Source organism: Vulpes lagopus, chromosome 5 (assembly GCF_018345385.1).
Source record: "Vulpes lagopus strain Blue_001 chromosome 5, ASM1834538v1, whole genome shotgun sequence".
Lineage (NCBI taxonomy): Eukaryota > Metazoa > Chordata > Mammalia > Carnivora > Canidae > Vulpes > Vulpes lagopus.
The window spans coordinates 94104961-94167097 of record NC_054828.1 but is presented as its reverse complement, the minus strand read 5'-3'; the positions used below and the strand labels follow the sequence as shown (position 1 = coordinate 94167097).

The following is a 62137-nucleotide window of genomic DNA, read 5'->3' as shown; positions in this document are numbered from 1 at the left end:
ATTGATCCATACTACAACATGGATAAACCTTGAAAATAGGCAAACTGAAAGAAGTCAGACTCAAGGACCACATTATATAAATTGTATATACATATATATAATTTCATATTAATATTTCAATTAGGGATCCCTGGGTGGCGCAGCGGTTTGGCGCCTGCCTTTAGCCCAGGGCGCGATCCTGGAGACCCGGAATCGAATCCCACGTGGGGCTCCTGGTGCGTGGAGCCTGCTTCTCCCTCTGCCTATGTCTCTGCCTCTCTCTCTCTCTCTCTCTCTGTGACTATCATAAAAAAAAAAAAAAAAGATTTCAATTATATGAAATAATCAGAAGAGGAAAATCCATAGAGATAGGAAACAGGTAGTAATTGCTTGGGGCTGGGGAGGAAAGGCAGAGCAGAGAGTGACAGCTACTGGATATGGGTTCCTTTTAGGGAGGATAAACATGTTCTAAAATTGTGCTGATAGGGCAGCCCCGGTGGTGCAGCGGTTTGGCGCCGCCTGCAGCCTGGGGCGTGATCCTGGAGACACGGGATCGAGTCCCACGTCGGGCTCCCTGCATGGAGCCTGCTTCTCCCTCTACCTGTGTCTCTGTCTCTCTCTGCGTTACACATGGATAAATAAATAAATTAAAAAAAATAAAATTGTGCTGATAAAAAAAACAAAATAATAAATAAATAAATAAATAAATAAATAAATAAATAAATTTGTGCTGATAGGGACCCCTGGGTGGCTCAGTGGTTGAGCGTCTGCCTTTGGCTCAGGTCATGATCCCAAGGTACTGGGATCCAATCCCGCATCAGGATCCCCACAGGGAACCTGCTTCGTCCTCTGCCTATGTTTCTGCTTCTCTCTCTGTATCTCTCATGAATAAATAAATAAAATCTTTAAAAAGCTAAGATAAAATTTAAAAATAATATTGTGCTGATAGCTGCACAACCTCCTGACTATACTAAAAACATCGAATTGTGTACTTTATTTTTTAAAAAAGATTTTATTTATTTATTCATGAGAGACATGGAGAGAGAGAGGCAGAGACACAAGCAGAGAGAGAAGCAGACTTGATGCAGGGAGCCCGATGTGGGACTCGATCCCGGGTCTCCAGGATCAGGCCCTGGGCTGAAGGCGGTGCTAAACCACTGAGTCACCTGGGCTGCCCGAATTGTGCACTTTAAATGGGTGAATCACATGGCATGGGAATTATATTTCAATAAAGCTACTTACAAAAAGATATCATTCCAGCAATTGAATTCCTTGGTATTTACCCAAATGAATTAAAAACTTATAACCACGCAAGAACCTGCTGCACGAGGATGTTTATAACAGCTTTATTCATAATGGCCCAAAGGGGGAATCAAACAAGATGCCCTTCAATAGGTGAATGGGCAAATAAACTGTGGTACATCCAGACAGTAGAATATTATTCAGTGCTAAAAAGAAATGTGTTATCAAGCCATGAAAAGACATAGGGAAACTGAAATACTTATTACTAAGTGAAAAGAAGCCAATCTGAAAAGGCCATATATATTGTGTGATTCCAGCTATCTGACATTCTGGAAAAGGCAGAGCTATGGAGACAGTAAAAAAAAATCAGTGGTTGCTAAGGGATTGGAGGAGGGAGACATGAACAAGGGGAGCAGAGGGTTTTTTAGGGCAGTGAAACTACTCTGTATACTACAGTGGTGGGTACATGTCATTGTACATTTGTCAAAACCAATAGAATGTTCAACATCAAGAGTAAACCCTAATGCAAACTCTGAGCCTTGGGTGATAATGATGTGTCAATCAATGCAGACTCATCACTTGTAGCAAATGTACCACTCTGGGACATGGGTGGGGTGTATGGGAACTCTGTACTTTCTGTTCAAAAAATTTTGCTGTGAACCTAAGACTGCTCTAAAAATAAAATCTATTTTTAAAAAAGGAAAGAAAAAAGTGACAACCATTTATATTTTTAAGAAAAAGATACTACCTCATCTTCTGGCCTCCATACTTGCTTTGAGAAATCTACTGCCTGTCTAATTGTAGTTTCTTTGTAGGCAACCTATTTTCTGTAGTCTTTTAAAATGATCAACTTAGATAAGCTCTATCTTAGGACTTCTGCAATATCACTGCATTGTGTCTAGGTGTTAGCTCCTTTTTATTTGTCTTATTTCCTGCGGCTGTGACTCTGGTCTGTCCTCGGCACTAGAAATCTCTCAAGGCATTCTTCAAAAATGCCTCTCTTCCATCCTCTCTAGTCTCTCCTCCTGGAGTTCTGATAGGTGTAGACTGGATCTTCCCATTCCACCCTTCTTGTTTTATAACTTTCTCTTTGTATTTTCCACCGGCTTGCTTCTCTCTCGTTCCATTCTGGATCACTTTTTTCTTCATATTTGTGTAATCTGTTTAACCCTTTCATTAAGGTTTTTTCCCCCCAGTTTTTATTTTGAGACAATTGTAGATTCCCATGCAGTTTTAAAAAATGGCCCCATTGTCCTCTTTACCGACTTCTCCCAATGGTAAGATCTTGCAAAACCAGCATGGATGAACCTAGAGGGTGGTTATGCTAAATGAAATACTAATGTTAATTACACTAAATGAAACTTGTCAAAGACAAATACCATGATTTCACTTGTATGTGGAGTCTGAAACAAACAAAAAATGAACAAACAAATCCAGAAACACCTTTTTTTTTTTTTTTAAGGGGTGGAGCACAGAGAGAGAATCCCAAACATGCTCCACACTCAGCACAGAGCCTGACACAGGGATCGATCCCAAAAGCCAGAGATCATGACCTGAGTCCAAATCAACAGTCCGGTGCTTAACTGACTGAACCACCCAAGTTCTCCCAGAAACACAGCCGTTAATAAGAGAACAAACTGCTGGTTGTCAGAGGCGGAAGGGATGAGAGATGGGCAAAGTGGGTCAAGGGGAGGGGGGGGTACAGGCTTCCAGTTATGGAATGAGTAAGTCACAAGGATGAAAGAGAGAGCACAGGGAATACAGTCATTGGTGTTGTAATAGCGTTGCATGGTGTTCCATGGTAGCTATACTTGTGAGTATTGCATAAGGTATAGACTTCTCTGGAGTTGTTCAATCACTGTGTTGTACACCTGAAACTCTTGTAACATTGTGTGTCAACTATTCTTCAATTTAAAAAATTGTATCTGTGTAGTACAGTATCATAACCAGGATATCAGCATTGATTCCGAATATTTCCATCACACAAGGAACCCTCAGGTTGCCCTATTTTATTCCCACCCACTCCCTTCTCACTGCTACGTCCTCCTTAGCCCCTGGCAATCACTAATCCCCAATCACAGTTCCCTATTTCTAAAACTGTGCCATTTTAAGAATGTTATATAAATGGCATCACACAATGTGTAATCTTTTTGAATTGACTTGACTCTTTTATTAAAAGATTTTATTTATTTATTTGAGTAAAGAGAAGGAGAGTAAGAGTGACACCGAGAGAGAGAGAGAGAGAGAGAGAGAGAGATCATGAATGGGGGAGGGGTAGAGGGAGAGGGAGAAGTAGACTCCCTGTTGAGCAGAGAGACTGATGCAGGACTTGATCCCAAGATCCTCAGACCATGACCTGAGCCGAAGGCAGATGCTTAACCAACTGAGCCACCCAGGAACCCTTTTACTCTTTTTACTCCGAATAATTCTCTGGAGATTCATCTCCTCCTTATTCTAGTTTTCTAAATAGGTGCTGAATTTTGTCGAATACTTTTCCTGTAGCAATTTTTTTTTTCCTGTAGCAATTAATATGATCACATGATTTTTCTACTTTAGTCTGTTGACATGGTGGATAACAGTGATTGATTTTTGAATATTGAACTAGCCTTGTATTCTTGGAACTCCACTTGCTCACGGGGCTTGATTTTATAGGTTGCTAAATTCTATTTGCTAATTTTTGTTAAGAATTTTTTATGTCTATATTCATGAGGGAGCTTGGTCTGCCTGTTGACATTTTATTTCAATAATTATATTTTTAATTTCTTTTTTTATATATTTTTAATTTCTAAACATTTTTAGTTTACTTTAAAAACTGCCTTGCTATTGATAGTCTCTTGTCACTTTCTCATTTTTGTGTTTCTATGATGATAACAGATCATAAACTTGTGTTTGGTTTATCTTAATTTGGAGAAATCCCAACACTATACATTGGGTATGTTTTCCTCCAAATAGATTTGCATTTCTTTCTGCTAGGGGCAGCAAAGGCAGTCTCCTGAGGCCACTTCAGCCCCCTTTTACACCCCTTCCCACCAGACTTTCAGGCTGAACTCCTATCCCAACCATTTTGCTGCTGGCCCAAGACTCAGTCTCCCAACTACAGGGCTTCTGTCAGCATTTACTGTCCAAGCAACACTACCTCTTAGGATTCTTACCCTTTGAAGTTGTTTTTATTTCTGGCAAACTCAGCAAAACAATACAAATAATGGTTTTTGTGGGAGGTCCTCTAAGAATATCTAGTCCATGACACATTCTGGCAACAGAATGACATTCCGTTTCACATCTCTCAAAATGGCAAACACTTCAATGCCTGACACCTAAAGTGTTGAGAGCATGAGCAAATTAAACCCCTACACATTGTTGGTTGGAGCATAAACTGGGACAACCTCTTTGAAGAGTTAGCTTTATTATCAAGAAAAATTTAAGATACACATATTCTTCATTCTATTCCTGGTGCAAATTCTAGAGAAACTCTTCCACACATGTCCTAATAGTCATGTACAAGAATATTCGTCATATACTGTTTACAAGATATTTCATTAGAAACAGACTAACTTCAAATCTTTAAAAAAAAATTGAGGATCCCTGGGTGGCTCAGCAGTTTAGAGCCTGCTTTTGGCCCAGGGTGTGATCCTGGAGTCCCAGGATCAAGTCCCACATTGGGCTCCCTGCATGGAGCCTGCTTCTCCCTCTGCCTGTGTCTCAGCCTCTCTCTCTCTGTAAGTCTCTTGTGAATAAATAAATAAGATCTTGAAGAAAAAGAAAGAAAGAAAAGAAAAGAAACAGGCTACCTGGGGATCCCTGGGTGGCTCAGCAGTTTAGTGCCTGCCTTCAGCCCAGGGCATAATCCTGGGATCCCGGGATCAAGTCCCACATCAGGATCCCTGCATGGAGCCTGCTTCTCCCTCTGCCTGTGTCTCTGCCTCTCTCTCTCTGTGTCTCTCACGAATAAATAAATAAAATCTTTAAAAGAAAGAAACAGGCTAATTGTTCTTTAAGCACTTACATGATGGTATACTTATGCAATGGAATATCATGCAGTAATAGAAAGGAATCAACCAGAGTCTCATGTGTCAATATGGATAAATCTCTGAAACATAATATAAGCCACAGAAAGCAGTTGCAGAAAAATATATATAATATGATTATGTTTGCATAGAGATTGAAACATCCAAAATCATAGTAAATACGACTTAGGAATGCATATACATAGTAAGAATATGAAGAAATGCATAATACCAATCAACACCAAACTCAGAACAGCAGTTGTCTCTAAACAGAAGAGTAGGGGGCAGTCCGGGTGGCTCAGCGGTTTAGCTCCGCTTTTAGCCCAAGGCCTGATCCTGGAGATCTGGAATCGAGTCCCATGTCGGGCTCCCTGCATGGAGCCTGCTTCTGCCTCTGCCTGTGTCTATGCCTCTCTCTCTCTCTCTCTCTGTGCCTCTCCTAAATGAATGAATGAATGAATGAATGAATAAATAAATCTATCTATCTTTAAAAAAAATAGAAGAGTAGGGATATAAGTAGGGAGGAGGACCCAAGGGCTTCAACTCAATTAATATTGTTTTATTTATTTTTTTAAAAAGATTTTATTTATTTATTCATGAAAGACACACAGAAAGAGGTAGAGACATAGCAGAGGGAGAAGCAGGTTCTCTGCGAAGAGCCCCACGTGGTACTCGATCCCAGAACTGCAGGATTATGCCCTGAGCCAAGGGCAGATGCTCAACCACTAAGCCACCCAGGTGTCCCTATTGTTTTCTTTCTTAAACTGGGCAGTAAGTATATGGTTATTCACTATATTATTCTTTGTATCTTTTCATAAGTCTTGCCTTGTCATCTAGCCAGATTGCTACCTCTAAACTACTTCTGATGGAGGGAACTCCAGAGTCACCAGTAGAAATGATATTAAACCCAGTCAGGGAGAAGGTTTGCTGTGAGGAAAGAGGACAGTTGAGGTCCAGAAAGATCTCTGAAAGCTGAAACATGGAGGACTTAGCAGGTATGGTGCTTACAAATCCATAGAAGAGAATTTCAAGAATTTTTACTCAGTCAGTATCTTCTGAAATGGCTCCCAATGATCCCCATCCCCCTGGTATTCATGTCCTGTGTAAAAACCTCCCATTGACTATGCACTAAACCCATCATTTGATTCTAACAAATAGAATATGGCAGGGCAACTGGGTGCCTCCATCAGTTGGGCACCCAACTCTGGATTTCAGCTCAGGTCATGATCTCAGGGTTATGAGATCAAGCCCCACATCAGGCTTTGTGCCTAGCACAAAGCCTGCTTGGGATTCTCTCTCTCTCTCCCTCTTTCTCTCTCTCTCTCCCTCTTCCTACCTAAAAAACCAAACCAAAACAAAACAAAAACAAAGAGAATACAGCAAAAGTGATGGGATGTCCATTTCAGCTTTGGTTACAAAATAATGTAACTTCTGTTTTGCTCAAATTCACTCTCTCTTGCTTATCTCCTGGCTTGCTCTGATGATGTGAGTTGTTATGTTGTGAGTTGTTCTACAGGAATTCCCACTGACAAGGACCTGGGGGTGCTCCAGCCAATAGCCAGAGAGGACCTAAAGTCCTTAGTCCAACAATCCATGAGGATTCATCCTGTTGACAGCTACTTGAGTAAACTTGGAATTGGATCTTTCCTTAGTCAAGCTTTCAGATGAGACCATAACCCCAAGAGCCAGAATCCAATGAACCTCTCCCTGGATTCCTGGCTCACTAAAACCAGGAGGTAATCAATGTTGTTGCTTTAAGCCACTATGTTTTGAGATAATTTGTTTTGCAGCAATAGATAACTCACACAGATTTTGGTACCTGGAAATGGGGCTCTGCCATAAGTAATACCCAAACGTATAGGAGAGGCTTTGGAACCAAGTGGTAAGATTTTGAGAAGCATATTAGAAAAAGCCTAAATTGCTTTGATCAGGCTGTTAGTAGAAATCTAGACTTTGGGCAACCCTGGTGGCTCAGTGGTTTAGTGCCACCTTCGCCCAGGGTGTGATCTTGGAGACCCAGACTCAAGTCCACGTCGGGCTCCCTGCATGAAGCCTGCTTCTCCCTCTGCCTGTGTCTCTGCCTCTCTCTCTCTGTGTCTCTTGTGAATAAATAAATAAAATCTTAAAAAAAAAAAAAAAGAAATCTGGACTTTGAGGAGACTGCCAGTGAAAGCTCAAAAAGAAATGAGGAAAATACTAGAAACTAGAGGAGGTGGGGCACCTGGTGGCTCAGTTGGTTGAGGGTCTGGCTTTGGCTCAAGTCATGACATGTTATCTGTAACCATGGCAAAGATAGACCATATACCTGATTAACTCCAAGGTCTAGCTGAGGAGATTTCTAAGCTAAGTGTTGAAGGTGCCTCCTGGTTTCTTCTTGCTGCTTATAGTAAAACACGAGAGGAGAGAGATCAATGGAAGGAAAGACTGTTAAAGAAAAAGGAGCCAGGACTTGATGGTTTTGAAAGTTCTCAGTCTTGGGTGTCTGGGGGGGCTCAGTCTGCCTTTGGTTTAGGTCATTATCCTGGGGTCCTGGGATAGAGCCCTAGTGGGTCTCCCTACTCTTCCTCTCCCCTTGCCCCAACCCCTCATTGTGCTCTTTCTCTCTCCCACCATCAAATAAATAAATAAAATCTTAAAAAAAAAAAAAAAAAGAGGAACACCTGGGTCTTGGCCCCATGACAGAAATTAGCAGTCACTTTTTAAAAAATATTTTATTTATTTATTCATGAGAGACACAGAGAGAGAGGCAGAGACACAGGCAGAGGGAGAAGCAGGCTCCATGCAGGGAGCCCAATGTGGGACTCGATCCTGGGACCCCAGAATCACACCCTGGGCTGAAGTCAGCTGCTAGACCCCTGAGCCACCCAGGGATTCCCTAGTTCTGTCACTTGATGGGATGAGCACTAGGTGTTATACTATATGTTGGTAAATTTAATTTAAATAATGAATGAATGAACCAATCACTCAAACGAAATGAGTTCTGAGCACTCTTGGAAACAAACACAGACTGCCCCTTCAAAGCAAGGGTCTAACTATACACTGATTTGCCAAGACCTCGGAAAAACCAAGTCATCGGAGTAGTTTTCAGTGCACGAAAGGACCTTTCAATAGAATAAGGACGTTCCTCCCAGATCCTCTCCAATCAAGCCACAGGTCTCTGAGACGGTTCAGAGTACTGCCTGCAGCAGGAGGCCAAGGTAGAGAAGGCCTCGTCTTGGAGATCTGTGGTAATGACTTGGCCAGATGGAGTGAATCTGAAAGAGATTCTTAGAAGACCCAAAAAGTTCTTGAGGAAACTGTATAAGCAGAAACACTGCCAGCTTGGACTGAAAAAGACAGAGATGTACAGAATGAAGAAAGGCTATTTGATTTCTAAAATTTGACTGGGGGGTGGCCCCGGTAGCCCAGCGGTTTGGCACTGCCTTCCGTCCAAGGTGTGATCCTTGGAGACCCAGGATCGAGCCCCATGTCAGGCTCCCTGCATGGAGCTGGCTTCTCTCCCTCTCCCTCTGCCTGTGTCTCTGCCTCTCTCTCTGTCATGAATGAATGAATGAATGAATGAATAAATAAATAAATAAATAAATAAAATTTGACTGGTGGAAACAGGCTGAGAAAATTATTGAAATGCAAACATAGATTGTCTCTCCTCTAAAGGGAGGATGGGCTCAGAGGCAGAGCTAAGAGCCCATAGGGCAAAGCCAGAGTCATGTGAAATTTTTCCCAGGCTTCAAAACCTAATCAAGGAACTCACAATGTCCAGCAAGCTGGATTTCAGGATTTCTGTGGACCAGTGATTCCCTTTGCCTCTTTGTTTTTTGGTTTTGTGTTTGTTTTGTGTGTGTGTGTGTGTGTGTGTGTGTGTTTGGTTTTGATGTCTATAGTAGTTACAGTAGTTGTCCTCCCACCTCTGCATGTGGGGGCAGGAGGGCAACTATCTTTTCTCCTTCGTTTTCTTTTTCTTTTTTCTTTTTTTATTGGAGTTCAATTTGCCAACATATAGCATAACACCCAGTGCTCATCCCATCAAGCGCCCCCCTCAGTGCCCATCACCCAGTCACCCCCACCCCCCGCCCTCTCCTTCGTTTTACAAATTCACGAGCAGAACCACATTTGAGAACCGGAACTACACCTGAGGAACTTCATCCACACCTGGACCTGACGTAGGTGAGGAAATTCTGGACTTTGAGCTGTAATGAAGGAGACTTTGGGGGACCTTTACAAAGAGGGAATGTATTTTGCATGGGATAGGGTCGTGAATCGTGGAGGGCTGAACATGGACTGAAGTCTGCAGCTTCTTAAAAGGCCCTACAAGTATTCGTCTCGCTCCTTGAATGGACTGCAGAACTTAATACCCTTCTTGAAACCAAGGGCGCTCAAACAAGGTGCTCCAGACCTGGGTGTCATGGTGGGACGCAAGGCCCCACGGCAGCAGGTTCCCCGAGAAGGGCTGACAGCAGGCCATGATGTCTGCAGGTGGCTCCTGAGACCCGCTGTGCTCCGGCTCTCCCCCAGCCTCTCTGCCTGCAGCTTCGCGCCTCCTGCCAGGCTCTCTCCGCTCATCCCTCCCGGGAGAGCACTAGCCCCTTAGGCCGCAAGCTCCATGCTCTCCCCCAGGAATCTCACACTCTGTGGGACCCTGGGGAAAAAGCAGTCTCCACTGGCTTGGAAGTATTAGGGAAGAAAAACACTGATTTTCCGTGGCTCTAGCTCTCCTCAGGGCCCGGGAACCACATCCCTGGTGGTCGGGACAGGTGCTGGCCTGTCGGCAACAATGCCAGTCCTTGGTCACTGCCTCCTGGCCAGCCCTCCTGCTGCTGTGCCTGGCATCTTTGTTCACAGCCTCCTCCTGATATGAAGGTCATGCTGGGAGCCGGCTGATTGACAGCTGGAGCTGCTCTGGGGCTCATTAAGGGAAGCTGGGTGGGGATCAGGCGAGCAAGCTCTCCCCTGCCAACCCCAGGCCCGGGCAGTGGGCCGGAAGCAGGGAGGACCAGTGGTCTGATCCTCCTGGGTTAGATGTCCCCTGCATCCTGCCAGCTCAAGGCCCAGCTGTGCCCTCTGCTGAGGGGACACTCTGCTCCTAAATGCCCAGCAGCTGGACCGGAATATTCAGAAGTGCCAATGCCTCCCATCCTGTGGGTCTCATCTCCTCAGAGCCCCAGCATATGCCCTGCACTGCCTTCCATTCTAGAGGTCCACAAACTACTCAGCATCACTTCCAACTCTTCTTTCTCCTGGCCCAAACCCTCTTTTTCCCTACTTCCTGGCCTGTGACACACTGGGCCTGGCTGTCATAATTATGATTTGCTGATCTAATCTCCAAAGAGCTGATTATAATCTTTTAAAAACGAGTTGTAGGGACACCGGGGTGGCTCAGTCAGTTAAGCATCCAACTCTTGACTTTGGCTCAGTCATGGTCTTGGTCGGGGTCCTGAGATTGAGCCCCACATTGGGTTCTGTGCTCAGTGGAGAGTCTGCTTGAGATTCTCTCTCTCCCTCTGCCTTTCCCCCTTACTCGTGCTCTCTCTTTCTCTCTAAAATAAATAAATAAATAAATAAATAAATAAATAAATAAATAAATAAATAAATAAATAAAATCTTTTTAAAAATGAGATGTAGATTCTACATCCACATCTCTGTTCTTAACTCGGACTGATTTTCCATTTCCATTTATATCCTTTTATTTGCTCAAATATTTTTATGTCTCTTTAATTACTTTCAAAATCAGGGAAAATAATAGATATTTCCCATTTGGAAGGTCATTGTTTTCTCTTCTGGTGATCAAAAGCAAGTGCTTCAGAGGCTGACTGACAGTATTTGGATCCTTGTCCTGGGTAACCTTGGGCAAGACACTTAATCTCTCTGTGCTTTAGAATCTTCACATGTAAAATGGAATAAATGACCTTTCCTCCCTCAAGGTTCTTGCAAAGATTAAATGAATGAATGTGTAGAAAGTGCTTACTGATATAGTAAATCCTAAATAAGTGTTTGTTAAATAAAAATGAGAAATTCATGGGGTACATTGCTGGCTCAGTCAGTAAAGTATGCAACTTTTTTCTTTTTTAAGGTTTTATTTATTTATTCATGAGAGACAGACAGAGAGGCAGAAGGCACAGGCAGAGGGAGAAGTAGGCTCCCTGGGCAGCCCCGGTGGCACAGCGGTTTAGTGCCATCTGCAGCCCAGGGTGTGATCCTGGGGACCCGGGATCGAGTCCCACATCGGGCTCCTTGCATGGAGCCTGCTTCTCCCTCTGCCTGTGTCTCTGCCTCTCTCTCTCTGTGTCTCTCATGAATAAATTAAAATATATATATATTAAACAAACAACAAAAAAAAGAAGTAGGCTCCCTGTGGGGACCCCGATGTGGGACTCGATCCCAGGACCCTGGGATCATGACCTGAGCCAAAGGTAGATGTCCAACCATTGAGTCACCCAGGTGTCCCAAGTATGTGACTCTTGATCTCAGGATTGTAAGTTCAAGCTTCATGTTGGCTGGAGAAATTTTTTTTTTTAAGATTTTATTTATTTATTCATGAGAGACACACAGAGAAAGAGAGAGAGAGAGAGAGAGAGAAAGAGAGAGAGACACAGAGACACAGGCAGAGGGAGAAACAGGCTCCATGCAGGGAACCCGACGTGGGACTTGATCCCGGGTCTCCAGGATCAGGCCCTGGGCTGAAGGCGGCTCTAAACCGCTGAGCCACCCAGGCTGCCCCCTTGGCTGGAGAAATTACTTAAAACATGAAATCTTAAAAAAAAAAGAAAAGAAAAAAAGAAAAGAAGGGGAGGAAGGGAGAAAGAAAAAGAAAGAAGAAAGAAAGAAAAAGAAAGAAAGAAAGAAAGAAAGAAAGATAGGTTAGTCATGGGTAGGTTCAATGGCTCCCATCTTGGCCACTGCTCCTGATTCTCCCTGTTCACTTCTGGCTCCTTCTCCCCAGGGTCTAGATGTTAGAATTTATGCTAGTTCCAGGTACTACTCCAAGCTATTGGCCCAGGACACTGCCCAGCCCCTAGGCCCCAACAGGTCCTATGCACCTTTGTCCACTTCTACCTGTGAATTCCACCCTGATGATCATCAGAGCCTGTGGCTAGACCACCCACACCCGGCTCCCTGACTTCCTAGTGTCAGTGAATCCTTCCCTGTCCCTCTAGGGCCATCCTAGGGTCATAGGACTGTTCTGACCTTGAACCCTGATTGTAACCACTTGATCCTCCAGCAGCACCATGCCAGTCCTTTAGCTCAACCAGCTATGCTGACCCCTCACCATGGGGCACGGTCTAGGACCAAGTCCCAACCTTCTTGCCATGCTGAGTTTGAAGGCCACCCCTTGCTGCTGGCGAAGCCTGTGGCTCCTTCCTGGGGGCACACCTCTGTCATCATTGTCTCTCAGGAAGCCCCCTCCACCCGCCCATGCCCTCAAGCCTCTGCTTCTTTTGAGACAGAGAAGAACTTGACGATTCACCCAATACTTGACTGCAGTTGAAGGATCTGCTTCTGAGCTCTCACATAGTTGTATCCCAACTATCATTCTGACGGTCTCAGTTTCTTTTTTTTTTCTTTTTTTTTTTTTACGGTCTCAGTTTCTTACTGGCTATTGGCTAGAGGCTTACCATAGTTCTTGGCCATGTGGATCTTTCCATAGGGCAGTTCATAATATGGCAACTGGCTTTCTGTAGAGCAAGTGAGAGCACCAGAGGGAGCCCGCAAGATGGAAGTCAGAGCTGTTTTGTAACCTGTGATACAGTTAGAAATACATATTTGGTCGTTGTCCACTGTTCCTGACACAGAGCTCCTAAATCCCAGGGAATTTCCTGGTAGGAGAAATGAGAGGATCTTTTGTTCTAATGAGACAATTTGTTTTAAGTAGGCTCCACTCTTAATATGGAGCCCAGTGCAGGGCTTGAACTCATGAACCTGAGATTAGACCTGAGCTGAAATCAAGAGTCAGACGCTTAACCTACTGAGCCACCCAGATGCCCTTCTAATGAGGTAATTCTTAGCAGGCCTCAAGATAGCTTCAGGATGAGTGCTGGTCACCTGAAAGACAAAGGCATGATTAGGGGGCTGGAACTTTCAGCCTTACGCCCGCCCCCACCCCCAATCTTTGGGTAAGGGAAAGGGACTAGAAGTTACTCTTGATCTTGGGATTTTGAGTTTGAACCCCACATTGGGTATAGAGGTTACTTAAAAATACAATCTTTAAAAAAATAATAAAATAAATCAAACTGATATGAAAAGGCAAAGAATAGCTAACAATCTTGAAAAAGAAGAATGAAATTGAAGTAATTGCACAACCCATTTAAAAAATTTTTATTTTATAAAATAAAATAAAATATTTATTTTATTTTAACTTATTTTAAATTAAAATGTAATTAAAATTTTATATTAATTTTTAAAATATTTTATTTTATTTTAATTCAATTAATTGACATACAATATGTTACTGGTTTCAGAAGTAGAGGTCAGTGATTTAACAGTCTTACGTAACACCTAGTGCTCATTATATCATATGCCCTCCTTCATGTACATCACCCAGTTACCTCATCCCCCATCCCTCCCCTCCAGCAACCCTCAGTTTGTTTCCTACCATTAAGAGTCTCTTATGGTGGGGATCCCTGGGTGGCTCAGCGGTTTGGTGCATGCCTTTGACCCAGGGCGCGATCCTGGGATCCCGGGATCGAGTCTCACGTTGGGCTCCTGGCATGGAACCTGCTTCTCCCTCCTCCTGTGTCTCTGCCTCTCTCTCTCTCTAGGTCTATCATAAGTAAATAAATAAATCTTAAAAAAAAAAAAAAGAGTCTCTTATGGTTTGTCTCCCTCTCTGATTTCATCTTGTTTTATTTTTTCCTCTTTTCCCCTATGATCCTCTGTTTTGTTTCTTAAATTCCACACATGAGTGAGACCATATGATAATTGTCTTTCTTTGATTGACTAATTTCAGTTAGCATAATATCCTCTAGTTCCATCCACATCATTGCAAATGGCAAGATTTTATTTTTTGGATGGCTGAGTACTATTCTATTATATATAATATATATTTATATAATTATATATATAATGGAATATATATGTTCCATATAATATATATGTGTTATATATTTGTTATATATTTTTGTTATATATATATATTATATGTGTGTATACATATGTGTGTATTATACATATACATATGTATATACATATATGTATATGTATACACATATACATATATATTCCATGATATATATTTATATTCATATATTTATACATCACATCTTTATCCATTCATCTGTCAATGGACTTTTATGGCTCTTTCCATCGTTTGGCTATTGTGGACACTGCTGCTATAAACATTGGGGTGCAGGTACTCCTTCATAGCACTACATTTGTATCTTGGGTAAATACCCAGTAGAGCAATTGCTGGGTCATAGGGTAGCTCTATTCTCAACTTTTTGAGGATCCTCCATACTGTTTTCCAGAGTGACCGTACCAGCTTGTATTCCCACTAGCAGTGTAAGAGGCTTCGTCTTTCTCTGCATTCTTGCGAACATTTGTTGTTTCCTGATTTGTTCATTTTAGCTATTCTGACTGGTGTGAGGTGATATCTCATTGTGGTTTTGATTTGTATTTCCCTGATGCTGAGTGATGTTGAACATTTTTTCATGTGTCTGTTGGCCATTGGTATGTCTTTTCTGGAGAAATGTCTCTTCGTGTCTTCTGCTCATTTCTTGATTGGATTATTTGTTCTTTGGGTTTGATAAGTTCTTTATAGATTTTGGATACTAGCCCTTTATCTAATATGTCATTTGCAAATATCTTCTCCCATTCTGTCAGTTGTCTTTTGGTTTTGTCAACTATTTCCTTTGCTGTGCAAAAGCTTTTTATCTTGATGAAATACCAATAGTTCATTTTTGCCTTTGTTTCCCTTGCCTTTGGAGACATGCAAGAAGTTGTTGTGGCCAAGATCAAAGAGGTTGCTGTTTGTGTTTTCCTCTATACAACCTATTTTTTCTTTAAAGATTTTATTTGTTTGAGAGAGAGGACAGAGGGAGAGTGAAAGAGAGAAGCAGACTCCTCACTGAGCAGAGAATCCAGTGTGGGTCTCAATTCCAGGACCCCAAGATCATGACCCAAGCCAAAGGCAGGTCCTCAACTGACTGAACTACCCAGGTGCCCTACACAATCTATTTTAAAGCTAAAGTAGGGATCCCTGTGTGGCATGGTTGTTTGGCGCCTGCCTTTGGCCCAGGGCGCGATCCTGGAGACCCGGGATTGAATCCCACATCCGGCTCCCTGCATGGAGCCTGCTTCTCCCTCTGCCTGTGTCTCTGCCTCTCTCTCTCTCTCTCTCTGTGTGACTATCATAAATAAATAAAAATTAAAAAAATAAATAAATAAAGTTAAAGTAATCAAGACAATGTGCTATTGGTGAATGTTTAGATATACAGACAAAGGAAATACGGAGATTTGATTTTTGACATTGTTACAATGGAGGAAGGATAATCTTTTCAACCAATTATATTGGAACAGTTCTATATCCATTAGCAAAAGAAGCTCAGTTTGAATTAAACTTCATGCCTTATTTATTTTATTTTATTTAAAAAATTTTATTTTTGGGGCAGCCTTGGTGGCGCAGTGGTTTAGTGCCGCCTGCAGTCCAGGGCGTGATCCTGGAGGCCCGGGATGGAGTCCCACGTCGGGCTCCCTGCATGGAGCCCGCTTCTCCCTTTGCCTGTCTCTCTGCCTGTCTCCCTCTCTCTCTCTCTGAATGAATGAATGAATGAATGAATGAATAAATAAATCTTTAAAAAAATAAATAAAAATAAAAATAAAAATAAAAATTTTATTTTTTAAGTAATCTCTACACCCAACTTGGGGCTCGAACTCACAACCCAAGCTCGAGACACGTCTCCACTGCCTGAGCTAGCCAGGTGCCCCCTTTGTGCCTTATTTTTTTTTAATTAAGTCAAAATTGATTATAAAGACATTAAAAACATTTGTGCACCAAAGGACATGAATAGATATTTCTTTAAAGAAGATAAGACAAAAAAAAGAAGATAAGACAATCAAATTGCCAATAATGATGTGAAAAGATGGTCAACAACATTAGTCATTAGGAAAATGCAAATCAAAAGCACAATGAGGTACCAATATATATCCGTTAGGATGAAGGTAATTTAAAAAACTGGGACGTCTGGGTGGTTCAGTCGATTGAACATCTGCCTTCAGCTCAGGTCATGATCCTAGGGTCCTGGGATGGAGCCTTGCATTGGACTGCCTGCTCTGTGAGGAGCTTGCTTCTCCCTCTCTCTCTGCAGCTCCCCTGCTTGTACTCTGTGTGTGTGTGTGTGTGTGTGTGTGTGTGTTAAATAAATAAATAAATAAAATTTAAAATAAATACATAACAGAAAATAACAAGTGTTGGCGAAATGTGGAGAAATTAGGATTCTTCTACTGGCAGTATAAATGTAAAATGATGCAACCACTGTGTAAAAACAGTTTATCAGTTCTTCGAAAAGTTAAATAGAATTATCACATGACCCAGCAGTTCTATTACTATTTACACAATAGAATTGAAAACAAGTACTCAAATAAATATTTGTACATATATACTGTACTCATAGCAGCACTATTCATAACAGTCAAAAGATAGAAACAATCCAAATATCTATCAGTGGATGAACAGGTAACTAAATAGTGGCATATATAAATAACAGGATTATTCAGTCATAAAAAGGAATGAGATATTTTAAAAAAATTTTTTAAGTAAACTCTACCTCCAGTGTGGGGCTCAGACTCTCAAGTCTGAGATTAGGAATCCCATGCTCCCTTGACTGAGCCAGCCAGGTGTCCCAAAAGGAGTGAAATATTGACACATGCTACAACAATGACGAGCCTTGAAAACATGCCAAGGAAAAAAATACACATTATTTGATTTCATTTTATGCAATGTCCAGAATAGATAAATCCACAGAAACAGAATTCAAGTAGGTAGTTGCCAGGAATTTTAGGAAAGGAAAAATACCCCCTACCTTTTTTTTTTGAGAAGTGAAATGTTTTGGAACTAGACAGAGGTAGGTGGTGGTTTCATAATACTGTAAATGTACTAAAAGCCATTGAACTATATACTTTAAAATGGTTAATTTTATGTTATGTGAATTTAAACTCAATAAAAATAATTGTTTAGTTCTTGGATGACAGAATTTGGTGGTAAAATAAATTTGATTATAGATATAAATACATAAAGTAAAACCATAAAACTTTTAGAAGAGAATACTAGAGACAATCTTTGTGACCCGGGGTTAGGCAAAGAATTCTTAGCCACAATACTGAAGGAATGATCCATAAAAGGAAAAAACATTGTACATCAAAATTAAAAACCTTTGCTCTGGGGACGCCTGGGTGGCTTAGTGATTGAGCATCTGCCTTTGGCTCAGGATGTGATCCTGGATTCCTGGGATTGAGTCCCGCATCGGGCTCCTTGCATGGAGCATGCTTCTCTTCCCTCTGCCTGTGTCTCTGCCTCTCTTTCTGTGTCTCTCATGAATAAATAAATAAAATCTTTTTAACAACCCCCCCCCCAAAAAAAACCAACAAAAAAAACCTTGCTCTGTAAAAGACATAAGAAAATGAAAAGATAAGCCACTGGGAAAAATTATTTGCATGTCATATATGAGATAAGGGCTTGTATCCAGAATATATAAGGAACTGAACTCAATGAACAAACAATCGAATCAAAATATGGGGAAAATAGGCATCACCAAAGAAGACATACAAATATCTAATAAGCATATGAAGATGCTGAATATTATTAGTCAATTTGGAAAAGTAAATTAAAACCACATTGAGATACCATTACATACCCATCCAGATGGCTATAATGAAAAGAACCATAGGGATTAGGCCAGCTTTCAAGGATGTCTGTTACTGATACACATTGGGAGGCTGGGGAAGTGACCGTGGGTAACACAAACCTTAAGGCAACTACTCTGAACTGGACTTTGGCCAGAACTCCACTTATTGTCATTTATTACCTGGCCCCTATATACTCCTATTCATTTTTTCTTTAAGGATTTTATTTTTCTTTTAAAGATTTTATTTATTTATTTATTTATTTATTTATTTATTTATTTAAGGGAGAGAGAGTGTGCAAGCAGGGAGAGAAGGACAGGTGGACTTCACATTGAGCGAGGTTCGATCCCATGACCCCAAGATCACAACCTGAGCCAAAATCAAGAGTTGGACGCCCAACCGACTGAGCCACTCAGGCATTCCGAAAAGGGTTTTATTTTTGAGAGATCTCTACATCCAATGTGGGGCTTGAATTCACAACCTCGAGATCAAGAGTCACATGTTCCACCAACTGAGCCAGCCAGGTGTCCCCTATATGCCTTCATTCTAATCAGGGACCATGATTACACTTTGAGTCTCAGGTTATCAAAGTCAACTGGGAATCTATGACCAATTGTCCTCAAAATGTTTAAGTATTTTCCTTTTCCCAGGACTCAATCACCCAAGTAAATAATCATAAGTCCCTCTGGGAGAAGGCTAGAAGGAATCATTATCAAGTTCAATTGCCATGTGTTGCAGGGTCCAAGGATCCTGGAGTTCCCACCTGTTCTTCAATCAGTGGGTTCTGGGGTTAAAAACTGACTTTGTGTAGAAACTGGGCAAGGGAGTGTGACCTTTTTATTGAAGCAATTGCTCTAATCTTGATCATCATCACCTTTTATTTTTATTTTTTATTTTTTTGGATGATTCAATTTGAATAGTACCCTTGTTGGCTAACCAAAAATTTTGCCCATGATCATGTCGAGTTCTATTAACTACTTCTGTAACTCTCCTCTGCTCTGACCCTGCTGGCAGCCATTTCAATCTCGCTGCTCCCTGTGATAACTGCAGCCCCCTGGCTTCGGGTAGTGAAGCTCGGCCACCTGTCCCTTGTTTCGGAGTCCTCTCGGGCCATTGCTAAGTGAGCCACTGTAGAGAACAGGTCCACAGGGTAAATGATGGAGCAGCTTTGATACCAGGCAGCCGGGCCCCAGACACCACACTTTTACCCAGCTCCCGCTACTGCGGCCCAAACCTGTACAATAAATGTTAAAATGACCCCTTGAAGGCCTTCAAGGGCTGAGCTGGGCAAGGGGCTCACCTTCCGTTTAGTGTTGATGCACTGCCCCCATGTGGCGACATCCCAAACTTCATCCTCATTTGTCCCTCCACGCGGGCCTGCCTTCCAGATTCAGGCTCTTGCTGTAAAGACCCTCCAACCTCACCCTGCTGGGAAGCACACCCCTGTGGCCTCAGGAAGCACCATGTCACCTCAGACAGGTTACTTGCCCTCCTGGGTCTCAATTCCCTCCTTTCTAAAATGGGGTGATGATAGCAAAATAAATGAAACGATGAAATAAAATAATACAACTAAATTCCTGAATTAATAAAGGCCCAATAAACATTAGCTCTGGTGCTGTAATGCTCAGTTCTTTTCTCTCTAAATCAGGGGTGGCTGGGGCGCCTGGCTGGCTGAGTCGGTGGAGAATGTAACTCTCGATCTTGGGGTCATAAATTTAAGCCCAATGTTGGGTATAGAGATTACTAGCAAAAATTTTAAAATAATAGATAGAGGAATGCCTGGGTGGCTCAGTCAGTTAAGCATCTGCCTTGGGCTCAGGTCATAATCTCAGGGTCCTGGGATCGAGCCCTGAGTTGGGCTCTCTGCTTGGTGGGGAGCCTGCTTCTCCCTTTCCCTCTGCTCCTCCCCCCTGTTAATTCTCTCTGTCTCTCTGTCTCTCTCAAATATTTATTCATGAGAGACAGAGAGAGAGAGAGAGAGAGAGAGAGACAGAGACACAGGCAGAGGGAGAAGCAGGCTTCATGCAGGGAGCCTGACATGGGACTCGATTCCAGGTCTCCAGGATGACACCCTGGGCTGAAGGCGGCACTAAACTGCTGAGCCACCCGGGCTGCCCCATAAAATCTTAAAAAAAAAAGATCGATCAGGAGTGGCAACACTCACCCTCACGCCTGTGCTGCAGTGGGTGAGCTGCAAAATCAGCTGCCAATATTGGGACGTAGCATTTAACGTGAGGCCACCTCCCTTTCAAGAGTCCTTGGGAAATGCTTTATTAGACTAGTTTGGTTCTTGCTGGCTTACTCTGATCATGGTTGAGTAAAAGGTACAGAAGTTGCTAATATAAGGGGAGACCTGCCTCAGACTCCTGATTTTGAGACTCAGGAAGAGAGGTCCCTCACTAGACAATGCTCTACTGCTCTGGAAGCTGGAAGGACCTTCATCCCCATGGCTGGAAGTGTGTGTTTTCCTTCCTGCACCAACTGTTGGAGCCTCCCAGGTGTGGGACTGCCAGGTGCCTTCCCGGACAGGATTTCTGCCCTTAAACAGCCAGCCTGGGACAAAGCTGGTAGTGCCCTCTGTCTCACAGAGCAGGGGAGTCAGGCTCAGGGGTAAGGAATCGCTGCAACCCCACACAGCCAGCCTGGGTCTGAGCTGGGGTTCAGTCCCAGATCTGGCTCTTCCTGTGCTTGGCGCTGGGTCACCCTGCCTCCTTGTCAACGTGGAGCCCATTCATCCAGACTGGTCACCAACCTTGCATACCAAGAAAGGGAGCCCTGCCCCCATTATTGCTGAGGCGATCCCTTCAACCACAAACACAAGCAGAAATGTTTCAGGAGTTGCAGCCTCTTGCTCTCAGCAACTAGCCCAGCTTGTCCGTCTTAAGGACTGAAGAAGCAGCTGGAAAATTGGGCTGGTAATTGAAGAAGGCCTAGGTGAGGTGCCATGACTTAAATGTTCCTGATGGGTGATGGCCTCTAGCCAGTGGAATGCTCACATTTTGGAGGCAGTGTTCAAATATAGCATAAAGGCCACCGGTTGAATTCCTAATCTCGAGAAAGACATTTATGTGTATTGCTGGGCCAGTTTGTAAAAGTTATTAAATGGATTTTAAGTGTCTACCCAAAAATTTTCCCAAGGATGACTTTCTAAATGCTCCCAGAGAGACTTTTCTGAATTCTTGGCTCCTCTGGATTTGTCATAGTAAAGATAAGGCAGAAATTTTGAAGGGGTTAGAGAAGACCATTAGAAAGACAAATCATACTTTCTAGAAATGTCCTGATTTTAATTTACCCTCATCTCCGATGTCACACCAGATGGATCTCACTCTCTCTGACTGGAGTCAGACCACCTGGGTCAGGGGCTCGGCTTTGGCAGCGAGGAGACCCGACCCGGAACATCTATTTCCTCTCTGCATCTCGGTGTTAAAGCTCCCCCGGCAGCGGCGGTGGCCCAGGGCCCGAGGATGGTCCCTGCGGGGCTGGGCCGGGAGACGCCAGGGCACGCGGGGGCAGACGGGCTGTTCCCCACAGGGCAGAGGCTCAGCTCCTGAGGGCCTGAGTCCCAGCGACTCCCTGAGTCCCGGGCTGGGGGTCCAGGTGGCCGATGGCGCGGGCCGCGAGCCCTGTGCTGTGCGGAAGCCAACTGTCGCCTCTGGCCTAGCGGCTTCGTGGGCTGGGCAGAGGCCCGCAGACATCGTGTGGAGAGGCGGGCAGGCGGGGGGAGGGCTGCACCTGGGGGACTGGCAGAGGGACCAGAGCGGCCTCCCAGGGGCTCCCGAAGGAGAGGGAGGTGGGTGAGAACCAGCCCCAGCGCAGCAACTCACTAGGCCGCTCACTCCTGTGCTCCACGGGGAATTGGAGGGTGGGCCACCCAGACCTGGTCTGACTGCCGGGGTGAGACATGCAGGGTTGCTGCCCCCAACCTTGTCCCCCTAAACTTACTTTCAGGGACTGTAAGATGGAGATACGAAGACCATCTAACCTTGTGGGGCGCTGGGCTGGGAAGAATGTGTGACTCTTGATCTCCGGGTCATGAGTTTGAGCCCCACGTTGGGTGTAGAGATTACTAAAAAGTAAATAAATAAAAGTTAAAAATAAAGGAATCTCTAACATAATTTTTAAAATATTTATTTATTTATTTATTTATTTATTTATTTATTTATTTATTTATATAAAGATCATGTAAGGAGTGCCTGGCTGGCTCTGTCAGAATGAGTTTCAGCCCCATGTTGGGTGTAGAGATTACTTACATAAAGAAGCCTTTAAAATAAGTTCACAGGGAAGCCCTGGTGGCTTAGTGTTTTAATGCCACCTTCAGCCTGGGCTGTGATCCTGGAGACCTGGGATCGAGTCCCATGTCAGGCTCCCTGCATGGAGCTTGCTTCTCTCTCTGCCCCCATCCCCCTGTCTCTCTCTCTGTCTCTCATGAATAAATAAAGTCTTTTTTTAAAAAAAAAGTTCACATAGAATTCAGCATTTTATTCATTTACTTAAAGATTTTATTTATTCATGAGAGACACACAGAGAGAGAGGCAGAGACACAGGCAGTGGGAGAAGCAGGCTCCATGCAGGGAGCCTGACATGGGACTCGATTCCAGGTCTCCAGGATGACACCCTGGGCTGAAGGCAGCGCTAAACCACTGAGTACCCGGGCTGCCTAGAATTCAGCATTTTAAAATATGTACAATTCTGTGGTTTTTAGTATATTCACGGAATTGTGCAACCATCACCCCTACCTGTGCTAGAACATTTTCATCACTCCAAATAAGAACCCTTTCCCATTGGCAATCACTCTGCACTCTGCTCCCTTGGTGCCTGGTGACCACAAGCCTACTTTCTGTCTCTCTGGATTTGTCTATGCTGGTCATTTATTTAAATGGAATCATATACAGGGGCCCCTGGGTGTCTCAGTTGGTTAAGCATTCAACTCTTGGTTTGGGTTCAGGTCATGGTTTCAGGGGTCAGCTCCGGGCTCGGCAGGAAGCCTGCTTGAGTTGCTCTGTCCCTCCCTTTTTGTCCCTCCCGTCCCCACCACGGGTGCAATCTCTAACTCTCTCTCTAAAATAAATAAATAAATAAATAAATAAATAAATAAATAAATAAATATTTTTTAAAGAAAAGATTTTTAAATTTTATTCATGAGAGACACAGAGAGAGGCAAAGACATAAGCAGAGGGAGAAGCAGGCTCCATGCAGAAAGCCTGTTGTGGGACTCGATCCCGGGACTCCAGGATCATGTCCTGAGTCAAAGGCAGATGCTCAACCATTGAACCACCCAGGCATTCTTCTTTTTAAAAAACAAATAAGAAATAAAAATAAATATAAATGGAATTGTACACATGCGGCCTATTATGTCTGACTTCTTTCCCTTGGCGTACTGTTTTCAAGGCCCTTCCAAGTTGTAGCACGGATCAGTACTCCACTCCTTTTTATGGCCACGTGATATTCCATTGTGTGGATATGTCCTGTTTATCCGTCCCTCCATCACTTGAAGGACACTTGGGTTGTTTCCACTCTTTGGCTTTTATGAGTAATACTGCTGTGAACATTCATGCAGGAATTTTTGTGTGAACATGTTTTAATTTTCTTGGGTGCATACCTAGGAGTGGAATTGCTGGGTCATGCAGTCACCCTATGCTTCATGTTTTGAGGAACCACCAGACTCTTTTCCACAGTGGCTGAGTATTTTATATTGGTATGTACTGTTAGAATCGTAAAAACCACTCTTAACAGAGCCTGGCCCATAATATTTATTCTTTCATCCCTTAGTTGTGGAGCGCCTACTAGGTGCTGAAAGTTGTTGTAGATACAGTGATGAAAAATAGCCGGCAAACGCGTGTGTGCATATAGATGTGTATGGGTATATGATTGTATGTATGCGTATGTACGGAGGTGTGTGTGCGTGTGTGTGTGTGCATGTGTGTGTTGGGGAGGTGATGCTGTTAGTTATTGGGAAACAGTATAACGAGAAAGGGACTGGGGAATTCTGGGTGGGCATGGGGTGGCTGTTTGCACTTGGATGGTCAGAAAGGCCTCAGTGATAAAGGGAAGAAGGTGAGGGACCATGACCATTTCCAGAAAAGGCAACTGTGAAGGCCGAAGTCCCCAAGCTGTGGCATGCCTGAGGAACAGTGAGGCGGCCAGCAAGGCAAGGGGGAGGGAGGAAAGAGCAGCAGGGGACGAGCACAGTGCAGCAACAGGAACCCCATCCTGCGGGGCCTCAGGCCACCGTGAAACTCCAGGGTGCTGGGAGCCATGGCAGGAATCGGGGCTTGTGGTGACAGGATCTTCCCAGGTTCTAGCAAGATCATCCAGCTGCTGCGTTGACTGTGGTGATGACCCTGGTGGTCTGGGCCAGCGGTAGCCCTGGAGGTGGGAAGGAAGGGGCCAGTTCCTGTATAAGTTGTGGAAAGCGAGCCAACACGATTTGCTGATTTTTTTTTCTTTAAAGATTTTTTATTTATTCATAGAGACACAGCTAGAGAGAGAGGCAGAGACACAGGCAGAGGGAGAAGCAGGCTCCACGCAGGGAGCCCGACGTGGGACTCAATCCCGGGTCTCCAGGATCACGCCCTGGGCTGAAGGCGGTGCTAAACCGCTGCGCCACCGGGGCTGTCGCGATTTGCTGATTAGGTTGATGGGAATAGGGGGAAATAAAAACTATTTTCATTGATGCAAAAAATAAATAAAATAGAATAAAATAAATGGATGGGCATGAAGTGCGAGGAAAAAGAAAAGGGGAAAATGATCCCAACAGGTTCTGTGTTAAGCAACTGCAAGGACAGAAAGCCATGCTATTTAGAGGCGCAGGGGCTTCTTTGCTTTGTTCAGGACAGAACCCCAAGTGCTGAGAACAGTGCCTAGCACTTAGTAGGGCTCAACCAACTGAGTAAATGGGAAGATGGCAGGATCCTCAGGAAGGCCTTGATCAGTGTTTATTCTTTGACACCTGTGGTCACCAGACCTAGGATGATACCTGCATCTCTCTGAGCTCAAACTCTTCTGGTAAAGAATTTTGGGTTTCTCTGATTTTTACTAGGTCACTGATTCTCCTGGAGATTTTTGCCAGAATCTCTTACAAGTATTTGAAGTAGGGCAGGCTAATTGAACCAATACATTGCCTTTACCCAAGTGCATGTGTTCAGTCTTCTGGAATGTGGTCCCGTGAGAATCTTGTGCCTATTCTCTGCCTTCTGACTTACCACCTACCATTTACTGAATGGTTACTTTGTACCCTGCACTGTATCAACACATTATTTAGTACTATTATTAGTTTCATTTAATAATGAGGAAATGGGCATACTTTTTAATTAAGATTAACTTGACCAAGATCACACAGCTAGTAAGTGGGAGATCCGGAACAGAAACCTGCCTGCGCTTGCAGCCTCTGCATTTTATCTTTGCTCTGCTCTGGGGTGGACGTTAGTGTGTCAGGAGTGTTTCCATGGGAACTCTTGCATTCAGAGGAAAACTGGACCTTTCCCACTCTAAGCTTTAATTCCAGAGGTCTGTTATCCAGGGTTTAAAAAAAATTTTTTTTTAAGATTTTATTTATTTGAGAGAAAGAGAGAGAACGAGCAGGGAGGAGGGGGCAGAGGATGAGAGAGAAGCAGACTCCTTGCTGAGGAGGGAGCCCAATGTGGGGCTTGATCCCAGGACCCTGAGATCATGACTTGAACTGAAAGAGGCCTTAATCGACTGAGCCACCCAGGCACCCCTAGGCTTCATTTATTTATTTAAAAGATTTATTTATTTATTCATGATAGACATATATATAGAGGGGGGGGCAGAGACACAGGCAGAGAAAGAAGCAGGCTCCATGCCGGGAGCCCGATGTGGGACTCGATCCCGGGACTCCAGGGTCACGCCCTGGGCCAAAGGCAGGCGCCAAACCGCTGAGCCACCCAGGGATCCCCTCCTAGGCTTTTTAAAAAAATATATTTTATTTTTGGGACACCTGGGTGGCTCAGTGGTTGAACAATTTGCCTTCAGCTCAGGGTGTGATCCCAGATCCAGGGATTGAGTCCTGGATTAGGCTCCCTACGAGAAACCTGCATCTCCCTCTGTCTATGTCTCTGTCTCTCTCTCTGTGTCTCTCATGAATAAATACAATCTTAAAAAAATAAATAAAACTATTTTATTTTTAAGGAATCTCTATACCCAATGTGGGGATCGAACTCACAACCTCAAGATCAAGAGCCACACTCTACCAACCAGGCACTCCCCATTCTCCAGGTTTTCCCCAAACTTCACCTTTAACTCAGCTTGATTTTAAGTGTCATCCATTATCCTTTTTGACACAAAATTGTGTATCTCTTGGTCCTCACCATGAATTTCGAATTTTTAACCTTTGATCAAGGGATGCCGTCTTTTTTCCCCTTCCTCCTCTGGGGGGAGCAACATCAATAATCCAAAGAATTCTACAAATTTCAGACTGCTGCCCAGAATGAACTGACCAATTATTGCCCAGGACTTGCCTCCTAGTTCAAGCATGATTGGGGTACTTTTGAGGTGGGACAGAGAACCTTAAGATGATAAGCTAAACCCTAATTTTTTTTTAAGATTTATTATTTTATTTTTAAAATATTTTATTTCTTCATGAGAGACACACACACAGAGACACAGGCAGAGGGAGAAGTAGGCTCCATGCAGGGAGCCTGGATGCAGGACTCCATGGGGGACTTGATCCCTGGACCCAGGATCACGCTCTGAGCTGAAGGCAGACGCTCAACTGCTGAGCCACCCAGGTGTCCCTAAAGATTTTTTTTTTAAAGTAATCTCTTAACTCAATGTGAGTCTTGAACTTCAAGATCAAGAGTCGCATGCTCTACCAACTAAACCAGACGTCCCTAAACCCTAATTTCTTTTTTTAAAACCCTAATATCTAATACTGAAAATTCATATCAATTTTCATCATTCATTATAATCTTTGCAACCACTTCTGCTTTCCACCAATATTATTCCATTCTTTCTCCTGATTGCTATCTTTTATGGTTGGTTACAGAATTTAAAACATCTAAAAGCTGAGTGTTTCCAATACTTTGTCAAACACTGCCCTAAATTCTACCTGAAATACCTCATAACAATGTATACAATGTCTACCTGATAGCAGAAAAATAAGATGTGAAAATCAGGATTTGTTGCATCCTTTAAGAAATCTTAGGGTCTCCTGGCTGGCTGAGTTGGTAGAGTATCTGATTCCTGATCTTGATTTTAGGAGTTCGAGCCCTGCATTGGGTGGAGATCGCTTAAAAAAAAAAAAAAAAAACATATATATATATATATATTTATTTATTTATTTATTTTATTTTATTTAAATATAAAGATTCACTGAAATATGCTAAAAGTGTTATTAAAACATACACTCCACCTCCCTTCCCAGACACCCTACTTCATAGCCTCAACCACTGCAGCCCCAGGTTAAAGTGAAAGCCCTTGTTTAGGCTGGATTCCATAATTGTGTAATTTCCACTGCTTTTTAAAAAAAGATATTGGGATGCCTGGGTGGCTCAGCGGTTGAGCATCTGCCGTTAGCTCCGGGCGTGATCCCAGAGTCCAGGGATGGAGTCCCACATCGGGCTCCCTACATGGAGCCTGCTTCTCCCTCTGCTTGTGTGTCTCTGCCTCTCTCTGTGTGTCTCTCATGAATAAATGAACAAAATCTTAAAACATAAATAAGTAAAAAAAGATTTTATTTCTTAATGATTTTATTTATTTATGAGAGAGATAGCAGGGGGAGGAGCCGGGGGAGGGAGAAGGGGAAAGAATACTGAGCAGACTCCCAGCTAAGCCTGGAGCCTGACTCAGGACTCTATCCCACAATCCTGAGATCATGACCTGAGCCGAAACCAAGAGTTGGACGCTTGACTGGCTGAGCCACCCAGGTGCCCCTAAAAATTTTATTTTTAAGTAATCTCTACATCCAACGTGAGGCTCAAACTCACAACCATGAGATCAAAAGTCGTAAGTTCTACAAACTGAGCCAGCCATGTGCCCCTCCACCATCACTTTTTTTCCTTAAGACTTACGTATCTGAAAGAGAAAGAGAGATCACTAGTGGGGAGAGGAGCAGAGGAGGAGAGAGAAGCAGATTTCCTCTGAGTGGGGAGCCTAGTGTGGGCCTGGATCCCAGCAACCTGAGATCAAGATTTGAGCTGAGATCCACAGTCAAGGGCAGCCCCCGGGGCGCAGCGGTTTAGTGCCGCCTGCAGCTCAGCGTGTGACCCTGGAGACCCTAGATCTAGTCCCAGGTCGGGCTCTCTGCATGGAGCCTGCTTCTGCCTCTGCCTGTGTCTCTGCATCTCTATAAATAAAAAATCTTTAAAAAATAAAAGTCAAGAGTCGGAGGCTCAACTGACTGAACCACTCAGACACCCCTCCACCATCACTTTTAATCCTCTTATTACCTGGAAGCAGTTAGGTGTCCAAAAAGGAAAAACCAACAACAACCAAGAAGCCAAGAGGGACCCTGAGAAGGAAAAACATTAATAAGGAGCAAAGCCTTTTCCACTCTCTGGTCCTAGGTGGGCCTCATATCCATGCAGACGAAGAAATTCTGCAGGCTCTTCCCAATCCCCTCTTTCTAGTCTCACTTGTCCTATGAAGTTGTAAGTAAGTGTAAGTCAGAGTAGTAAGTATTCCAAAGTCCTTTTCTGGACTGAGGATCGAGGCCACACCTCCACCTGTCAGGCTCAGCACCATCTTCTTGGTCATCCCAAATGACATCGGCAATGGGTCTTAGGGTAACTGGGGTGGGTCCTGAAAATTCTGTAGGCAAACATGACTAAAATTCAGGTGTCACTGGAAGCATTCCTGAAACACACACACACAGAAGACAGAAGGAAACAAGAGAGGAAGCAGAGAGGGACAGAAGTAAGATATTCATGGGATGCTTAAAACTACAGTAATTCCCTATGGGACAGCTCAGACCCTGGTACCACAGATGTCTGAGTCTGTTGTTGAGCACTACTTACCTGTTAAGATGATACAATATAGCCATTGAAGTCAAGCTCTGTTCACATGAATGAAATGGAAAATGATGTGTATAGCACAAAGTTTATTTATACATGTACCCATGAATATATTCAAATCAGAAAACACAGAAAAGCTGGGTGGCCAAGTGATGATGTTATAAAAGATAATCCATATAAGGGTAGTCTGGGAGCCTGTTCTAATGTCTTTAATTTATTCTAAAATACTACCGTATACTCAAGTGTGATATTTTCCAAGGTAGCTTTAATTCTAAGAGAAGTCAGCTAACAAGGTGGCTGCCATCCAACTGGGCCACAATCCAGTGGCAGCTCCAACATGCTCTTTTGCAATTCAACAGACTTTAATTAGCATACTGCATATCCAGAAATTTTTTTTCTAAGATTTTTATTTTTTATTTTTTAAGATTTAAAAAAAAATTTAAAAATATTTATTTATTTATTCATGAGAGACACAGAAAGAGGCAGAGACACAGGCAGAGGGAGAAGCAGGCTCCATGCAGGGAGCCCGACATGGGACTTGATCCTGGGTCTCCAGGATCACGCCCTCGGCTGCGGGCGGCACTAAACTGCTGCGCCACCGGGGCTGCCCCAAGATTTTATTTTTAAGTAATCTCTATACCCAACATGGGGCTCGACCTCACAACCTCAGGATCAGGAGTCACATGCTCTACTGACTGAGCCAGTGTGCCCCCCACTCATGGCAAAATGGGTTTTTATTGGTGAAACTAGAGTCTTGTTAATTGTCATGACAGGCGGTCATAGGCAAAATTAAAGGCATTCAGGACTGGTCAGAATAGTTTATATGACTAGGGTAAGAATCCATAAAGTCTTCAGGGCCTGGAGATAGTGGCTGAGGCCTGCTTCCCAGTGACCTGGTCCACTTGTTGATTTAGGAGGATTGCAAAATCTTACCCTAGGAATGTGGTTGCTTCTACCTCAAGTAAACCTTTTATGTAGGGTGTGATCAGAACATCTGAAAGAAAGGTTGGGAGCTCATCCAACTTACAGACTGTTTTTGTGCCAGCTTTGCTATTAAATGCAGACTGATGTTTTATGTATATAGAATTCTAAATGTGCTCAAATTTAGCAGCAAGATTTAAAGAAGTAGCTCATACACCAGATCAGATCAGACACATGATCTACCAAATACAACAGGCTTGGTGACCCTGAAACACGCCTGGTTGGGACATGGAGAAGGGCTTTTAGGAAATGGTTTCTGAAAAATTCTCTTACAGGGAAATGTCTATAAAAATTGCAAGTTGTAAATGATGCTTAGACTTAGACCAAAGCTCTGTACCTACGGAGAGCTCAGAAAGTATGAATGATGAGAGAGGGCAGTGGTAATAGCGGTTTATGTAGACAAGAGGAGTCAACAAACCACAGGCCACATCCAACTGTCTACAAAGGAAACAAAATGAAGACCAGGTCCCTGGTGCTTTGTAAAGGATTAGTAAAGACCTCTTAGACTAGAAGACAAAAATTGTCAGTCTTGGCCTGAGGAAAGCAGCCCTTAGAGGGGTTTGTGCACACGGCTCACTGAGGTTTTCAAATGTATGCACACTCGTCAATGTCCATGCACGATCTGTATGCCAAGGAACAGTCCCAGGGACACAAAATCATACTTAAGGGTTGGTGGTTGTTGTTTTTTAACTGAATGACCTTTTACCAATTGCTGTAAAGTACAATTGACTTTGTAAAAATTGAGGACTTGCAGGGAGCATCCTACTTTGTAATTTGAGGAACCTAAGTAGGGCACAACCCACCTGGTAACAAGGGACTAAAATGCTAATGTGGATTTTAGCGTCTGGGCCAGCGTTACTGAGAGATGAATCAGCTTTCAATTTTGACTTTGTTAACTGAATTGAGGAAGTGGCAGCAAACGTCTATATACAAGATGTGCTGTGGGGTTCCTTAAATAAGAAACTTCTCTAAAAAAAGATTAAAAAAAAAAAAAAAAAAAGGACACCTGGGTGGCTCAGTGGTTGAGCATCTGCCTTCGGCCCAGGGAATGATCTAGAGTCCCGGGATCGAGTCCCACATCAAGTTCCCTGCAAGAAGCCTGCTTCTCTCTCTGCCTGTGTCTCTGCCTCTCTCTTTCATGGAAAAAAAAATTAATTAAAAAAAAAAGATTTAAGGAATTCAAGCTCATAGATTTATTTATAGAACAATTATTTAAACAGAGACAGGCCGATGAATAGAAGAACCAAGAGTTACTGAGTACTACTCAAAACAAAGCATCGCTTAAATGCTGAGGCATGGTTGAAGGTGATGGATATAAAAAATTAGGTTTTTATGCTATTCTGAAAAACCAGTCACTCAACAGGACTTTGGGATATTGGGATGAAATTATTCAGATAAAGCCATGTTTAAAGCCACAGAATTTCATACTATGGCCACAAAGAGCAGAAAGCCTGCAAATTGCTGCTCGTCCTGCATTCCAACCCTAATGTCTTCCCACTCCAAGCTGGAGACAGGGCTTCAGTTCCCACGCCCCAGGGAGAGCTCTGTGGTGGTTTTAGCATGTCTAGTGGAGCTTTACAAAGAGCAAAGAAAAGCAGGACCTTAGTGCCAGCATTAACACCACCGTTAGCATACAATTCTGGGAAACTTTCGGAGCTAGTGTTTACTTACTACTGCACATGAAATAAATTTTACATGTGCCTCCAAAACTGTGTGAGCATAGTATTTAAAAACTCGGTATGTATATACAGTAAACATTGCTGTAAGCTTTCCTCTACCAAACGGATACATTTGTTGAAGAGCTTTTAGTGCCTATTCCTCTGTTTCTTGGGTTTTCTACAGTCCAGTTTCAGAGGGCTGTACTAATATTAGCCTCCAGTCCAGTTACATTACTTCTTACCGAACATTTTTCATTGGCAGGGATCCTACCCTGAAGACCTTTTTTCTCCAACCACCTCCTTCGACTACCCTTCCTCTTGATCACCTACCTCCCTTTTATTTGCCTTTAAACAGATAATGGGATGAAAGTAATGTGTTACCTCTGTTATTGTAATAATGTATCTGCTATCCTCAGCTACATTTCTTTGTGGCCATAGGGAGAAGGGCTTTCTTTTATATTGCCTGGGTCTAATAAATGGAGTAAGAATGGACTACTCTGTTACTAACAAACCTGGGTTCCAATTCTGTTTTTTTTTTTTTCTTTTAAAAAATAACAATACAATCTAAATACAAATCCATCTATTTCACTGTAGTCAACCAGAGAAATTGAATCTTAGGACTACAGTTATAAAAGCACAGGTATCTCTACTTGTTCAAAATAGCTGAAACATTTTAGGAAACTTCATGAATGAAAAACCTGAGGAAGTAATGAGGTAGATAGATTCTACATTTCAGTCAAATTCCAAATTCCATTGTTGTCCATGATGAAATATCCAGGAGTGTGAGGTCTATTGCTAATCTACACACAATTATGGCTTAACATGAATTACTCTGGGCTTCTTAAACACACTGTATGTTCTATTCCATCATTCACACAGAAATAGAAACAAGTATAGTTTCCAATATTCTCTGTAGGTCTCCTTCTTCCCTTTAATTTTTTTTGGGTTCTCTATGAGTCATGACATTAAACCCCTAGAACCCTGAGCAGAAAGACTTAAATTATTTCCAAGCAGGAAGTAAAGACAAGCACTAGAGAAAGAATGCTTCAAACTTATACCCTAGACACTCAAAACTTAACAAAAACCCTGCAAAAATCAGGATCTGGTCCTTAGAAATCTGAAGGTGTAGTAATGACAATGATATATCAGTCTTGTCTCCTCTACATCAAAATCTTCGTAATGACTTATATTCAATAAATCCAATAGTATGATGTTAATTCAGAAACTAAAGAAAAAGGACACAAGAATTTGAAGGGCTTAAATATATTTTTTATATTGATAGTCTGTGTCTTTCTACCCTAAAATACATTATTATTGATTACATACAGGATGAGGTGAGGTATTTGTAAAATATCTGGTAAAAAATAATTAATATACAGTATTCTACATGAGATGGAATCTTACGAACCTTTAGGTCTGAAGTGTTCAACTGATCATCTAAATCGAACTGCCCTGAATGGACTTACAGTTGTTCCTTCAAACCATGTTAAAAAAAGGAAGGATCTTACATATTCCCAGAATTTGTGCAGAAAAGGGAAAGCACATTATTGGCAATTTCTGTTTCTCACATCCAAAGTAATGCATTCACACAAAATCAGGACCTCCACGTTTAGCATAAAAAGGAAAAAAAATCCTGGGTTGGAGATATAATAATATCCCTGAATAAGAGTTAGGCTAATTCGTCAACAGCAAAGAAATTCAAGTGATCAACAGTCTTGAAAATGCTTTATTGAAATGTGTGACTTATGTGCAGAAGATGTGTTTGAAAAGACCACAGCTCGAAAACTGGTTTTTGAAACGTCTCAACAACCAAATAAAAAAAAAAAAAAGAAAAAGAAAAAAAGAAAAAAGAAAAAAAAAAAAGAAAAACAGAAAAGAAAAGAAAATCCCTACTGGATTTGACTTCTAGTATAACCAGAAGCCTGGTGTAAAATTTTCCTTTAAAACATTTTCCATCACAGAAACTAAAGAAAACAAAGCTGTTATATTTGGAAATTGTTCGAGTCTGAAGTTTCAGAGGAGGAGAAGCAACAGTTTTTAGACATGTGGGGTGACTTCTTTTTTGGTTACATTTGGACGAACATGGACTTCACAGTTCTCAGAAGAACACCGCAGGGCGTTCAAGTCTGTATGCTTGTCATGGTGGAGGAACGGAGAGAAACACAGATGGGAAAGGAAAAAGGACGACAGGAGAAAGAGAGGAGACTTGAGAAAGGAGAACTGGAACACGACATGATTCGGTTAAGTCTAGTTATAAATTTATCAGAAGCTGTGCGCACCTTTTTTAAAAGTCCTAAATTTACATTCCAAAAACTGCCCCCCGACCCCCAAACCCGCTGTCCCTGCCTTGGAGCTATTGTGAAAGTCTATGCACAAAAACTGAAACAGAAAATAAAAAATATCCCAGCCCCTCCAAATCCCAAAAACAAACCCAAAAAAGCTGTACATTTTTTTTTACAGATAGAATTAATAATATAGGCATATAGGTGGCATGATTCAACTAAAAGGCTTTACTTTTTATGCCAGAAAAAACCCAATAAATAAAAGGTGCTAGAATTAGCATTAAGAATTTGGTTGTGATATACTGACAAAATCTGGGAAGGCAAATCCTCAAAGCTCCCCTGATCTGATCTGTCTCAGCAAACTATGAAGCAAGTACATAAATAACGCAAAATATGATTGAGAATGTGAGATTTTTCAAAAACAAAGACAACATAATTCAGGTTAACTTTGTTGAACAGTGAATAAATGAAATTCATCTACACCTGAATAAAACATATTTAACAATTGAAAAAAATTTTAAACAACCACAACAAGTAAAAACTTTCAACACATATGAACAGGATTTGTTTCTAGGGCACACAAACGCCCTGCAGCAGATTCCGACAGTCGCTTTACTGGTGTGTCTTCTACAGATGAGTTAAAGAGACAGGCTGAGCTCCACACAGGTAGGATGACTAACAGGGCGACAGGACAGCCACACAGGGCAGAGTGCGACCCCTGGCTACGACCCCCAGACTCCGCTGCAGAGCTGGCTTTGTGCGTAGGAGGCACACAAAGAAAGGTGACTCGGGCAGACATTATTCAAAAGCTACTTCGCCATGTAATTCTTCTGCCGTGTAACCATTGAATAATGCTCAGGAAAGCTTTGGGCTTTTATGTTTGTTTAAGTTTTACTCCTTGTATTTAATTTTTTAAATAACAAGGTCACTAAAACTCATGCACGCTGCAAAAAACCTCATGCAGTAGTTAAGGTAAACCATCCAAGCAGTTTTTATTCATTAATATTCATAAATACACACAGCAGCTTCATTAGAGATTTCAATTTTCCTCTTCAGTTTGAATGTGGAGTATTAGGAGAGCCTTTTGCATGTCAAGGTACAGGAAGCAGAGATCACCCCTGCACTGCTACCTACATTTACCTGCTAGAAGTAAAAATTAGTTAAGTGGAAATGATTATCATATATATTTTCTCTCTTCCTTTGAATGTACACAATGTAACAAGAGTGACAGACCTGAAATTACAATCACCAAACAAACCCAAGATAGTTGTTGTCCACTTTCATTGGCAAATACAGCACAGAGGACATTGTCTGCGAATTGGGATGTCATCAAAGAGGAGGTGGTGGAGGCTCATTTCCTTTATTACTCTCTTTTAAATTTAGGTTTTCTAAAGCAACATCTAAAGGCATAATATCTACACAGCCCATAGCACCAAAATCGGCCATCTCCCCCCGTTCATCCTCGTCGGAGGACGAGCTCTCTTCACGCACTAAAGTAGACAGAAGGAGCTCTTGGACAAACAGGCTGCGGTCTGCGCGCTCACTTTCCATGGACTGGCGCTCCGTTTCAGACATTTTAGGATCATTCAACCTGCGTAAGTTAAAAAAAAGAGATCTCGTGGGTAAAATGCAACGAACAACAGCAGGGCTGATTTCAACAATGTCTCGTCCTGTGCCAGCTTTACAGGTGGCAAAACTCAGACCCTGAGACAGTGTTGGAACACTTGGCTCTCATCTGTCAGCTTCATTGTGTTGAGATGAATTCCCCACACCTGCAGCAACACTGTTACCCGCAGGTGCAAATCTATGCTTCTTTAACCAGGTTCAGTGAGAAAAAACACACTGAGACTTCTCACACCCCCTCCAGAAAAAAACAGTGGCAAAGATTTTTCTGAGGAGAACAAAATTTCCAATAGGTAATATGCTTGGGGATGCAGTGATTTCCTAATCAGAATGTCACCTGTGGGCAGTAAAGAGAAGGAAAGGAGTAACCCTGGTCACAAAAACTAGTGACTAGAACACTGAGCTGAAAAAATCCTCAAAGTTCCTTTGAGTTTTCTATTGTTTGCATCTAATCCCTCCCAAAATGAAGAGTTGTCCCGAAGCCTGAGAGGGCAAGAAAACACACATGGGCACACCGCGCACCCCCTCCACTTCTCCTACGGGGGAGTGAGGATCCGGCTGGATTAGCGGCCCAGGGGGCTCATCTGCTCCACACACTCAGGAGACCTGCATGATGCTGGGAGACTTGGCTCATCCGCATGGATACTGAACAGATGTGAAGAGCTGAATTCTTGTTAGTAACATGATAAATGACATAAGCAGAATTCTGCTTAGTTTCGGTTGTGATTTTATTTCTCTACATTTTTAGTGTCAAGGAAAGAAAAGACAACTAGCTGGAGCCCTGGGGGCAGGAAAAGTAACCAAACGCAGAGAAGATGGTGACAGTGCAAGGACACCCAGAGCAGGCATGCGCTTACAGGTCCCTCTCCCAGAGAAGGTACACTTCAAGCCCACGCTCTCCCATGGACAGGCACTGGCTATCTGCTGTCCTACGTAAGCTGAAAGGCGCAGGGGCATCCCAAAGTAACACTATACACTGGGCCCTTACTAAGGGTCAGGCTCTGCTGTAAGTGCTATTTGTATATATTATGTCTTAACTCTATGAATTAGGTACTATTCTTAACATTTTACAGGAAGAAGAAACTGAAGCAGAGGTTAACAGACACACTCAAAATCTCCCAGTCATTAAGCTCAAAGCCACTGAATGATTGGATCTATGGCTCAGAAACAAACAAAAAGATCTAAATTTCAGAACTTAAAGAAAGCAAAAGAATCTGGAAGGTAATTATAGAAAGCCATTAAATCCACACTGAAAGGAAATGACTGATGATATACAGAAGGCTGCCTACACAGTGAACAAACCAGACATATACAGGCTGAGGTACCCAACTCTTTGCAAGTCATTGCAACAGTACTAATTGTCTGTTTGGTTTTTTTAAGATATTATTTTTAAGTTATCTCTACATGCAATGTGGGGCTCCAATTCACAACCTCAATATTAAGAATCTCTTGCTCCATCAAACGAGCCAGCCAGGAGTTCCCCTCCCTTTTTAATGTATGCTCTACAACCAATGTGGGGCTTGAACTCATGACCTCAAGATCAAGAGTCATATGCTCTACCAACTGAGCCAGCCAGGCGCCCCATGTGAATTGGGATGCCCCATGACATTACTGGTTTTACTTTAAGGAAATAATAGAGAAAATATTTCACTTCCGAAAAGCAATAAAATCTGGTACTAGGGCTATATCTCCGAATGGGCCAAACTTTGTTTGGGTCTAGAAATAACTGCAAAGCTTATGAAGATCTTCAAACTGAGTTAGCAAAACTAGTTGACTCCATCACCAAAAGACTGAAATCTGACATAAGCACTGAAAAACACTTTTTCAAAGGTCAACAATTTTGGATCCCAAAGAAATTGTTTCTCCTCATGAATTCCAGGGCAATGTGAACAGGAACTGTCCCTGGTCAAAGAAGCCAAAGATAAGACTTAGGTCCTACATATATCATGCAATGGCTTTGTGACCAAAAACCAGGCTTTTTCTATGGAAACACTGCAGCCTTGAAGCTCTCCTGCCTTGAAGATTCATAATGCATGCTGATCTATTTACAGTTCTGAGACGCCCAACAGTAAATAAACTGCTTTTGCTAATCTTCCCCAAAATTATTCATCAGGAAAAAAACTGAACATAAGTAACTATACATGTTCCTTAGAATATATAAAGTTCCAGGGAATATTTTTTTGGAAATATTGCCTAAGGTAAATCATATGAGCCAGCATCAGATGATACAATGAGAGATGGGAAAAGTGGTCTTGCAAATTGCAAGGTACTGTGTAATGTGCTGTATCAGATGACAGAAAGGGCTCTTCAAAAAGCTACAACCAAAATCCAAGGAAGGCAGCTCAACGAATGGCTACCCATACCATGCCCTGGGAGCTGGGTGTCTGAAAGAATAATGACACAGAGAAAAACCCCAAATCAAGCCCACTGAGTTTGGAGCTAAAAAATAGGATGGGTCAAGGGTGGGAAGATGTCTTTTCCAAAGACATTCATTCCATCCACAGGTGAGTGGACTCTTGGTGGATATATACACTGTTAGTTCTCCTATTTGTGGTAGATTCCCCCACTTCAAACTTCCTCCTTAGATCCATAACAAATGATAATCATGGGAATCATTAATTGGGCCTATATTATATGCCAGATACTGAGCCAGACCATACACATACCGAAATTCCATTTCATCCTTAAAACAATTCTCTTTTCCATGAGGCAAAGCTCAGGGGCCAGCAATGACAGAACTGAGGTTAAGAGAAGTGAAGTGACTTGCCAAAGTCCAAACTAGTAAGTGGCAAACCCGAGGCTCTAGACAGGGGTCTACAAACATTTTTTATTCTGCATTCACATGTTATTTACAACTATGCATATGTACTACTGTACTAATATTTTTAAAAGTATGACATAAAAGAAATACACAGAGAAACAACATTGTCTTCTAATATCAGTTTGAAGATAACCAATACATTACACTCATCTTCTTCACTTCACAGTTTTTTACTTAAGCCCAGATCAGTCCAGGTTCATTACCGGTTAATCCTAAGTCTACTCATTACTGCTTTTTCGAAAATCCTTTATATTCTTAAAAGTCACATAAGACTCTGATAGGCTTGGGAGAGGAATATATTTAGTGGCTAATGGTAGTTTTCAGAAGCTGGTAACTCTATTCCACCCAATTGTGTATACTGTTTTTTATACCATGGTGAACTCTTTTTAAAAACTGTTACTTTTGTTTGTGGTAAATATAAGACTTTAAAGCCTTTGGAAATTCTCAGGAGAAAACCACTGTGTTATGAAATCCTCTCTTGTATCTTTTAGTATTTCATAGCTAACTGCAATTGGCAAAAAAAAAAAAAAAAAAAAAAAAAGGCAATGTTAATTATGACAGTAAATGTACTTCATGTGTCCCCAAAATGTAATGATATGGTGTCCCAGTTTTCAATCCTTTAAGGTTTCAGTTTTATGGGCAATATAAGGGAAAAAATTCACATAGGATAATAATTTACTGTTGAACAAGACCACCAGCATTCCTACTTTCTCTAAAATAATTATTACTTTTCATATTCTTGGGGAAATACTGAATATGTAATTTTGATTAGATTTAGGAGTTTTAACGGTTTGATCAAACCTCGAATCTTCAAGAACAAATACAAGGCACAACAAAAGAGAAAAGATCATTGCAGACTGCATAGTGCTAATAAAACACTCCTCAAACAAAGTTGTATTGATAAATGAACTACCTTGTTAAAAGAAATTGGGAATTCTGGATAGTTTGCTGACTGCTTTCTGTGTTAGCTGTGTTGGTTGTTGCTGTGGATTGTGTGATTGTAGTGGTGACACTGCTTGTGTTAGTACGCCGGGTTGCGTTGCGTGCGGTCTCCAGTTGTTGTCGTGCTGCCTGGGCATGCTGCCGTTCCAGCTGCAGCTGCATCTGCAGTTGTTGTAACTGAGAAGCGGAAGGGCCAGAAGAATTAAGCTGTCCTCCTGCAGAACGTCTCACTCCTGATAACTGAGATAAAAGCTCTGCCAATGGAAACGAAGGTAATTAACATCTCCTCAAATACTGTGGAAAACAAAATGCTGAAGATCACTCTTTTAGAGGAATATTAGAAATGATTGTCAACAGACAGGTATCCATGGCAACATAAAGTTTCAGCTTGGAGCATAATACCTTTTATTTTTATTTGTCCATTTTTAAGGTAATCTCTCTGCTCAACAATGGGCTTGGACTCACAACCTTTATTTTTTTTATTTTTTGGACTCACAACCTTGAGATCAAGAGTTGTATGCCCTATTAAATGAGTCAGCCAGGTGCCCCAAGAAGCTCAATGCCTTTTATTTTATTTTTTAAAGATTCTATTTTTAAGTAATCTACACTCAACATGGGGCTTGAACTAGTTGCATGCTCTAATGACTGAGCCAGCCAAGCGGCCCTCAGAATCTTTTAGGATGCCTCCTGGAGGTAGAAGCTATTGTGTATGGGGAATGCAAATACATGTCTCCACATACAATTTTTTTTGAAGTAAAATATAACAGACTGTTGCTTAATGGACTAATTTAGTCATACTTTCTCTTAGTATTTAAAAAAATTTAAGTGGATCATCTGATGGTCTGATCCTAACATAAATTCTCTCAATACAAACTCTGTGAAAGCAGGGATCAAGTCTACTGTTTATGATATTCCCAGCTCTTAGAATGGTGCCCAACACAAGTAGGCCTTTAGTATTACTTAACAATTGAATGATGATCAAAATTATATTTAAGAGGCCTGGGTCATTTCTATCTGTGACTCTTTGTACCATTCACCTTTGCCTTCTCTCTGGTACTTTCTGGTATTGCCATTTGACAGTACCAGAGTACCACTGGAGTGAGTACCACTGGCAATGCTCAGTAAGGCTGAATGGCTCCTGACCGGACAGCTTAGTTAGTGGCCTGTTATAATCCAGACGCTCTTATTTCAGTGAGGTTGTACTCATCAAGAGCAATATCCTATGTCCCCAAGTTCTCATCCAGGTAAATTGCAGGAATTGCTTTCTCCCGTCTGTGTGTGTGTCGGGGGGGGGGGGGGGGGGTTCCTCCCTACCTCACTTCCATGGAATTGATGATGGCTACCTCATAGACATTTCCTGGCTGGCAAATGCTCTTCATCATTAAAACTCATTAACAGGGTACATTTCTGTTTTCTTGCTCACTATTGCTTTATACCAGGGGTTCTTTTTTTTCTTTCTTTTTTAAAGATTTTATTTATTTATTCATGAGAGACAGAGAGAAGCAGAGACAGAGGCACAGGGAGGAGGCTCCCTGCAGGGACCCCAGAATCATGATATGAGTCAAAGGCAGATGCTCAACCACTGAGCCACCCAGGCACCCCTAGCCCAGGGGTTCTTATACCATTCTTTCATATAGTCCAACACTAAAATAAACAAATTTTCACTGACAGAAAAAAACTGCATGGAGAGAATCTCTCACTTTTGAATTCTGCTTCTGGAAATTAACTTTTAGAGCTTGCTACCAAAGACAGCATGTAAATATTCCCTTTGGATGAAGAAATATTTTTTTAAATCTCCAAAATTCAGTTTATAAGGCTTACTGCACATTCAAATGCCCAAAGCACATTTAGAATTAAGATTTTATATCTGTATGTCTGTACATTTCTAAGAACATTTTATGAGTAAAACTGTTCCTAGTTGGTATCGCAGATGTACACTTACCAGGGTTTCAGCATGTTCTGCAAGATGCATCACAACTTGCAGATGCATATTGTACCACGTGCACACATTTCAGAACTTATGCAGGCTTTCCAGGGTCTCACCACCTGGCTGTGCTTGGTGTGTCTTATAGCCCCAGGCTCTTGTGATTTCTGACCTTATATTTTGACTCTATTACTGGCTTCCTCAGTTGGCCATGTATTAAACTCATGGACTTGGCTATGAACTACATGTTCAAATGTTTTCCTTTTTTTTTTTTTTAATGTTGTTGCTTTTAAAAATAAGATTTTCCTACGCTATTAAAATATTTACTTTTCAGTATGTTCCCTAAGCATACAGTTCTCAAATCAAGGCAAGAACAGAGAAATTCCTACTCTACTTCCTTCCATGAGAAAACGTAATTCTTTAGCTTGTCCATTAGTCTTAGCATCCGTGTGCTTGTGGAGGTTGAACCATGGAATTCTGGAGGCCTTTCAACTCTGAAGTCTTTTATCATTTTCTGGAGTTTCAATGGAGGCCACGAATAGAGAACCCAGAGCCACTTCTTATTATCTTCTGCTCTAAGCACTTAAAGAAATGCTAGAATGAACTACTATATATTATCTACCTTTACCAGATTTTAGACTTATAAAATGTGGGAAAATTCTATGAATACAGAAGCATGATGAGAGACTAAAAACACAAAATCCACCAAAAACTTTTAAAGGGAGGCCCCCCTCCCTGGCCATTTCCTTTATGAACATGAAACTAACTTACCAGCTATAGGGTCCATGGCTTCCCTATTGCTTGGAGAATATGAACTCTGAGAAGAAGAAAGTCCACCAGTAGAACTGCTAGTAAAGTGCATGTTTGATCTACGAGCACGAGGACCTCCTAATCCCCGGCCAGGGTGAAACATTCTACGTACATGTCGAACACCACTCGATTCATCATAACTCCAAAGTTAAGAAAAGAACCCAAGTATTTCACAGAAAGAAAAAAAAAATCACTTGAGCCCTTGCTAGATAGACATGCATATTTCCTAAACCATAAACATTTAAAAACAGCACATTTCATTTAGAATGCAAATGTTACAACCATATCTATGAGGGCTATTAACTCTAAAAAAAGACACTCAAATATAAAGCAAAGTGTGTGTGTGTGTGTGTGTGTGTGTGTGTGTGTGTGTGCGCGCGCGCCCGCGCGCACGTGCGCGCGTGTTTTTAAAGGGGAAAAAGGTTTTCCAGGGAGGAAGAAATTTCTTCTCAGGCTCCAGCTACAATAACCAGATGCGGTGAAAGGTGCTGTCAGGTCAGATACCCACGTGAGGCATCTCCTTACTCTGACCTCGGTAAAGAATATCATATATGTTCATATTGAAGTAACCAGAATTAATAAGCATCAGTTTTAATATCTGAGGAAAGCTGTACTAATCAAATCTCAATTATCATCTGTAAAGAGAAAGGAACAGTACAAATAATTTAAATTCAGGAGTAAAAGACTCCTTTTGGTTATTAATCTATCAAGTTCTTCTTCAATGCTGCTAGAAGACAGCAGACTGGAGTTGAATTTCTTGTATAGGTGGACACACAGAGAGTAATGCCATATTTCTCAACAAAACACATGCAGCAGCCTCCCCCATCTCCTACAGCTAACTCAAACTAAAGAACATCCCGAATAGCAGACAGCTACCCAAACTCATGAAGACAATCTTGCATTTCCACAATGGCCAGCGTGTGGGAAACGCCAGCTATCATTATCATTGTAAAAGAGACTTCTCTTTCAAAGCAGCACACAGAACATCTCTAAAGTGCACAATAACTTTTTGCTGGCTTCCCAGTTCACAGCTGATGATTTTGGAGTCATTCAGGGACAGGCTGAGCAGCTCCATGAAACCCTCAGGTGCCACCAGAATGTGCACATCTCATCATGGTACTCAGGATCATGGTTTGGGTTCTACAGAAAGTGATGTTATGATCATTGTACTTTGTTTTCAAAAAGCATCTGGGTATAAAAAGTGCACTTTAGGAAGAGTTCCATCAAAACAGTTTAAAAGAAAAAAGTTCTGATGCTTATGAGGCTTCGAGAGAAACCACTCCCTCATGACAAAGTCACCATACAGCAGTACCTGAAGTACCTGAAAAATCAGTATATTTCCAGTGTTGACTACAGTGTCAACATTTTGTTTTCTAGAACCTCATGGTAATACTTGTTAGGAATCTAAAATGTAACATATGCCTTCCCTTATTCTTAATTTTGCATAATTTCATTTTCTCTTGATAACCAGAGATTCTTATAATTTCACAAAAATGGATATAGATGACATGGAATATGGATAACAATTTCACTAGAATTCCTTGAATTTGCTGAAAAAGTTCAGGATAACAGTTTGGCCTTAAGTTATTTGCCTAGCTTCTCCATGAAGATCAAGTGAAACAGGGATCAAGCATAACCCTCTGGATATTGTTGTAAGATTCTTTTATATAAAGTATGAAGCAACTCAAAGACTTAAGTATTTGTTTGCCCATCTGGGTTTTCTTACTCTCCTAAAACACACACACACACACACACACACATACTCTCACTCTCTCTCTCTCTCTCTCTCTCTCTTCATTATGCTTTCAGTGTCCTCAGCACTTAGGAGAGAGGAAAAGTGGTTTCCTCTGTTCAGTGAATACTAGCCCCTTGACTGGCTCTTGGCTCAGTCTACTGACATTCTAATTTCTTAGGTTAGTTCTGTGTCTTTATCTTTCCATTAGTTTTCTCATTTTCCCCTAATTCCGAGGGACCATATTTCCAGTTAGAAAATGAGGAGCCATCTAAGCAAGGGAGGGGAGCTGTGGGACAAGAAAATCATTGAACCAGTTTCTTCCTCAGTAGGACTAAGGTTGAATTATGATTGCCAGGAGGCAATCAAAGGAATCAGAATGAAATCTGGCAAAGAGAAAAGTTGTGAATAGCTCTTGAATTGCTTTGAACTATAATGAACACTGACATCTTTACATGAAAACAGACCCCTGTTGATAGGGGATAGTCTTAGAAAAATAATTCATAACTTGAAACAAGAAGCACAGGGTGTATAAAATTAATTACTCTGGTGGGCCGCTAACCTCTTGAAGATTATATGGAACGTCACCAGCAACTGCTGAGAGATAGACTTGCAAATGGGAAGCAGAAAAGAAAGTAGGGAAGGACTTTGGAGCTGGATCTGACCTTATGCTGTCTGACTCAGACTGGGCGGGGAATGACTGTCTCTGGAGAAGAGGACTCCAAAAGGGAAAGCAGCCCCAACATGCATCCCCACTCATAACCCACCTGTAACAGGGCAAGGCAAGAGGGCACAGGGAGAGAATGCAAATAAATCCTCTTTATATTTACTTAGATTTTAATTTATATTAGCATCTTCCTCTTTTGTAATGAAAACACCCGGCTGAAAACTTTTAACCTAGTCAGTCTTTTAAAAACAAAAAATGACTGTAATGAAGATGATGAGCAAGGCAACTTTCACTTAATGAGCGTTGTTCATGCGACAGTCATAGCATATAAAAAGAGAAATAAATTGTATCTCAACACTGAATCATTTTTAGGAAAGGTCTAATAAACTAAAATAATTTGGAGGTTAGTTTTCTTTGAGTATGTTGTCCTTAAAAATAATCAAAGTAACAAACATTACAAACAACTCTATCCCTTCTTGCCTCTTAAAAGGATATTAAATCTCTAGGGGCTCTGTGTTCAAGTGTAAGATGAGCTGCAAAGTCATCCGTGACATGATTAGGATCGCCTCCAGGTAATGCTGCACATATTGGACAAATCTGAAATGAAAGTAAAGAAAGCAGATTTAACAGATGAATATTGACCAGACATCTTTCTGGATGAATATTTTACTATAACTGAGTTTCAACCAGGCAAAAACACAGTAGAGATCCTGAACTCGTAAAAAGTAATGGAGGCCTGAATATGAACTACATCCACACCGGTACTTACACCTAAAACAGACAACCTCTCAGGGTCAGACACAACAGTTCTAAACAAACAGCTCAAACTCAAACTCTGGCAAAGCCTTCCAACAGCCTGGCCAATGCATTTGCATGGTCTAGCAAAAGACCAAAAAAAATAATAATAATAATAATTATTATTATTTTATATATATTATATAAAATTTAAGATGTACTATTTAGTGCACATTTCCATCTAAGTTCAGTCTTGAATGGCAAAGGTGGAGACATGAGCTTCCCCAAGTAAGCTAGATTTGAGGGCCAATCTTCAAATATGACAGCAAAGCTTTATTAAAACACAACTATACAGAACCAAATATTAAGACAAATTACTGATAATATGCAAATATGCTCTATAAATTCACAAATAGGGTTTCCAAGGGAAAATGGGGGATGGGAGACTATTTTTAGAACTTTATTTTCCAGAGGAATGGGAGGTGGAACAAAAAGCCAAGGAGTAGAAGACCAACTTCCCGTAAGCCTTTAGGGCAAGAGATAGGACAAAGTAGGAATAAAATGGTATGTACACAGGCTCAGGGAAGGCTTCCAAGGTTGGGAATACTGTTTTTGAAACAGCAGTTTCTTGAGAAGTGGTGAAATAGGACAAGAAGGGAAGAAATGAAGAATGAGGAACTTTCAGAGGAAAGGCCATTTTTCTTCTAGAAATCCAAATCTAAGAGTGGTAGTCAAGCCTTGAAGTATGAAGAACTTTAAAGAACAGAGCCCAGAAGAAAGGTCTGATGCAAAAGAGTACAATCAAGGGGAGCCTCTGGAAATGTACAGAGTTTTAAGCTTATGTCTGCCCAGGGATAAAAGAGCTGAGGATAGGTATGTGATTCATCTTGCCAATACATGTGTTGTGTGCCTCAATTCTTTCACTTGCAATAAAAGTTCAGGTACTCTGTTGACCTTGCTGCTTGGTCATGGCAGAGGAGAGTGGCACTGGAGATGGGGAGGCAGGGGCAAGAGGAGACTTGGAAGGCCCATACTGGGATACAGAGAGGAAAACAAATGGCTTCTCAGAGCCTAAGCCAACACAAATCCCCATCCTCTCGTGACTAGAAAGTAGGAGTCCCCTGAGAGTTTGACTCTGATTTGATCCCAGTTCCTCTGATGCTTAGTCACCTGTCCTGATTATATCTGCCTCAGGAGTCTGAGAGAGAGCCTCAAGAAAACTTCAAGATGCTTATAAGAAATAACATATAAGCATGACAGTGTGCAAAAGAAGTAGGGGGAGTCACATAGGAATGTGCCTGAGAGGGAAATGAAGAAAGAAGCAGATAGTTATGTGTGTGCCTTTCTTATATGATGCCAGAAAGTTTGTCACATTCTTGCCTTTGTCAGAGAGAAAAACAATTGTATTTTGTTCATAAGTGTACTGATTTTTTTTTTAAGTTTACTGATTATACACTCTCTTTACTGGGAATTTAGGTTTTACGGTCTGTATCACTCCCATGCTGTAACACTGCAAGGCGGTGTCTGGTACACTTATTTTATTTTCTGTATGTTTGTCTTGCCTAGTTAGATTGTCAACAGTTTTTGAGAAATGCAGGACAGTGTGATTTGTTTCTTATTTGGGAACTGTGACCAGACTTGCTTACAACAAAAAGACCAATAGGTTTGGAGAAGTAGAAACAACCACCAGTTATTAAAAAATCAAACAAATAAGCCAGCTTAGATATTTTTGAGAGTCTCCATTTGGCAACACTTAACAGGTACTGGACTATGTATATTTTTATTACAATACCACAGATTGCAAGTACAAGATTTTTATCCAAAGAAAAAATAACCATTAAGAGGAAAAGGTGCCTTTCTTCTAAGACATTTCCTTTAGGCTGACCTTCAGATAAAATGTATGTACAACTTGAACTGCAAAAAGATAGCTGTAGAAGTTTCAGTACTTTGAGGACACATGTGAATGTTCTTAGATGAGCAAAGTCTCCTTGAGAATTTGCATTCCTGGAAGGAAGACAGGACCTTTGAGATGGGGATGTGGAATTCTATTTTTCACTGGGTCTTTACTTCCACATGATGACACCTAATACCTGTTACAGAACAGGAAAATTTAACACAGAGGATAAGCTATTAACCCTAAAATTATGAGTTTGTCAACATTAATATTTATCATAATTCTATTGCCACATGATATTGTAACATCTATCACTTGAAGAAAATTCTATGTAACACATTAGCTTAACATTATGACAACTTGCCAACATTCAGGCACATTGAATTGGCATAAGTCAGTGCTTCCTGAAATTGGCTGAGTATATAATTCATCTGGACCATTTGTCAAAAATACAGTACCCTAGGCCCATGCCTGGAAACTGATTCTAGGAGATATGAAAATTTTTGTTTTTGACAAGGGTCCCAATTATCTTATAATTAGATAAATTTGGCAAATACAGCTTGAATATACAATGGTATTGAAAAATAGTAAGTATTTATTTACCCTGTGGAATGAAACATGAAATGTTCTTATACTTACTATCCCCTTGCTCAAATTTTAAATCACAGATGTCCCTGCTATTTATTTGTAGTCTTGTCTTTGCTGTTGTTCGAGTCTTCCTCTTCTGCTTCATATCACTACTGAAGCTCATCATCAGTCCCACTTTTTATCTGAACTCCTTTGGAAGCCTTTATCAATGTACTGAGATTAAATCCCATGCCAAAAACATAACAGAGTTTCCAATTTTCCATGTGGTCCCAGTGCATGACTGCCAGAAAGCAACCAGTCAACGTGGATTCTTTCTTTCTTTTTTTTTTTTAAAGATTTATTTATTTATTTATTTATTTATTTGAGAAAGAGAGAGTGTATGAGTGAGTGTGTGCGAGCATGGGGAGGGGCAGGGGGAAGAGAGAAGCTTAAGCAGATTCCACGAAGAGAGTAGAGTAGAGCCTGATGTCGGGCTTGATCTCACAACCGAGATCAGGACCTGAGCTGAAACCAAGAGTTGGATGCTTAACTGACTGACCCACCTAGGGACCCCAGTCAGTGTGGATTCTTAACACAGGTAGTTACCAGTATCTAGACCACACCTTCTGAAGTCATTATTTCACATCAGCCAGGTCAGTACTACATTTATACATTTTTTTCCCCTGTGACAGGTTATATCCATAAAAAAAAAAAAAATCTAAAATCAGCACGCTTGATTTTTGTTAATTAATTAATTTAGATTTTATTTATTCATGAGAAACACACACACACATACAGAGGCAGAGACATAGACAGAGGAGAAGCAGGCTCCATCCAGGAAGCCTGATGTGGGACTCAATCCCAGGACTCTAGGATCACGCTCTGGGCCGAAGGCAGGTGCCAAACCGCTGAGCCACCCAGGATCCCCTTGATTTTTGTTTTTAAACAAGAACTCCATACTAGTCTAAGGCAAGTCCACATTCCTGCAGTCTCTTTTTTGAATTCATACAATCAGGGTGAGGATATGCTCTGGCTACTGTGTAGCACTTCAAAAACAACAACTGAAGACTTAGGTTCTCATAATGTGATGAGTTTTTTTTTTTTTTTTAATAAGTTTCACAACCTATCCAAGTTTCTCTCTCTCTCTCACACACACACACAACCTATCCAAGTTTTTCTCTCTCTCTCTCTTTTTAAACAAACAGCTCTTTTTAAAGATTTTATTTTTTATTTCTCTTTTTAAAGATTTTATTATTCATTCGTGAGAGACATAAAGGCAGAGACATAGGCATTAGGAGAAGTAGGCTCCCTCCGAGGAGCCCAACGTGGGACTCAATCCAAGGATTCAGAGATCACACTCTGAGCTGAAGGTAGACACTCAACTACTGTGCACCTAGGTGCCCCCCTATTCAAGTTTCTTGCCCATTCTGTTCACTGCTACAGAAAAATGCATTTTTAAAAACTGCCTATCTGACCCACATATAAAGTGGTTTTACCTGAAGCTAGACTGCAGTACTACAGAGATGGGTCTTGCACCAACATCATTCAGCACCAAGGAGCTACACTGGTTTTTTACCGTGAGGCTGACCCACTTTGAAGCATCATTCTCCCAGACCACTTGAAACTGCCCTTGAACTCTAATTCTGGGACACTATGCTTCTTGTTAACTGCAATCACTTTAAGATAAATAACTGCCTTGGCAATTGGTATTTCTTGACTAGGTTTCTGGATCACAAACTTGATAAACTCATTTATTTCTTTTATCTGACAAATTTTAGATCTATGAGAAACATTTTCTTTTGAGTATTTGTTCAAAAGCTGTGATTTCCCTATAGCATCTTCTATTGTTCCTTTCTGATTAACACCAAATGTTTGATGCATTATTTCTCTGGCAAATGTGATCTTATTATGGCAGCACAGCTTCTTTGTAATTTCTTTTTTGGGCCCTTTTTTAGATTCATTTTCATCCACACAATCATTCTGAATAGGTTCATCCTGTCTCAAAAGAACTACAGAATCGCTCATATCCTCTATCCTTCCATTCCCAAATAATAGCCTATATGGCATGATGATGGAGAAAGTAATGCTATTCCGCTGTACAAATGCCAGACCTTCTCTTTACTGTCCACCAAACCAAGTGAACAAATGTCTGACTTTAACAGTTCTCTAGTATCTGGCCTTACTCAGCTGATTCCATTTTATTTCCCACTATTTCCCATAACCTTCAATGTCTTACCATACTTTCTACCTCTACATTTCTTAACACATCTTAATTCATGTTGTCTCTTCCCTCTGAATAATGCCATTCTTTCCGGTTCTATCCACTTTTTGAAATCATGCCCATTTTTCAAGGCCTATGTAAAGTCAAAAAACCCTGACTCTTTCCTGCGTTACTCTCCAGCTGTGTGAGATAAGTTAGTTTGGTCTTTAGAAGGCCATAAAGTCTTGTGTGGGTTGAGGCCGTGTTCTAAAGTTATGGTGACAGCTGTTGTGCCCTACTCCAAGAATTTAGGCATTTTAGAAAGCAATACTTCATACTTTACATATTAAATGTAATGTTCTTGGTTAATACTTGGAGACATATTCAGAAGTCATGAACGTTTATCTTGAGAAATGCCAGTAAGTATCTCCCTTGCCATGCCATCCTTCATAACTGACCCAGGAATGATCTAGAACACTTTCTTCTGACATTATCTTTCTGAGGGCGAAGTGGGGTAAAGTACATGTTGTGTTCCCTTCACCCTTTTCCTGTTTTACAACTAACAAGTCAATTTCTCTCAGGCACCCACATTTCTTCTCACATAAAGTTCTGTGGCCCTAACTTTCCTGTTTCTTTACATTTTTTCAGTCCTCACCTGAACATTCCCTTCTCCTTTTTCTCATTCCTTGTTCCTTTTCTCTAAACAGCTGTGGATCAAATTATGAACTTAATCATGGCTGAAAAGATTAAAGGTATTGCTCTCATATCTGAGGAGTTACAAGTTCTAGAGCAAAATTCCAAGATATGGTGAAGTCTGGGTGCTGAGTCAGTTAAGCGTCTGACTCTTGATTAAGGCTCAGGTCATGAGATGGAACCCTGAGTTGGGCTCCATGCTCAGCAGGGAGTCTGCTTGAGATTCTTTCCCTACTTATACTAATTAACTAACTAACTAAATTCTTAAAAGAAAAAAAAAAAGATGTAGTGAAGAATCACTGGCATAGCTCTGCTGCCTTCAGAAAAGCTGTTTATTTATTCATCCTTATGCAAGTCTGCCCCACCTGCCAAACACACACACACACACACACACCCCAAAAGCACAAGAAAGATAAAAACACAATACAATCTCAAGTCAAATTTCCTCTGTTGTTTAATAGCAAACAAACTTTCTAATACGAGGTTACACAGGCTTTCCCTATGCTAGTTTGAAATCAAAGTTCACCATATGATGAGCTCTGCCAACCTATATGCTTACTGTGCTTGGAGTTTCAGGCTAGGTGTTCAAAGGACATTTACAAAAATAGCTTCTTTTTTTTTTTTTAAGATTTTATTTATTTATTCATAGAGATGCAGAGAGAGAGAGAAAGAGGGGGAGGGGGGCAGAGAGAGAAGAGGCTCCATGCAGAGAGCCTGACGTGGGACTCGATCCAGGGTCTCCAGGATCACGCCCTGGGCTTCAGCGGTGCTAAACCGCTGTGCCACTGGGGCTGCCCCCAAAATAGCTTCTTTTTAAGTTGGGGTCGTCTTTTTTTTTATGCTACATATGTAGGCTATATAGATTTAAATGAAAACATGTAAACAAAGCCTAGTGAATACTGTTTAAGATGCAGGCACCTTCTGGAACTGCAATAAGCACAATTTCTCTTGTACTACTCTTTACAACTGCATCCTGATTTCCAGTTAAAGGATCTATGTCATGAAGTTAATTAAAGTCCTCACTGGTTAAATCTGTAATACTGTATGATTTTGTTACTATGGATTCACTAATAATTCATTAAGTAATTACTGAGCATCAATTCAGTGTTCACTTAATATTTTGGGTTATAAAATCACCAAGAAATGAAGATAGTGAATTGGCCAAGAAGTGAGCAATGGTGAACCTGCCACCATTCAAGTTCAAGTGAATTTCATCTCTTAAAAATTGTGATGTATTTCTCATTATGTATTCAAACTGGTTTACACTTCATGTCTCATCTTTTGAAGGGCTCTTAAACTCAGCTCTAGAAATATCCCAGGCTTGTTCTGTTAGGCAGATTTTTCTGATCACTTGCAGTATAATGGGGTGTTTTTATTTTTATTTTTTTAAAAAGATTTTATTTATTCATGAGAGACACAGAGAGAGGCAGAGACATAGGCAGAGGGAGAAGAGGCTCCCCTTGGGGAGCATGATGTGGGACTCGATCCCAGGATCCCGGGATCATGATCTGAGCCAAAGGCAGACGCTCAACCACTGAGCCTTTTAACAAGAGTTTTTAACAAGAGTTTCTTTTACTGAAAAAGTGATGATCCAAAAATAACTATTAGAATTTAAAGCCAAGACACATAAAAAACCTTCACATGCAGAGTAGATTAGAGTTAATGCTGGAGCTTTGCTTTGATGATATATACAAAGCACTACTGGAAAATCTATGCTACATGGTCAGTAAAGTCCTTTTGGGCCTTCTAGAACTACCTAAGTTGTCACCTTAGCCATCCAGTTTGCCAATACAGATATATGACTTCCAAGATTTGATTGAACACACTGTTCAAACTGTATTATAATCTAATTTTTGTTATTGCAGTGGAACACTGAAATTAACTTAAAAAAAGAGCAGTATTTAGAATTTAGAGTTTTTGCTATATACAAAAGTTTTAAGTTCCTTACATTTTTACACATGACTTAAAAGTCCTAAATAGGGGATCCCTGGATGGCTCAACGGTTTAGCACCTGCCTTTGCCCCAGGGCATGATCCTGGAGTCCCGGGATCGAATCCTGCGTTGGGCTCCCGGCATGGAGCCTGCTTCTCCCTCTGCCTGTGTCTCTGCCTCTCTCTCTCTTTCTTTCTATGTCTATCATGAATAAATTAAAAAAAAAAAATCTTTAAAAAAAAGCCCTAAATAATGAAGTTTGGGTTTTTAAAATGTTATTTATTTACATTTTAAAATTTTCTAAGTAATCTCTACACCCAACATAGGGCTCAAACCCACAACTTTGAGATCAAGAGCTCCATGCTCTATCAACTGAGCCAGCTAGGTGCTTCCTTAAATTTTTTTTTTTTAAGGCAGAAATTTAAATTATATGTGTATGCTGATGTTCTGGGAATTCACAAAACCATAATTCACTCTAGATAGGGCCAGGGAGACAGTGCCTTAAAGCAAGCAACAATGTTTGTGAAGAATCAGAAATAAACTCTACTTTAGTGGGCTTATTTTGTTTACAGTGAGTTGAAGTTAGAGTCTGACAAGGACAGAAGCTTTGTCTGTTTCTCTTCTCAAGGGCATAACCCTTTGTCAAGTGATGCCAAGTTTGCTAGAGCTTCCTAGAAAAAAATGACCTCAGCTATGAATACCAGGACTGGAGTTTTCAAGTAATTTTCTTAACCAGTTTTGTTTTTTATCTAAGAGACAGGTTAGGAAAAGAAGGGATGGTGGAAGAAGAAGAGACAAGGCTGAAACCTGCTTAAAGAACTTCTGAGCCACCTTGTAATTTGCCAACTGTTGCCGGAGAGCTCCATCTTTATGCCATTTTCCTTACAAGTCTTCCTACAAACCCTGCAAAACATTTCTTTGAATTGAAATTAGCTGTCTGGACAATGAACTAGACAATCCAGTATTTCATAGGACAAAGAAGAAACCAGATCAGTGGCTAAAGAAAATAAATTCAAAATAAATGTATCTAACAACTACTTTCTTAGCCACTGCTCTCCTTCACATTAAGCATTGTTTCCATTCAGAAAACTTCCTGTCTCCCTTCCCCTACAGGATTTTTTTTAAAAGATTTTATTTACTTATTCATGAGAGACACACAGAGAGAGAAGCAAACATAAGCAGAGGGAGAATCAGGCTCCCTGTGGGGAGACTGATGCAGGACTTGATCCAGAGACCCCGGGATAAAGCCCTGAACAGACGCTCAACCACTGAGCCACCCAGGTGCTCCCCAGTACAGGATTTTCATTCAACTTCAACATAGAAGAAGAAGGTAGAAAGTAATGAAAAGTCTACCCAGAGATAACAACGTATTCTCAAATACCAGGCACACCTTTCTAGAAAAGCTATTATCTCATTTTCTCAGTAATTTCCTTCTTGATTTTCATATTATCTTATGAAACTTATTTCTCATAGAAACATCTTTTTAAAAATACCATAATTCATGCATAAAGGATCATCCCAAAACAAATCTGGGACCCCTAAAGAATCTCCTATCACTTCCTTCCCTGTTCACAAGCTGAGATACTAATGGCTGTATCACCCTTAAAATTGAAAGTACTGGGGCAACCTGGGTGGCTCAGTATTTGAGCGCCTGCCTTCGGCTCCGCGCATGATCCCAGGGTCCTGGGATCAAGTCCCACATCAGGCTTCCTGAAGGAAGCCTGCTTTTCCCTCTCCCTATGTCTCCACCTCTCTCTCTCTCTGTGTCTCTCATTATAAATAAATAAAAAAATCTTAAAATTGAAAGTACTATGATCTGATTTTAAACAAGTGTTTAAAGTAACTATTATTTTAAAAACATGCAAAGACAGCCAACAGCTAAAGACAGGAAAAAGCGATTTATAAAATAGAAAGTATTTTGAGTCAAAAGTAATGAAAAGCACAAATGACAAAAGTACCAAATCCTAATCTTCCACAAATCTCTTTAGCTGAATGCAGCTGAGTAGTGGCAATATGGTGGCCTATAGCAACTATACTTTTCAAATCCTATGTTTCTCCCCTATTATTAAATAAAACACCCTTCTTAGTTCACAGAAAAGCAGAGAAAATCCAATTGCATTCTTTGATAAAGAAGAATGCAAGCAGTAAAAGTCAAAGCCTTTTTTTTTCTTTTAATGTGTATTTGGCTTTTAAATGCTTACCTTTCCTGATTACCTGGTTAAAAGGGTAAACAAGGGAATTATGATATTTAAGAAAGTGTATAAAATTAGGTTAGAAGATTTGTAAAAATTGTAATTCACTCCACCATTATTGTTCCTAATAAGGAAATAAACGTGTTGGGAAGTTCTGTAGAACTACGTATTAAAATGGTCTCTCAATGAAATACAGATATAGATGATCTAGTCTTAAAAGTCTTACAATTTAAAACATATGTCACTTCTCATAGTCTTCATGCATAAGTCATATCCATCAATGTTAATATGGTTTGCAGATTTGATCTAATACTTTCCTGCTTATTTAATTTAGAGATCAAGGGCAGTCCAGGTGGCTCAGCAGTTTAGCGCCGCCTTCAGCCCAGGGCCTGATCCTGGAGACCCGGGCTTGAGTCCCATATTGGGCTCCCTGCATGGAGCCTGCTTTTCCCTCTGCCTGTGTCTCTGCCTCTCTCTCTCTCCTCTCTGTGTTTCTCATGAATAAATAAATACATCTGTTTTTTTAAAAAAAAGATTTAATTTAGAGATCAAATGTATCTAATTGTTGGTACACAAATTGCCACAACAATGATAATTTCTATTCTGTGCTCTATGACATTCAACAACTTTCTAAATAAATTATCAGCTAAATCTGATATATTAATGATCTGAATCATTTAACAAAATTTAAAGGTTCTCTTATGATATCATTTTTCTCCATAGGAATTCTTGTTTCTGGGGGATCCCTGGGTGGTGCAGGGGTTTGGCGCCTGCCTTTGGCCCAGGGCACGATTCTGGAGACCCGGGATCGAATCCCACATCGGGCTCCTGGTGCATGGAGCCTGCTTCTCCCTCTGCCTGTGTCTCTGCCTCTCTCTCTCTCTCTGTGTGACTACCATAAATAAATAAAAAATACCTTTAAAAAAAAAAAAAAAAGGAATTCTTGTTTCTAAAGTTTATGTATAAAAAAATTAAATAAATAAAGTTTATGTATGAGGACGCCTGGGTGGCTCAGTGGTTGAGCGCCTGCCTTGGGCCCAGGGTGTGATCCTGGCATCCTAGGATCGAGTACCACATCAGGCTCTCTGTATGGAGCCTGCTCCTCTCTCTGCCTATGTCTCTGCCTCTCTCTGTGTGTCTTTCATGAATAAATAAAATCTTTAAAAAGTAAAAGTTAATAAAAATAAAGTTTATGTATGTATGTATGTAATCTCTATAACCCAACATAGGGCTCAGACTCACAACCCTGAGATCCAGAGTCACATGCTCTTCTGATTGAGCCAGCCAGGCACTCCAAGAGTTATTGTTCAAAATAATAATATTCCCAGATTATGGAAAATTTTGAAAATCATTCTTCTTGATTTTTTTTTTTAAGATTTTATTTATTTATTCATAGAGATGCAGAGAGAGAGAGAGGCAGAGACACAGGCAGAGGGAGAAGCAGGCTCCATGCAGAGAGCCTGACGTGGGACTCGATCCAGGGTCTCCAGGATCACGCCCTGGGCTGCAGGCGGTGCCAAACCACTGTGCCACCGGGGCTGCCCTTGATTTTTATTTCTTATAAATGCAACACAGTACAACCACGCTATTTCAAATATATTTCATTCTGTTATAAACACATCTAGGTCTTCATTAAAAAGGGAGGGAAATGTATCATTAACATAACTGAAGAGCACTTAAACACTGGACACTACCCTAACCCCCTTTCTGGAGAATAACGAAAATGAGTAAATACATCAAATGAAAAACAGCAAAAATTTTCCAGCAATGACCTATTAGAGCACAGCCATTAATTATGAACAGAGTAGTTATGTTCATAATTTCTGGAAGTGAGAAGAAAATGTTGGTAAACCAAAAAGTGCTTTTATCTTTTAAGAATATTCTATAGATTAATTACAAGAGATTTACTAAGCAAAAAGTGAAAGATTAACTACATATCATTAATGAAACCTAGCAGAATGTTTCACCTAAAAACAACAACAAAATCCCTGAAGGCTTTCTAATTAGCTGGAGTGCAAGCTCAAATGTAAGATTTAAGAAAAATTTCAGGAATCATTTCTCTTTTATTTATTTTATTTTTTTATTTTTTTAGGAATCATTTCTCAATGCCCTTTTATGTTCGAAGAAGTTTTTCTATCTACTATGTTCTTCCACCAACCTAACACTTCCCGATAATCCTTTGTATTTATAATCCCATTTGACCACAACTGCTCACTTCTACTACCAGGTTGATGGATTTTTAAGTTACATACTGTGCTACTTCCCCTTGTAATTCTTCCCATAACCAAAATCTTGTTAGTTGTCTCAATCTAGCAAATCTCATTATAACTTTGAAGGATTTTAAGAACTTGTGCTTAATGTAAAAATCACAGTGCTTATTATATTTGGTATTTACATCAAGACTCCTGAGATTTGGGCAGCCCCAGTGGCGCAGCAGTTTAGCACCGCCTGCAGCCGACGGCACGATCCTGGAGACCCGGGATCGAGTCCCATGTCAGGCTCCCTGCATGGAGCCTGCTTCTCCCTCTGCCTGTGTGTCTGCCTCTCTCTCTCTCTTGCTCTGTATCTCTTGTGAGTAAATAAAATAAAATCTTAAAAAAAAAAAAAAAGACTCCTGAGAGTAAAAAAACAAAAAAAAGACTCCTGAGATTATACCCAATCCACTTATTACATTTTTAGCTAGTAATCACCTTCACTATACATTCAATGTCAGATGTTTTTCACAGTATCTGGTTTTGAATGGTCCCCTCCATACCCTCAAAATCAAGTTTTTTGAGTAATTGGAAATTAATCTTAAGAAGGGAGGGATAGGGATCCCTGGGTGGCGCAGCGGTTTGGCGCCTGCCTTTGGCCCGGGGCGCGATCCTGGAGACCCAGGATCGAATCCCATGTCGGGCTCCCGGTGCATGGAGCCTGCTTCTCCCTCTGCCTATGTCTCTGCTTCTCTCTCTCTCTCACTGTGTGCCTATCATAAATAAATACAATTAAAAAAAAAAAAAAAAGAAGGGAGGGATATCATAGTTTGAGGTCTTAGAGTCCCTAGTCGAAAAAGGAAACAGAAAAATACAGACAAGATTACAAAGTTGCCTACAAAGTTGTTTTGAAAATTCATCTTCAGTAGACTTTCTTGCTGGCTGTGTCAGGTATCAGTAAATGCTTAATAGTGATGACAATGATATCTCAATGACATAGCCTCTTGCCCCTAAATGTTCCAAATGGATGCTGGTTAGAGGAGTGAAATCCTTAAGTCCTCTACAAAGATACAAAGTGGTGGCCTAGAGGACACATGCAGGAAACACAGTGGCAAAAGCAAGATAGCACACTGAGCACTCAGAAAATGTAAACAGGAATAGAAAAAGAGGTACGGTTAGTTGTTATGGAATACAGTCCCCCCACCCCCACCCCAAATGACATGAGTTACTCTTGAACTTCAGATTTTTTCCATGTTTGACTAACCAAGACTTTGGCAAAACGCTGGGGGTGAGGGATAGGGTGAGAGGGGACACCTAGTAATAGCCCCTGGATATTTATATATAACTGGAACATTATTAGAGCTGATAACATGCTCCACATGTATTCAGAGAGCTACTTAAAATATTTAATAATTGGGGTGTCATACTCTTTCAGAACGGACACTAGTCAGTAAGCCACATGTACTGCCAGCCCTGGATGGAGGAGATGACTCACATGATTTGAGGAAGAGAAAAAAACTCTGTACCTTCCTATCAAAGATTCTTGTTTGCTTGCCATTTTTCATTTGAAATGCATGGGTGGAAATAAGGGGCAGAAGCAGTGTTCATGCAGACTAAGGCCCCATGAGGAGGGAGCAAACCTTAAAATGCTCCACCAATATCAATCTAAACACAGTAAGGCCATTGTCCTGAGCTATACACCAAAAGCCTGGAAACTCAATAAAGGCGCATACTGAACATAACTTCTGAGAGAGAGATCACGAAACCACTTGTGGGTGGCAAGTATTTAACTTTCAAACTGTGGATCAGGTATAGAGGAGTATAAACAAATTTTGAGTATTTACTCTCAGGAAAAAGATAAAGGCAAAGCTGCTGAGGCAGAGCTACTGATTCTTATTTTAAAAAAGTAGTTTTAAAAAAAAAAAAAAAAAAAGTAGTTTTTTATTCATTGAAAGGACTTAACTTTCTGCTAGCTTCTCTAATTTGGGATTTGGAAAACACTAGCTGTCCTGTCTGGGTGGGATCTACTGCCTAGTAATGATTTTAAGAATGCCTGGTTCAGTAAGAAAAACCCTTCCCTATTGTATCTAGGCAAATAAAGTTCCCAAACCTAACAGAAATTAAGTCAAGAAGAAATTATTCCAAATTTCCCACAACAACCAGGACAGAGATGCAATCAAGTCCAGATTCCTCATGCTGGTACCTGGCACTGTACCAAAAGGAAGCAAAGTCACCTTTACAAAATAAGAACAAATTAAGAACAGTAGTAAAATGTGACAACGGTATTCTGAGGCTGCAAGATGGTGCAAGATGAAAGCAGTTCTGAGCTGTTAGACAGTAAAATTTGGCTTGAGGACAACATAATGTAAATTTACCAAATGTCTGAACTATATATCTTCTAAGCAAATTTAAGCACCAAACTAAGGAGTGTAAATGGGAATAGAAGTGAACCTGTATTCTCACAGCTGTTAATTGTAGAGCTGTAGCAGAGATAAAATAGGGCAGTCAGTAAGTAGGGACTCTATAACCCAGAGGGACTCTGGCTGAGTTCAAACACCTGGCCTTGCCCTTTAGTAGCTATATGTCTTTGGACACACTATTTCTCTTGAGTTTCAGCTGATTTGCTTTGAGTACATTTAGGCGCTGATTAGTTGATGCAATATGCAATTGCCTGTGCCAAAATTGTCCAAATTCTAGACCTACAGTTCCATCTCTCATATCTCACTTTATCTATTGCCAATAGTAAAGGGAGGAAATGGGACTTTTTTGGGTACCCTTTATCATTTCTTAAAAGTTGAATATATGCTGACTCAAATGTCAAGTAAAATATCCAAAAAGCTTTCAAGGCAAAATTTTCTTTGCACATTATTTTGGGTCCTTGGTTTTTAGTCATTAGAAAAGATTAGAGTAGGAGGAACTTCTAGGGACCTTAGAGCTTTGACATACGAAGCAAGAGCTTTGACCTGATAAAAACCAAGTGATATGTTACAATGAGATGTGACAACAGATTACACTTAATGACTTAAGATTTAAAAATCTCCTTATGAAGGTTTCCTTGTAGAAGAGAAATTAAGCAGGTAGGAAGAATACTCTAAAAAGACCTGTGCTGCAGATTGGGGTGCTTTTCACCTGTTCACAGTGCATTTGCTAAGGGTTCCTGAATTTGGTCAAGATTCTACATTGTGCTTCTAGCAATAGGGTAAGAATGGCTAGTGTGAACAAATGAAGCATGTTTTCTTGCATTCATGCAGCCTCCTAGGATGTATAAAACTTGCTGTTAAAAGATAATTTTAATAATTATTATGCCAACAGTATTGGTACACTTAGGAGGAGACAGATGACAGTGACCTAGCTTTATTTTTATAGAAATAATGTGCTTTAACATGTCCTTTTCAATACAAGGCTGCTTCACTTACCACTTCTGTTGATGTTTCTGCATGTTCAGAAGTAACATGTTCTTGAAGAGATGTCTCCGTATAGCCCATTTTTCCACAATAGGGACAAGTAAAAGACTGTGGCTGCTCTACAGAGAAAGCTTCTCCACCATAGTACAAATCTGAAAAAAAAAAATTTTTTTTAAATATATAAAAATGTAAAGATGGTACAATAATGTAAAAGTGTGCCTGAAATCTCCAACAACCTCACTCTGTCAAGGAGTGCTTAGGTATCTCTGTTTTCATGTGCAACATCCTTACTCTCCTTTGGACTCTGTGACACCCCTCCAAAATGTCTTTTTCACCCATATAGCTATTATTGCCTTAAGAGAAAAACAAAGCAAATAACTTTTTCTCTCTCCATTTAATTTTGAATGTTTTTTTGGGAGGTAAGATTTTTAAGTAGTCTCTATACCCAATGTGGGGCTCAAACTCACAATCCCAAGATCAAGAGCTGCATGCTCTTCTGACTGAGCTAGGCAGGCATCCCCCTTCATTTAATTTTGAAACATCTCTCATTTCACATCGAGTTCTAATTTTACTGTAATTTACTTTTTCTGTATCTCTGTATGTGTAGGAATGCCAATGTCAACACAAAGAATTAACAGGGTAAAGGGTGCCTCAAAGCTCAGTCGGTGGAATGTGTGACTCTTGATCTCAGAATGTTGAGTTCAAGCCCTACAATGGGTGTATAGATTACTTTAAAAGAAAATTAACAAAAAAATAAAGAATCAGTATGGTATATGATAATACAAAAAAGACAAGTGCTCAGAGTAGGCGACTAGTTCAATATGCTAAATCTCCAGATACATTTATTTGTCAAAAGCACATACCAGGGAATCCCTGGGTGGCTCAGCAGTCTGGCGCCTGCCTTTGGCCCAGGGCGTGATCCTGGAAACCCGGGATGGAGTCCCATATAGGGCTCCCTGCATGGAGCCTACTTCTCCCTGTGCCTCTGTCTTTGCCTCTCTCTCTCTCTCTCTCTCTCTGTCTCTCATGAATAAATAAATAAATAAAATATTTTAAAAACACACACACACACACACACACCATTCTTAGGGCAGGAAAGATCCTAAGCATTCAGTTCTTATAAAATACTAACCTGAATGGAGTACTACAATATATTCTTTTCAAATTGGTTACTGAAGAACTGACCAATTAGTGATACTCTGTGCATAATTTGTTTGCATCATTAGTACATCTCAAGTTCTCTTTTTCTCCATTAGTAGCACAAAAGGAAATGCAATTGAAAATATATTTAGTATGTCATCTCATTATAAAGAATTAAATATTTAACACGAAACATGTTTATTTTATTTTTTTTTAGATTTTATTTATTTATTCATAGAGATGCAGAGAGAGAGAGAGGCAGAGACACAGGCAGAGGGAGAAGCAGGCTCCATGCAGAGAGCCTGACGTGGGACTCGATCCAGGGTCTCCAGGATCACGCCCTGGGCTGCAGGCGGTGCCAAACCACTGTGCCACCGGGGCTGCCCTTGATTTTTATTTCTTATAAATGCAACACAGTACAACCACGCTATTTCAAATATATTTCATTCTGTTATAAACACATCTAGGTCTTCATTAAAAAGGGAGGGAAATGTATCATTAACATAACTGAAGAGCACTTAAACACTGGACACTACCCTAACCCCCTTTCTGGAGAATAACGAAAATGAGTAAATACATCAAATGAAAAACAGCAAAAATTTTCCAGCAATGACCTATTAGAGCACAGCCATTAATTATGAACAGAGTAGTTATGTTCATAATTTCTGGAAGTGAGAAGAAAATGTTGGTAAACCAAAAAGTGCTTTTATCTTTTAAGAATA

At 40.9% G+C, this 62137-nt stretch overlaps 1 protein-coding gene across 1 annotated transcript; it reads right to left on the bottom strand.

Moving 5' to 3' along the window:
- Positions 1–33901: 33901 nt before the first annotated feature.
- KCMF1 (potassium channel modulatory factor 1) lies at positions 33902–60428 on the bottom strand. Its single transcript, XM_041755435.1, has 5 exons — positions 60288–60428; positions 44962–45063; positions 42029–42203; positions 39305–39587; positions 33902–35538 (listed from the first exon to the last, which is right to left on the bottom strand). The coding sequence occupies exons 1-5, from the start codon at positions 60354–60356 to the stop codon at positions 35277–35279; spliced, it is 891 nt and encodes a 296-aa protein (XP_041611369.1). The 5' UTR covers positions 60357–60428; the 3' UTR covers positions 33902–35276.
- Between the last annotated feature and the right edge of the window lie 1709 nt (positions 60429–62137).

Bases quoted from the DNA above. Each gene is read 5' to 3' on its own strand.
- KCMF1 (XM_041755435.1), bottom strand. From the start codon at position 60,356: ATGGGCTATACGGAGACATCTCTTCAAGAACATGTTACTTCTGAACAT. The intron at 42,204-44,961 runs ATATCCTTTTAA...CTTTGGAGTTAT, and splicing joins ACAGAGCCCCTAGAGATTTA to GATGAATCGAGTGGTGTTCG. The intron at 39,588-42,028 runs GTAAGTTAGTTT...TTCCATTGGCAG, and splicing joins AGCCATGGACCCTATAGCTG to AGCTTTTATCTCAGTTATCA.